At 41.1% G+C, this 72,089-nt stretch overlaps 4 protein-coding genes across 8 annotated transcripts in view; 1 reads left to right on the top strand and 3 right to left on the bottom strand.

Moving 5' to 3' along the window:
• Positions 1–4,264: 4,264 nt before the first annotated feature.
• Positions 4,265–13,954, bottom strand: LOC308401281 (uncharacterized protein). Of its 2 annotated transcripts, XM_080889435.1 has the most exons (3): positions 12,747–13,954; positions 6,618–6,808; positions 4,265–6,546 (listed from the first exon to the last, which is right to left on the bottom strand). In XM_080889435.1, the coding sequence occupies exons 1-3, from the start codon at positions 12,916–12,918 to the stop codon at positions 6,538–6,540; spliced, it is 372 nt and encodes a 123-aa protein (XP_080745561.1). In that variant the 5' UTR covers positions 12,919–13,954; the 3' UTR covers positions 4,265–6,537. The 2 variants fall into 2 exon arrangements, with proteins under 2 accessions (XP_080745561.1, XP_080745560.1); XM_080889434.1 differs by having other exon boundaries at positions 4,265–6,808; positions 12,747–13,953.
• An 8,501-nt stretch (positions 13,955–22,455) lies between these two features.
• On the bottom strand, positions 22,456–31,189 carry LOC308401161 (uncharacterized protein). 4 transcript variants are annotated; one of them, XM_080889273.1, is made up of 4 exons: positions 30,982–31,182; positions 29,788–29,970; positions 28,564–28,797; positions 22,456–23,409 (listed from the first exon to the last, which is right to left on the bottom strand). In XM_080889273.1, the coding sequence occupies exons 2-4, from the start codon at positions 29,957–29,959 to the stop codon at positions 22,559–22,561; spliced, it is 1,257 nt and encodes a 418-aa protein (XP_080745399.1). In that variant the 5' UTR covers positions 29,960–29,970; positions 30,982–31,182; the 3' UTR covers positions 22,456–22,558. The 4 variants fall into 4 exon arrangements, with proteins under 4 accessions (XP_080745399.1, XP_080745398.1, XP_080745400.1 ...); XM_080889272.1 differs by having other exon boundaries at positions 29,788–29,976; positions 30,982–31,181; XM_080889275.1 differs by lacking the exon at positions 22,456–23,409 and adding an exon at positions 24,141–24,317 and having other exon boundaries at positions 29,788–29,976; positions 30,982–31,189.
• Positions 31,190–34,143: 2,954 nt separating this feature from the next.
• LOC308400918 (tripartite motif-containing protein 16-like) lies at positions 34,144–37,575 on the top strand. The gene is made up of 2 exons (XM_080888969.1): positions 34,144–34,306; positions 35,022–37,575. The coding sequence occupies exon 2, from the start codon at positions 35,318–35,320 to the stop codon at positions 36,989–36,991; it is 1,674 nt and encodes a 557-aa protein (XP_080745095.1). The 5' UTR covers positions 34,144–34,306; positions 35,022–35,317; the 3' UTR covers positions 36,992–37,575.
• Positions 37,576–50,301: 12,726 nt separating this feature from the next.
• The window catches only part of LOC308408415 (uncharacterized protein), a gene marked incomplete at both ends in the record, with an annotated part of 27,515 nt that continues 5,727 nt past the window's right edge, over positions 50,302–72,089 (bottom strand). Inside the window, 3 exons of the mRNA XM_080900635.1 lie at positions 50,302–50,471; positions 50,846–50,977; positions 72,008–72,089. The exon at positions 72,008–72,089 is cut by the window's right edge and continues 728 nt beyond it. Of these exons, the coding sequence (XP_080756761.1) occupies positions 50,302–50,471; positions 50,846–50,977; positions 72,008–72,089 (384 nt within the window). The remainder of the gene's footprint in view (positions 50,472–50,845; positions 50,978–72,007) is intronic.

Raw genomic sequence — 72,089 nt, forward strand, 5'->3', positions numbered from 1 at the left:
AAAATCACCCACAATAATTATTTTATCTGAGCTCAGAACTAAATTAGATATAAAGTCTGAGAAATCAGACAGAAACTCTGTGTAAGGCCCAGGTGGACGATAGATGATAACAAGTAAGACTGGTTTCTGAGTTTCACAGCTGGGGTGGACGAGGCTAAGCATCAGGCTTTCAAATGAATTAAAAGTCTGTCTTGGTCTTTCATTAATTAATAGGCTGGTGTGAAAAAATTGCTGCCACACCGCCCCCTCGGCCTGTGCTTCGAGATTTCTGGTAGTTAGAATGACTCGGGGCTGTTGATTCATTTAAACTAACATAATCATCCTGCTGCAACCAGGTTTCTGTAAGGCAGAGTAAATCAATTTGTTGATCAATTATTAAGTCATGTACTATAAGGGGCTTGGAGGAGAGAGACCTAATATTTAATAATCCACATTTCACTGTTTTACTCTTTGGTTCAGATGTGTTGGCTTCGTGTTTGTGTTTTTTGCACTAGATTCTGAAGCTTCAAGTTTCATCACTCTCCAATCAAAATTGACTGAACCAGCAGCAAAAGAAGCTCCAAAGTATACAGGAGAGGTGGAGGAAGATCTCAGCCTGGGTGTTTATTGTCTTATGTAGTCTGGAAGATGAGTGGATGGTGGGGTGGGTGCAGTTTTCTCTGTGGTGGGGTTGGGAGGACTGTCCCGGGCTCTGTGGGGCCGGGAGGCGCTGCTGCGCTGGGCCCCGGTCTGGATGGGCCTGGGCCCCCTTTCCCTGGCGGGTCGCGGAGTATGGGAGTGCCTACTGGGGTCAGCGGGGGAGCTGGCCCCAGGGAAGGGTCACTTGCCCCTCCCTTCCTTCCCTCCCCATCTCCAGCTGCCTCCCTCTTCCCGCTCCACCACAACCACCCACACATGCAGGACCTTGGAGTAGGGGTATGTCACCAGGGTGCAGAGGAGGCTACCCCCCCCCCCCCCCCCCTCTGTCCCCTTCTGGCTGCCTCTGCCTCAATTTTATCCCACAACTTAGACATTCACATTAGTCACACTCTCATTACACATACATATAGGATCTTGGGGGTGGGCACGATACATGGAGTCCAAATTACCATCAGGGTGTACACCCCACCCCTGGCATCGTTGCCCACCTCTCAATTTTAAATACACGTAGACATTGAGGGCTAGCAGGAGGGACCATGCACTTACCTGCTGCTCTCTGGCAGGTAGCTCCAAGCCCTCCTGGGTTTTAAATGCACCTTAGAACACACATGCATCAACACTACAATGAGCGGGTGGAGGGGGGTTTGGAGTCTTCTCTCACCCCCATTCTCTGCGACCTGCTGGAGCGGGGGAGCTAGGAGGAGGAGTTGGCCGTCCGACTGCGGTCTGGAGTGTGGGGCCTCCCTTCTGCTGCGGAGTCGGGGCGGTCTGCCTCTCCCCACCGTAGGGAAAAGGGTAACACCACCTGGGTCTGGGTGCAGTTCCCCCCTCCAGGGGCGGGGGCACCTAGACCCGGTTTGTAGAGTACGCTTGGGGAGTGTGATTGTGTGTACAGCGTCTCTTTATGTCTGTCTCCACGTTGGTTGAGTGTGGAGTAAGTGCATATGAGAGCATGAGGGTGGGAATGGATGTTTGTATCTGTGTGTGCCTGTATGTCTGTGTCTATATGTCAGGTTGGGTGTCAGGCACCACCTCTCTGGGGACATCTCAGGCCCTCCAAGGTTTGGAGGCCTATCTCCCCCTACCACCACTTCCCCTGCCAGTGGCGGTCCCCCTCGGACATCGGTGCGTTGGTGGTTCTTTGTGTCTGGGGGTGGGCGTCCAGGTACACACCGGCTCACTCCTTGGCGGCCGCTTATCGGGGCCTGGAGCCTGGGGCTCGCTCGGGCCACTTCGGAGGTGGGGTGCCCCCGGCCTCTCGGCCTGGGGCTCGGTCACTCAGGCGCGGCTGGCTGCCGGCGGAGCTCACGGGCGCGTCACTGCAACTCCCCCTGGCTTCTGCTCCGCGGCTGCTGGGTGAGCCCTCATCTGGGACTCTCCTCAGCTCTTTCTGGGACAGTGGCGCAGCTGCCCCTCTGTTGGTCTTCCATGGTCTCTTGTGTTCTGGGGGCCTCTGGATGTCTGGAGTTTTGATCTCCTCCATACCTGCTTCATGCCCTGAAGGACGGGGCTGTGGCCCCCCCACACCCTCTAGCAGATCATTACATGAAGGAACCTTTTTAAAAAAACAAAAACAAGCGCGTCCATGCTCACAGGTGTACACACGGGTGATCACACCCACAAACTACACCCTTTTTGGCTCCTACCTCAAAGCACACTGTGTTCTGTTGATCTTATGTGCTGCACAATAATGTTTAATATTTAGTATTTACTGTCATATTCCCATATATCATTGTGATGTTGTTTATTCTATTACTCTTGTTCTCTTCAGCTTGTTTTCTTTTTTCTTTCTCAGCAGGTGATCCAGGTGATTGATAGATGCATTTTTTTTTCTCTGCCCGTTCTGTTGGTTTTTGTTTTTTGCCCTTCTCCCCCGTCCCTCTTCTCAGCTGTTTCTCTTTCCCTCTTTCTTTCTCCCCTTCTTTCCCCCAGTCAAGTCTGTCCCGTATTCAGTAAGTGAAAATAAAATAAACAATAAAAGGTGAATCAAATGGACCATTACGGCAAGGCTGGGATGGTCAATTTGGTAAAGTAAATCCGTTGGGCATCTTTCTTTGCCTTTAGACAACAATTCTGATGGCAAAAGAGCCAAACGGGACAGGCAAAAAAAAAAAAAAAAAAAAAAAAAAAAAAAGAAGCTCCAAAGTAAGCTTCACATAAATATCATCATGAATTCCCTCTTACTTTTACTGTTTGGCTTCCACCATTTTAAAAATCACAGTAACTAATTACTTCCCCGAAAAAGTAATCCCATTACTTTACTGATTACTTATTTTCAAAAGTAATTACTTACTTAGTTACTTTTTAAAAACATGATTTACAACCTGAATATGTGATAAAGTGATAGATCTTTCAGCCCAGCGCTACTTTTTCTGCATAATCCATCATTCAAAATGTAATCAAATGGAAACGTCTCTTTTTAAAACTTGTTTTATTAGTTTTAATCTTTTAAAAATTTTTATTATATGCAACATTCTCTGACTGGAAGAAATTTGTTTAAAATTTAAACCTATTTTCTGCACATTCCAGCACATAAAATAACAATATTTTTTTGTGTTTACACTCAGTCTTTCAAATAGATGCAAGTAACACACAGTAGAAAATAAATAAAATCAAAGACTAGCGGTCCTTTTGCTCTATTTTCACCTGTATAGCAGGAGTGGGGAAGGCGGAGGTTTGCCCTGGTGCAGGTGCACTTTAAAATCTAATTAGTAAGCGGTTTATCCTGGTGCAGGTGTGCCGCAGCGGTCAGTTAAAGAATCCGCGAGTTTCTCTGTGAGTTTCCCATTACGTGGTAGCGCACTCGGTGCTTGCTCGGAAGTTTAGGGGGTTTTTTTCGCTGTAAAAAGAAGTTTTCTTCCCACGCACAATGGACGCTAATGTTTTTGTCACTTTTTATGGAATCAAACTCAAAGTAAGGTCAGTAGTTCCACGCTTTAAACGCTGCACGCTCATACTCTCTCCCGCACTCGATATATTATCGATTGTTGATCTGCACACAGCTACTACAATACTCAATACTTGAAATGTGCAATTCACTTGTATTTTTATTTTTATACCTATTTATTCTGTTTATCCCCTTCGTATATTTTATTTATATATGTCTCTGTATTTATATGTGTGTGTATATATAATATTCTGTAACTTCTGTCAGTGCTGTGCTTTTGGAAACCTAATTTTCCAGAGGAACCCACCCGAGGGATTAATAAAGTTTTATCTTATCTTATCTCTCTTAGCTGTTGTCACGACCGTCGCACTCGCATACGTCTCTGTCATGAGACATTCTTGCAAAAATAAAAATTAAAAAAATCACGGTTTTAGTAACACAGTGCTTACGGGAAAGTAATGGTAATCTAATTACCGTTTTGGCAATAGTAATCCCTTACTTTACTTGGAAAAAAGTAATCGGATTACAGTAACGCATTTAACACGTTACTGCCCATCTCTGCTGATAAATGATCAGAATTATAACATTACTGACTGAGGCAACATTTCCCTGATTCAAACCTTGTGAATCGCAATTTTAAAAAACAACCTTTTGAAAATCAGTTTTTAGTCATTATTATTATTATTATTATTATTATTATTATTATTATTATTATTATTATTATTATTGTGTGAGGCTCTTGTGGTCCTCCATAGTCAAAAGCTAGAAAAAAAGCATTCACTAATTACAAGCGATCTACTACTTAAAAATAATAATAATAATAATAATAATGGATACTTTATTGATCCCCATGGGGAAATTACTTGTTTTTCTCTGCATTTGACCCATTCACTCAGTGAAGCAGTGGGCAGCCCACTAAGCAGGCGCCCGGGGAGCAGTGTGTAGGGACGGTACCTTGCTCAGGGGTACCTCAGGGTAGCCGTTAAGTGGATTCGAACCGCCGACCTTCCGATCATGGGGCGACCACTTTACTGACTAGTTTTTTTCCCCTTCCCATTTTTTGTTGCCAATGATATTTGTGGTGTGAATGTTTCATAATCAACAGGAGGCAGGTTCACCATAACCACACACATCCAGACTCAGACATCATGTTACACGATACAGTCCACGGTAGCTATATGCTCCAAGTGAAGCTGAAGAAAGCATCTTCGTGGTTCAGAGGTTTCTCAGCAGAGGAGGATTTAGCTGAAACAGCTGAAGTCACGTTTGGTTTTTACAACAATGACAACAAAAAAAAACACCAGTTTTGCTAACAGATGTAGAATTTTGCTGGAGCACAGCTCTTTACAGTTTATGTTTACATGAATTTCTAAATTAGTATAAAACATCAGAAACAAAGAAAAATCTTGTGCATAATATGGCAGAATCCTTTTTTTATGCGTCTTGCAAACATTAAAAATGACACCTCAGAAATAAAATCTCAAAAGAAATTTAAACAAAACTTTATTTAAACATTAGGAACACAAAGCAAACACTAAAACTAAACCTAAACAATGATCAAACAGAACAAGAGGATACTGAACCTTAACCATCATGAAATGTATGATCATGGTTTTCCTGGTACATTTTAATAATGAGGTGATAAACTTAACTATTGCAGAAAGCATGTTCAAAAGTTGATTAATTCTGAGATCAGAAACCTTAGCCCCTTTTTCCATTAGTACCTACTTGGATCAACTTGGCACAATTTGCCAAGGTTTTCCATCTGGTACCAGGTCACAGTACCTGGTATCAGGTACTGTGACCTGATTCTTTACAAATCCTATCATGTGAATTCATGGATTTTTTTTTCACATTCTGTCTCTCACAGTTGAAGTGTACCTCTGGTGCAAATTACTGACCTCTGTCATCATTTTAAGTGGGGGAACTTGCACAATCGGTGGCTGACTAAATACTTTTTTGCCCCACTGTAAATCCCTGCTTCGAAATAAACTCTTTTTGTAGGTTTCATGTTGCGTATTGATTACACTGCGGGACGAGTGCTATGACAACAACCACTCACATTAGATAGTACCGGATTGTAGTGGAAAACCAGTCAAGTTGTGGGAAGTCGATCCAAGTAGCTACTAATTTCAAAACAGGCTTTTGAGTGTTTGGTTCCAAAACAGCTGATCAGAGTAGAGAAAGGAAGCCATCATTAATGGAGCTCCAATATCACAATTCACCATGGGAACAGGTAAATGAAGAGCAGTGCCTCCATATGTCAGTGCTGACCACGAGGCTAATTTACAAAAACAAAAATGGCAGGACCACTCACAGCTGTCCAACATTTTCTAAGCATGAAACTTTAATCAGTATGGATTTTCATGTGTCTCTTTGCGTGTCCGAGATGACTGAATCTTTTCTCACAAAAGCTACAGGAATACGGTTTCTCACCAGTGTGCCTTCTTACATGACGTTGCAACTCATAGTTCTCTCTGAATCCTTTCCCACAGGTGCTGCAAAGATGCGGCTTCTCACCTGTATGAATTTTTAAGTGATAATACAAATGTGCACGCCGACTGAATCTTTTCCCACAAACGGTACAGATATGGGGCTTCTCACCTGTGTGAATCCTTGCATGAGACTCAAGATGTGATTTATAGGAAAATCTTTTACCACAAGTGCTACAAGGATATGGTTTCTCACCTGTGTAACAGTTACCATGATTTTTCAAAGCTGATATCTGACGGAATTGTTTCCCACAGGTGCTACAAGAATACGGTTTCTCACCTGTGTGAATTCTGAGATGTGCATTCAGGTGACATTTAAACTGAAAATGTTTTCCACAGACGTCACATTTCAGAGACTTTTTCTTTGTGTCAGTTTTACTTTGATTCTCTGAAACAGCAGGGTTGTCTACTCTCTGACTGTGACTTCCGTTGCTGTGATGTCTCCTCTTCTTCAGCTCTGCATTTCTAGTTGATCCTGAGTCCACATGCTGGCTTGCTTTCTGATCTCGGCTCTCTGCTTCAGGAAAGCTGTGAGAAAGGAGATGCTCAACGTTTGTTTCTGATTCAGTGTGTGCACTTTCCTCATAAGCGGCTGTCACCATGAAGGCATCAGTCTCCTGCTTCAGTCCAAGCTGCTCTCCCTCCTGACTGCTGCACACTTCCTCCTGTTCCTCTTTAATCTGTGGAGGCTCTGGGTCCTCCTCAGTCAGACTGGAGTTCCTTTCTTGGATACAGACCTGTTGGTCTGTAAGAACCTCCTCCTTCTCAATGACATGTTGCTGTTGGAGGTCTGAAAAGACAAATGTAGGGGGTGGGGGTGACAGAAAAACAAACATTTGAGAAAATATGTTCTGATCTGAAACATTAACAGGTCTCTCCACAGTGAGAATGTGTCTCACATATACAAGTGAAATTTAAAGTGTACAAAATTTGACAAATTATTTGAGCACTGACGCAAGTTATCGTTTAGTTCTGGCACTCTTATTAGTAGAATGATCTCTTTCTGTTTACAATGTGAAAACTTTGTCACCGAGTGTTATAGTTTTAATGTGGAAAGGTCTTAATCTCGGGTAAGTAAGCAAGAGTTTCTCTGCATTTCTGTGTAAAGAAGTAAACAAATGAACCAATCACAAACAAGCTGTTTCTGATTGGTGGAGTCAGGTCAGACAACTATTTAAATGTGACTTAGTGACACACAGTCACACCTGTCCACCCAATAAAAGATGGGTGATCTTTTTGCTGAGTAATCTGAGATTTTCGCCTCACACATAGTCTGTCTCACTCCCTTGGGCTGGAAGTGTATGTATAGTGATTATGCTGTAATGGGATTGTAATATTATTTTATGCTATGTTATACCCCTAATTAAAGATTGTGAATTATTATGTAGTTTTAGTTTGCATTATTCTCCTGAATTAGAAGAAGCTGATAACTATTACATTTGTTAAACTGATTTGCATTACATTAGACTGCTGATTTATTGTGAATGAATGATATTGTTTTATGATGCATTATACTGCTGAGTTATAAGAAATACTGTTTGCAGAAAGTCATCGCCTTATTTGTCTGATTAGAAGAGAACAGAACATGCTGGAGTTTTCTGCCCCATCTCAGCAGGAGCAGAGAAACAGGGAGCCAAGGTCGTAGCTTAGGCGCTGTGTGAGAGAAAGAATGTGAATGTTTAGGCTTTTATGATAAGGTGGGAAAACCAGAGGCTATAAGAGTTTGATCAATGCTCCACCATTTTGAGATCTGAGGCTGTCTGTGTACGGTGTCCATCTCCCACGCGTGTGATCATTAAAATCATCGTTTGACTCAACCCGGCCGGACCAGTGTTGTTATTGTGGTTTTTCCTCTTGAATCCATCCCCAATATTTGAATCCGTAACAGTGTGCTGCAAAGTGCACAAAAATCAAAGAATTTTGTGTTGAGGATAGGGCTGGGCGATATGGCCTAAAATTCATATCGTGATATAATTTGAAGCACGTGCAGTAACGATATATATCGCGATATATTCTTTTCTTCTGTATAACGTATTTTCCACACTATAAGCCACACTTAAAATCCTTTAATTTTCTCAAAAATCGAGAGTGTGCCTTATGTATGAATTCTGGTTGTGCTTACTGACCTCGAACCGATTTTGGCGTGCAGAAATCTGTTCAAAAATGTTTTAGTACAACTTTGGTAAGCCGCACTGCTTGATGGATTGTCAGAGCATTACGGCTGCTGTAGTGAGGAGCTTCGTGGAGTAATCTGGGTCCAAAACTCCGTCCACTTCAGGTCCCAAAGTCAAACGAATACTGAGAGTTAAAAACGGTCTAAATTCTTTCATCTTTAATAAAATCATCAGCGTTGTTGCTCTACCAGGTGTAACAATTAAGTTTAACATCCATGCATCCATGAAAACAGAATTTATTACATTTAACGGAGTTAGAAGTTAACAGGAAGTTAGCTCGTTAGATTCCACCTAAACATGTTGTGCTACGTGATTGCTACCGACACAGCTATGTTAGCATAACATTAGCACAGTGAAGCTGGAGGATGAATGCCAACTTTTTTCCACTCATTAAAATTTAACGTGAGGGATTCTGGTGGTCAGGGACAAATGCAATCGCATAGCAGGATGCTATACACGGGCCAAACATCAGTCAGGAGAACAACTGAGATTATTCATCCACAATACGAGGTTAGTTATTAATATACTGCAACAACATGGGAATAGAACAGCTGCGAGAGAATTCAACATTAATGAATCAATGTTACGGAAGTGGAGGAAGCGCAGTTTTTGGCTTTCCCCATATTTCAAAAGTGCTTCATCTCTTTGCTATGACTGTCGGTATAATTTGCAGATGATAATGATTTTAGCCGCTGCGATGCTTTCGACCAAAACAGGCGCAGCTTGATGACATCATCAACATGCGCTATCGCGATAGAGCGATATAGTGAAAATCTCTATCGTTGGCCAAATTTATATCGTTTATATCGTATATCGTTTATATCGTATATCGTTTATATCGCCCACCCCTAGTTGAGGATTAGTCCAGTTACTCAGCGAATCGTTGCGGCCCTAGTATAGATCATGATAGTTAGAAAATTAATTTGGTCTCACAGGAAAAATCCTTAGTTTGTTTACCTTGAAGGTAGGGATCATTTTGTCTACAGTGATGCAAACTAATCACACAACACCATGATGCTGTGTGGAGTCTTACAAGGGACAAATCACAGGGCCCTCTTATTGAATCTGCATATGGTTCCTTTTTGTGAAATCTTTCAGGAGTTAGTTGATAAGTTGTCTTATCACAGCTATGCTGATGATACCCAGATTTATTTGACTATGTCATTATGTTTGTGTCCTAAAAATGTAAACAACACAACAAAAATTACCTCCAATTCATCCATTCTCTTCCACTTATCGGGGCTGTGGGAATTTGCAGCCTATCCCAGCTGCTATAGGGCAAGAGGCAGGGTCTTTTTCTCCAATTGATCTTTCTCATTACATTTAAGTAATCACTTCCTCCAAACCATCAACATGTCTTTTAGAACCCAGTTCTACAAGACTGCTTAAAGAAGTCCTAACATTAATTTGTGTTTCAATCTTAAATATGATCAGCCTATCACTACTAGTCGGTTATGTACCACGGGGCTTCAAATTAGCGGTAATTAAGCTGTTACTTAAAAACCCATATACTTCACCTAGCTGTCTTAACTAATTATAGGCTGATCTCCAACCCACTTTTAATCTAAAAAAAGTCTCAAAAGAGTAGTTGTAACAGCTTGCTGATCATCTGCAAAGGAATGGCTTATTTGAAGAGTTTCTGTCAGGTTTCAGAGCTCATTGCTGTACAGAAACAGCTTCAGTGAAGGTTACAAATGATCTTCTTATGGCCTCTGACAGTGGACTCATCTCTGTGCTTGTCCTGCTAGACTTTACTGCAGTGTTTGATCAATTAGAGCATGTTGCAAGTATTAAAGGTACTGCACTGTGGTGGTTTGGTTTAATAGACTCCAAGTTGTTCATGTAAATTGAGAGTCCTCTTTATACATTAAGGTTAATAATAGACTTCCACAGGGTTCCATGATAGAAAAATTGGATTTACATTATACATTCTTCACAATCCGACAAGTACAGTGCAACGGATGAAATCCTGTGCAACAGAGTTTATGTTGAATAAGGTTTTAGTTATTTATTATATTGAATTACCATGTTCTACCTTATTTTTATAAATTTTATATAACTTTTTGTTTCTGACACCGCAGAGAGTGCTCTTAATTTTGTTGTATGTTACAATGACAATAATGATATTCAGATTTTTATCCTTAGTTATGCTGCAATAGGTCAAGGCTGTGTTTCCTCTTTACTAACCTGTTTTACTCATTATGTTTTTATACAACTCACTGAATTGAATTCATATTCATTTCTGGCTCTCTTCCACAGCATGTCCTTGTCCTGTCTTCCTCCCCTCACCCCACCCAGTCGGAGCAGATGGCCGCCCCTCCCTAAGCCTGGATCTACAGGAGGTTTCTTCCTGTTAAAAGGGAGTTTCTCCTCCTCTCTCCACTCTTGCCAAAGTGCTTGCTCATAGGGGGTCATATGATTGTTGGGTTTTTCTCTGTAAGGTGCTTTTAGAGCCATACATATGGATTATATAGAGATCACGTTTAGTGCAAATCCTGTTGTCTTTTATTTTCTGTTATAATCATTGGGCGAGTTTGACTACAGTTTAACATTATTGTGAAATTTTGAGTTTAATTTTAAATAAATAAATAAATAAAGAAGAAAATTATTAATATAGCACCTTTCTGGACAGAGTCACGAAGTGCTACTGAGTCCACAGTTGTTAAACTTAGAGGGAGAAAGTTCCACAGTGGCAAAGCTCTATCACCCTTAGTTCTCATCCTTGTGTGTTGTATAGCAAGTAGGCCCTGATTAGGTCATCTCAGTGACCTGCTAGGGACATAGGGCTGTAGAAGATCAGAAATATGTGCTGGTACCATATGTGTTGGATCAAGGACACATCTAAAAAGTGCAGGAAACCAGCCCTCGACACCTGTGACTTAGAGGATCTGGTCAAAGCCTAGCTGCAGTGTTTTGCACAACCTGCAGACGATCCAGGGAAACTTTGCTTAGACACATAAACAACTGAATGTCATCACCATAACAGTGACAGAAAATGTCCTCAAAGGAGCCCATTATATGCTGGCAGGGGAGAAGATATATTTAACTATAAAGCACCCAAAACCAAATCTTGAGGGACGCCATAAGTAAGGGAGGTAGAGGATAACCTAAAATTAGAGACCACCACAGAAAAACCACAGGTGATGTAGATAGAACCACTCCAAGGCAGTTCTAGATACACCAACCCAATAGTTGAGCCTTTCAAGCAGGATGTGGTAGTAAACGGTGTCAAATGCCGACGTGAGGTCCAACATCAACAAAACAAAGCATTTTCCTGCATCGTTACTCATCAAAATGTTACTAGAGACCATAAGATAAGCTGTTTCCATGGAATGAACTCTACGAAAGCCAAACGGAAACCTATCAAAAATGCATTGTTTATCCAGAACTGTTATAAGTTGCTTAGTCACAACCCTTTCTAGAAACTTAGCAATTAATGGTAATTTAGAGATTGGCCTGTACATCATGAGGCATCATAGAGGATCAGATGGATAGCTAAACCAGGGGATCATACACCAAGACAGCCAGTACATCGTTGACACGAAGTGAGAACAGCAGGGCAGAGAAGAATAACACAAAATTAGAGTGGGACAAACTGCACCCGGCAGCGGCAGAGCCAAACACAGGCACCATCATACTGAAAGTCATGAAAGCGTTACTTCATGTTAAGCATTATCAGAAAAGACACTGAAAGGATAGAAGGATCACAGATGAACAGAACAATACAGGGTCACTGCATTTGCCGTGTTTAGTCAAAATACGATGAAGAAGTTGTAAATGGAAATATTTGGATCATCATCTTTTGTATTTGCATTTTTTTAACTAAAGATTATTGCAAAAAAAGAAATTCAGTTTTGCGTGAGTTACTTTTTAAACAGTGCTTCAAGTATGACACAGATACTAAATCTACTCCCATGACAAGTACTATATGAATAGAAATATGAAGTGAATGGATTGATTGGCCAGGAGCTGTTGGGTCAGCCTGTCATGTGACCGATTATGAGCAGGTCTATTTCACATTTATCCTATTTTTGCACATTTATTGATGGAGGCAGCACAGCCTGCTAAGAATGACTGAGCCTATTAACATCACTAACATGTGACACATTTAGACATCATACTTTGCTTCAGTCAACAGAAACTTTAACCACTGATTGCTTTCTTGCTTTTGCTGCAGATGTAAAGACATTAATTACAGCATTATTTGTAATGTGGACAGATTTTGTTCTGATGCTTTGGGGAGTCACTGTGTGTGTTCACTTTGAGGCTCTCATGGAGAATAAATGGAATAAACAGTTGGTGTGGACGCTCATCTTCATCAATGTTAGTCAGCAGACAGTTTTCACACTGTCTCATTAAGAGTGTGTGTGCTCTTCCTCAACTATCACCGTTTGCTCCTCTGAATTCATCACCAAAGTAACAGCTTCCTGCTCTCAGCTAACATCAGCTTAGAGAAATCCTGGAGAAGCTGATAAACTTTCAGGTTTATCACCAATCAACTAAATACCGAAGAATCTGAGCTTGAACAGCACAGAGATAAAAACATGTCCATACCTATGATGTGTGAGTTTCTGTCGGGTTTCCGGCTGATATCCAGCAGTCTGTGCTGACGGTTGATCTCCTCCTCATACTGGACGATGGTTTTTTGAACCTCTGAGAAGATTTCTTCACAAACAGCAGTTAGTCTCTCCTTGATGAACTCTCTCAGATACTGAGCTGAACTCATCGCTGCTTCTGCTGAGCGGATCGATACCGACGTTTGTATCAGATCCACACTAACGTGATAGTTCTGTATCGAGGCTGCTAAATGTTAGCCGATTAACCCGAGTCCAGACAGATTTTTGTGAAGCGCTATTGAGGCGTTTGTTGATGACGTCAAGTCCCGGGAGCCGGTGTTGTGCCAAAAAGTGATTGTCTGCCAGAAACTGATTGCAGGTGTTCCAGATCTACTGGCGTTTAGATCAACTGGCGTTGGTCGAACAGATGTGTGGCAGTCTTGCGTTTCAGGAGCTGCTACCGACAAACCAGCAAAAAAACGCCAAATGTGTCATCTGTGACACTTGTGAGGTTGTCTCAAACACACTCCGTCAGTCTTGATGCTGTTGAACAACAAAATGTTTAAAAATGTGGCGAGTTTACCTGGTGATATCCTCATGCGCGACGCGATCGCGAAAACAGCAAACAAGTAACACCACGCCGATGTTGTTCACAGGACAGCAAGAGTAAACGATCGGGAGACTCTTGTCGTCGTTATCGTTCCCCTCGCACGGTTTATTTCTCCGAATTCAGCGTTTTTGCTTCACAACTACAGCGAACAGTTTACTTTGTGCACTAACATGGACTCGAGTCAACCAGCGCCACCTCTGGCCAAGTGCCACAGCCTACAGCCAGATCAACCTGTGACACACATCTGCACCACGTTTGAATTCGTGTCATGCACATTTGTACCTTTCAATTGTGTCTGTTTGTGCGTCATGCAAATAAACCTTTGGAAAGAATGAAATGATATCATATATTTATTATCAGCCTACATTTGTACAAAATGCCAAATGACATACACATAAGAATCACCATCCTGATATCAATACTTTTGCCCATACGAAAAATGTCGTGAACACACTAATATTTCACCAGTGTTGTAACATCACATGTCGTTAGCGTAGTCTGTCTGTGTCTGCCCTCTGCAAACAAACATGTTAGAGTTGGTTGTGATATACAGTCTGCATAAGTGTGGTCAATCTAATAAACATTTATAAGGAGATGGCAGTTACTGTGAATGTACAGCAGTTACACAGTGATTAGTAATAAACTGTCAGACAATGACTCTGACAATCTCATTCAATCTTGCAGATCGAATGCACCTTCTGTGGAAAGTGGTACCTCACGGTGTGTGTGGACTTCCCCTGTGCAGAAGGCGACTACAAATGTTGCGCATGCTAAATAAACAGAAAAAAGTGATCCCTGTTGTCTTTGCTTACTGATTGTTTTCAGTGTTGACAATCCACATTGCTGGCATTGCATCTTTCAACATGTTTGTGGGTAGATTTGGATGTACCAGGGGTAAGTGCAGCCACTCAGCCTCTACTCAATGTGATCATAGCAGCAGGTGCAGATGTGTCACAAGTTAATCTAGTAGTGGCCTATGGTCATGTGTTAGTGGTGGGAACAGTCATATCCACTCACTCTCACTGGCTGTTTATTACTAATCACTGTGTAACTGCTGTGAAATCACAGTAACTGCCGTCTCCTTACAAATCTTCATTAGATTAACCACACTTATACAGACTGTATATAACTCCAGCCATGTTGATGAATTGCCTATATTGGCTGGAAAAATTCATTTTCAGGGAAAAGACACAGACAGACGATGCTTACAGGATGTGATGTGACAACACTAATGAAATATTGATGTGTCATATTTGTCCAAGGTGTATTTCATTGTTATGGAAAAAGAGAATATTAAAATCATGATGACCAATTGGAGTGGTGATTTCTATGACTTTGTGTATATAATTTGGAATTTTGTACAAATGTAGGCTGATAATAAATACATGACATCATTTCATTCATTTCAAAGGTTTATTTGCATGACGCACAAACAGACACAATTGAAAGGTACAAATGTGCATGACACGAATTCAAACGTGGTGCAGATGTGTGTCACAGGTTGATCTGGCTGTAGGCTGTGGCACTTGGCCAGAGGTGGCGCTGGTTGACTCGACTCCATGTTAGTGCACAAAGTAAACAGCACGCTGTAGTTGTGAAGCAAAAACGCTGAATTCGGAGAAATAAACCGTGCGAGGGGAACGATAACGACGACAAGAGTCTCCCGATCGTTTACTCTTGCTGTCCTGTGAACAACATCGGCGTGGTGTTAATTGTTTGCTGTTTTCGCGATCGCGTCGCGCATGAGGATATCACCAGGTAAACTCGCCACATTTTTAAACATTTTGTTGTTCAACAGCATCAAGACTGACGGAGTGTGTTTGAGACAACCTCACAAGTGTCACAGATGACACATTTGGCTTTTTTTTGCTGGTTTGTCAGTAGCAGCTCCTGAAACGCAAGACTGCCACACATCTGTTCGACCAACGCCAGTTGATCTAAACGCCAGTAGATCTGGAACACCGTCCGCGGGAGCGCGCGCAGCTGCTTAAAGCTGCAGCGCCCGGATTACTTGCATTGCCAGCTACTTCCGTGCAACTGATATAACGTGGGGGGGGAACCAACACATTTATGCCTTTGTTATTAGGCAAAGGTATGCATTTATGGAGCTTTAACGTTTCTTGTAACCGAATTATGACGCTTATCAGAAGGTTGCTTTCAGTGTGTAGCGCAGTCACGAATGACTACACGCATCACGATGGAATAATTAATGCCTACAGGTTTAGTATGTCTACTCTCGTTGTTCATATTTGTTATAAGACTGTCGAATAGTGGTTAAAACAATAAAGACCTATTGTGCCAGTATCACCATGACTCTTTCTTGTTTGTGCAGAATAACGACTGAGAACATGGCATTTTAGCGCTACCAAAAAGTGATTGTGGCCTATAACTTGTCACTGAAACAATATTTCGGCTTCAAACTTGTTGGATATATTCCAGAAGGGTTACATGTGATATATTAAATCCCAAACACTCTCCAAGAGCTGCTACCGCCCCAGCCTTCCTCTTTAGGAAGCTGGGTGACCTGTGTGATGGTCCAGTGGGTTCTTCTTGTGGAAAGTGAGCGACTCTTTCTGTTTGAATTATGAGAGCTATGAGACGTAACAGTAGGCGGAGCCTCTCCTTGTGACTAAGGAATTACTTTGGTTCTCATCCATCAGATCTTGTCTTTGTTAGAGCTGTGCGATGTGACCAAAATTTTATATTCTGATATAAGTATGTATCCCGACAATGATATAAATCACAAAAATGTAACATTTCTGTAAATTCTGTGAATCTCGGGCAACTCGACTTGCGTGAAGTGTTTCCAGCTGGAGTCGAGTGTTTTGACCGATGCACGAAGCTATACATTTTTAGACATAAGTTGAAACGGCCGCCATTTTCTTTTTCAGTATTTATTACATGGTGTGCTGCGGGGAAAAGCCTGTTCTAACGTTAATTTTTTTTAGCACCTAACGGCTCTTTTTTGCTTCTCATCCATAAACACTGCATACTCTTTCACATGATTCATTTTATTTAGAAAAATCTCAACAGGATCTTCAGCTTTATTGTGAAAGGTTTATGTGGAAAATAAACAAGCGGAGCCACGCAATCATGGGATGTTGCCAATGACAATGTATAAAAGCAGTTGCTTGTCTGTCTGTAGTGTGGTTATTTTAAATATAAGAGAAAGAGAGAACTGTAAGAAAATAATATAGCCACTACAGTGACCATCAAAATGGTGAAAAACAATATTGCCGTAAACAGTTAGTTTTGCGACACAAAACAAACGATAGTGTAAAATGAAACGATAGATGTTTTTATATTTTCAGCCGATATATATCGTGTGAGTGTGTGTACAGTGTCCATGTCTGTTTGTCTCCACAGTTGCCCCTCTGTTGGTCCTCCATTGGGCTCTTGCACTCTGGGGGCCTCTGGATGTCTGGGGCCTGGATCTCCTCCATGCCTGCTTCATGACCTGAGGAACAGGGCTGTGGCTCCCCACAACCTCTAGCAGATTGTTACATGGAGAAACCTTTTGAATACAAGCATGCCCGTCCACACATGTGTTCACAGACACAAACTACACTTTTCTTGGCTGCTACCTCGAAGCACACTGTGCACTGTTGGTCTTGCGTGCTGCACAATAACATTCAATATTTAATATTTACCGTTATCTACATTTATTTAGGTTATTGCAATGATGTTGTGTTTATTGTGTTGCTCTTTTTTATGCTTTTTTATGTTTTCTTCCCCCCCCCCCCCCCAAACAGGTGATCCAGGTGATTTTTTCCTCTTCTTTTTTAAATGTCCTCTCTCACTGCCCCTCTTCCCCTCTGTTTATCTTTCCCTCTCTTTCTTTCTTTCTCCCTTTCCTATAGAATAGAATAGAATAGAATGCCTTTATTGTCACTATACAGTAGGGCTGCCACAAACGATTATTTTGATAGTCGACTGGTCACCGATTAATTTTGCGATTAGTCGACTAATCAGATCATGTATCAATTGGACGTAAAACGTACAGCTTATTGCACCAGCAGCATCTGCTCTTATATAACTATCATTAGCTTTAAGTGTTTCAGGTCTGTGCTAACTAAAAATAAAGACAAGATGATAGTTTGTTAAATTTTAATGAAATTTGCAGATTGTTTCGGTGAAGTTTAATAAACTCCTTGCTGTCTAAAATGTAACAGGACACCGGAGTAAATTCTCGAGCATCTCACACTTCTGATGATCAGCTGTCTGCTTGACGTTTATTCAGCTGTGTAAAAACTATAACTTTAATCTCAGCCAAACAGGAACAAATAAAATACTAAAAAAAAGCCAAACAATAACATGTTTAAGTTATCTAAGTGACTTATATATCATGTTTAACCTGAGCAGCGAAAGACGGCGGTGGGTTTGAAAACGATTTGCCGGGAGTCCGGTGTTCTCACGGCTCTAGCTAGCCTTGCCCCCGGCTCGCTATCGAGCTAGTGGGTAACAGACATCTCTGAAAACGTCGGAGCACTTTTGAAAATATGCGGTGTCTTGATAAACTGAGCAGATATTTGAGGTTTGCGCTATGAATGGGCTGCGCTATGAATTCTGGGACAGAGCTACTTCTTCTTCTTCGGGGTTTAACGGCAGCTGGCATCCTTGTACATGCAGTGCTGCCATCTTCTGTTTCACTCTGTTATTACACTCTTAAATCCTACTACTCATTCCTGCGTCTTTTGGGATCTTACAAAGCTTCAAACGACGCGTCGACTATTAAATCAGTCGTCGACAATTTTAATAGTCGACGTAATCGTGGCAGCCCTACTATACAGTTGTACAATGAGATACAGAGCATCTCCTACTCAGTGTAAACATGCTGGGGGGGTACAATTCTGCAGCGCTATGTACATATGGACAGTATTAACAAAGGAAAAAACATATATACAGTGGGTCAAAAAAGTGTTTAGTCAGCCACCGATTGTGCAAGTTCCCCCACTTAAAATGATGACAGAGGTCAGTAATTTGCACCAGAGGTACACTTCAACTGTGAGAGACAGAATGTGAAAAAAAAAATCCATGAATCCACATGGTAGGATTTGTAAAGAATTTATTTGTAAATTAGGGTGGAAAATAAGTATTTGGTCACCTCAAACAAGGAAAATCTCTGGCTCTCACAGACCTGTAACGTCTTCTGTAAGAAGCTTTTCTGTCCCCCACTTGTTACCTGTATGAATGGCACCTGTTTGAACTCATCATCTGTATAAAAGACACCTGTCCACAGCCTCAAACAGTCAGACTCCAAACTCCGCCATGGCCAAGACCAAAGAGCTTTCGAAGGACACCAGGAAAAGTATTGTAGACCTGCACCAGACTGGGAAGAGTGAATCTACAATAGGCAAGCAGCTTGGTGTGAAAAAATCAACTGTGGGAGCAATCATCAGAAAATGGAAGACATACAAGACCACTGATAATCTCCCTCGATCTGGGGCTCCACGCAAGATCTCATCCCGTGGGGTCAAAATGATCACGAGAACGGTGAGCAAAGATCCCAGAACCACACGGGGGGACCTGGTGAATGACCTGCAGAGAGCTGGGACCAAAGTAACAAAGGTCACCATCAGTAACACACTACAACGGCAGGGAATCAAATCCCGCAGTGCCAGACGTGTTCCGCTGCTGAAGCCAGTGCATGTCCAGGCTCGTCTGAAGTTTGCCAGAGAGCACATGGATGATACAGCAGAGGATTGGGAGAATGTCATGTGGTCAGATGAAACCAAAGTAGAACTTTTTGGTATAAACTCAACTCGTCGTGTTTGGAGGACGAAGAATACTGAGTTGCATCCCAAGAACACCATACCTACTGTGAAGCATGGGGGTGGAAACATCATGCTATGGGGCTGTTTTTCTGCCAAGGGGACAGGACGACTGATCCGTGTTAAGGACAGAATGAATGGGGCCATGTATCGTGAGATTTTGAGCCAAAACCTCCTTCCATCAGTGAGAACTTTGAAGATGAAACGAGGCTGGGTCTTCCAACATGACAATGATCCAAAACACACCGCCCGGGCAACAAAGGAGTGGCTCCGTAAGAAGCATTTGAAAGTCCTGGAGTGGCCTAGCCAGTCTCCAGACCTCAACCCCATAGAAAATCTGTGGCGGGAGTTGAAAGTCCGTGTTGCTCGGCGACAGCCCCAAAACATCACTGCTCTCGAGAAGATCTGCATGGAGGAATGGGCCAAAATACCAGCTACTGTGTGTGCAAACCTGGTAAAGACCTATAGTAAACGTTTGACCTCTGTTATTGCCAACAAAGGTTATGTTACAAAGTATTGAGTTGTATTTTTGTTATTGACCAAATACTTATTTTCCACCCTGATTTACGAATAAATTCTTTACAAATCCTACCATGTGAATTCATGGATTTTTTTTTCACATTCTGTCTCTCACAGTTGAAGTGTACCTCTGGTGCAAATTACTGACCTCTGTCATCATGTTAGGTGGGGGAACTTGCACAATCGGTGGCTGACTAAATACTTTTTTGCCACACTGTATATATAAAATGTACAATATACAAGACGTAAGTAATATGTAATAAATAGTGTTATGTATATACAGTTGAGTTATTGCACATAGAATTGGTATTGCACAGTGGTGGTCCATGTGGGAAGTTGGGGGGCTGTGTTATCTGTGCATGTGTGAGTTCAGGGTGGTTATCGCTTTGGGGAAGAAACTGTTTTTGAGTCTGTGGGTTTTTGTGTTGATGCACCTGTAGCGCTTCCCTGAGGGAAGCAGGCTGAACATGTTGAAGCCAGGGTGGGAGCTGTCCTTGATAATGTTTGCTGCTCTGGTGAGGCAGCGGGAGGAATAGATGTCCATCAGGGCGGCCGATGATCTTTTGTGCTGTCTTGACCACACTCTGAAGCCTCACTCTATCTGCTTTGGTGCAGCTGCCGTACCATACCGTGATGCAGTAGTATCCTTCTATACTTAACAGGCCGAGCAGCAAAGTCAGCTTCTTTGTCACATTTCTACTTTTTGTCCTCCTCCTCTTCTTTCGTCCTCAACAACTGTGCAGTAAAAACTTCTGAACTTGGCACAATGATGAAGGGATGAGGCTTTATTTTCAAAATGAGGTACCACTGATTCTTTGGAAATTAGTCTAATCATTTAAGACGTTACTCACTCTCTCTCTCTCTCTCTCCAGACTGGCTCTCTGATGTACTCGCTCACTCCCAGTGAAAATCTGAACATTGTCTTCATCTAGGCCTCCAACTTTCCCTCATCCTACGCCTGCAACTAGTCCAGAATGCCGCAGCACATCTTTTAAGCGGCACCAGAAGACATGATCATATTACACCTGTCTTAGCCAACCTTCAATGGCTCCCCGTCAAATAACGTATCGTTTTTAAAATCCTTTTGTACACTTTTAAAATTTTAAATAACTTGGCGCCCAGCTACTTGATTGACCTCCTTGACCTATATACCCCTAAGAGAGCACTTAGATCCTCTAATCCAGGGCTGCCCAATCCCAGTCCTCGAGAGCTACTATCCTGCAGCTTTTAGATGCATCCCTACTCCAACACAGCTGAATCAAATGAATGGCTTGTTATCAGGCCTTTGCCAAACACGATGGCATGCTGAAGAGGTAATCAAACCATTTGATTCAGCTGTGTTGGAGTAGGGATGCATCTAAAAGCTGCAGGACGGTAGCTCTCGAGGACCGGGATTGGGCACCCCTGCTCTAATCAATCGCTCTTACAGCAACCAATGTCCCGACAGAAGACTAGGGAGGATTGTGCTGTTGCTGCAGCTAAACTTTGGAATAGCCTGCTGATTGATGTCTGTGCGTCGAAACAAATTAGACTTTAACTTCCACCCAGTTCACGCTTGTGCCCGCCACTTACCTCTAACAATTTTGTAATGATAACTGTATTTTCTTTGTTCTTCTATTGTTGTAATCCTGCAACACAGCAATTGTGTGAAGCAATTTGATGTTAAATGTGCTATAGAAATAAAATTGAAACTGAAATATATACTTTGAGACTTTGTAAGTGTTAGTGTGTCTATGTAGTCATTTCTACTGGAAGACCATATTCTGATCAGTGAATCCTAGTATCATTCTCTATAGGGCCATGTTTGTTTTCCAAACAAAAAAGAAGAAAGGTAAACTAGAACAACGATATGGAATGAGGCATGTTTATCCAAAAGGGTCAAAACATCAATTTCTGCATTTACAGTATATAAAACAACATCAGAAACAAGGTAAGTAAACAAACTTTATTTATACATTACCTTTCGCAGGTGAAAAACTACAAAGTCCTTTACAATAGAAACAGGCAATAAAAACATAAAACAACATACTTATAACATACGGCCTAAAACTATATGGCCTATGACTCCAAGAACACCGTCCCCAATGTTAAACATTGAGGTGGAAACATTGTGCTTTGGGGGTGTTTTTCTGCCAGGGGGACAGGACAACTGCACCGCATTGAAGAGAGGATGGAAAAGGCCATGTACTGTCAAATCTTGGTTGAGAACCTCCTTCTCTCAGCCAGGGCATTGAGAATGGGTCGTTAGTGGGTATTCCAGCATGACAGTGATCCAAAACACATGGTCAAGGCTACAAAGGATTGGCTCAGCGACCTTAATCCCATAGAAAAATCTGTGGAAGGAGCTGAAGGTTCGAGATGCCATGAAACATTAATTACTCAGAGGATCTGCAACGAGGAGTGAGACAAAATCCCCACTGAGATATGTGCAAAACTCGTAGACAACTACAAGACACATCAGACCTCTGTGATTGGAAACAAAGGTTTTGCCACCAAGCAAAGGTTTCAAAAGTTTTGCAAAGGGACCAAATATTTATTTCACTAAATAACGTGCAAATTGATCTATAACTTTTTTTGCATTTTTCGGTGTTGTTGTTCTATCACTGTTCAAATAAACCTACCATTAAATTTATAGACTGATAATTCCTTTGTTAGTGGGCAGACTAAAGATTTCAGCAGAGGTTCAAAAGGTTTTTTTCCCTGACTATATAATAATGAGGTAATAAACTGCCCTATTCTGGGAAGCATATTCAAGAGCTGATTAATTTTGACATCAGCAATTCTGAGTTTTCAGTTTCAGTGCATAACAAAAAAAAACAAAAAAAAAACAAACAAAAAAAAAAACAGCAGAACCTCCATCTGTCAAAAAGAAGTATGACGAATCACAACCCATTTTCTGAGGAAGACACTTTAAACAGCATGAATTTTCATGTGAATCTTTACATGGTCAAGCCGCCTATATCTTTTCCCACAGCTGCTACAGGAATACGGTTTCTCACCTGTGTGAATTCTTACATGACGTTGCAATGAAGAGTTTAGTTTGAATCTTTTTCCACAGGTCCTGCAAAGATGTGGTTTCTCACCTGTGTGAATTCTTACATGACGTTGCAATGTAGAGTTTAGTTTGAATCTTTTTCCACAGGTCCTGCAAAGATGTGGCTTCTCATCTGAGTGAATTTTTACATGATCACTCAAATGTGACTTCTGAAAGAATCTTTTCCCACAGGTGTTACAGGAATGTGGTCTCTCACCTGTGTGACGTCTCTTATGGCTAATCAATTTGGATTTCTTTTGACAAAGCTTTCCACATATGTCACATATCAGATGCTTATGCCTGTTCTGAGGTTTACTCTGACTCTCTGACACAGAAGTGTTGTTTACTCTCTGACTGTGACTTCTCTTTCTGTCATATCTATTCTTTTTCAGCTCTGCATTTCTAGCTGATCCTGAGTCCACACGCTGGCTTTCGTCATGATCTCGGCTCTCTGCTTCAGGAGAGATGTGAGAAATGAACTGCTCACTGTTTGGTTCTGGTTCACTGTAGTCACTTTCCCCATAAGTCGGAGTCTCCATGAAAGTATCAGCCTCCTGCTTCAGTCCAAGCTGCTCTCCCTCCTGACTGCTGCACAGTTCCTCCTGTTCCTCTTTAATCTGTGGAGGCTCTGGGTCCTCCTGGTCCAGACTGGAGTTCCTTTCTTTATTACAGACCTGCTTCTCTCTGGTGACCATCTCCTCATCATGGACACTCTGCTGGTGAAGGTCTGAAGAGAAATAGGGAATAAATTAACTAATAACAAACATTTGAGAAAATGTATTCTGATCTGAATCATTAGCAGCTCTCTACGTAGTGACCATGTAACAGTGAAATTTAAAGAGTACAAAGTGACAAATTATTTGGGCACTGATGCAAATGACTTATTTCTTATTAATAAAGATCAGTTAAATGTGTGGATGTCTATAAATGTGTGAAATGTAGTGATGTTGGTGTGTTTTTTGGTAAATGAAAGTGGATTTCTCAGTTTAAGTGTTACACATTTGTGCTGCTTCAGAAACTTTTCTTTGTGCTCGCAGTGTCAAAGCTTTGTTACTGAGTGTTATAGTTTTAATGTGGCTTTTTTCTTAATCCAGTATAAGTAAGCAGGAGTTTCTTAGCATTTCAGTGTCTCACTCATTTGGGGGGGAAAGTAAACCAATGAACCAATCAGAAACAAATAACAACTTGAGTAGTTTTTCTACAGTGGAAATTGTAATGTCCTATTAGACAGATTACAAAATTCACTTTATCTCCTAGGAACAAGGCTGGCAACTCCTCCCCCTTTTGTGAGTGTGGACGCTTCATCTCTTTGCTCTTTAAATGCTTTGCTTCTTTTATTGATTTTTATGCTGATTTTTTCCCTTTTTTCTGTATGAGCTTACCTGCGATAGCTTCTGGACACTTGTAGATCATTAGGACTAAAGTGTTCTTAACAGAAACAGCAAATTTTATAGTTACCTTATCCTCAGCGCTCTGTGTGTCTGTGGCCTAGACACAGCTGAAGCCTGATTACAGCGTCTGGGCACCGAACAGCCTCAATAGCCTGGAAAGGTGCTAACCGCTAGGCTAACTAGCAACAAGATGCCTCCCCTCTCCACAGATGACTACCACAGCCTCATGCAGAAGATTGCAGTACTGGAGACAAAAAATCATCGCTTAGAAGTAAACGTGGAGGTAAATGGACTGTGTGGAAATGAAACAACCTTGCCTTTGATTCAAAACAATGGCGATGAGCAAGCTAGTACACAGCTAAGGAGCACAGATAACATGACCAAGAAAGTAGACTCCGTGCATTATTATAAATCCTCAAGTGATAATCCCCCCTTGGACTGTCTTGGTGCAAAACCAAGACATAAATCATGTCCCCTGGAAGGGGGAGGACGTATCACAGGCAAAGCACAGCGAGCTGAAATCTCTGAAACCGACTGGCCTTCACTTCCTACGAGACAGAGAAGCTCTTCTACCCCTGTATACGGGAGGAAACAGGACTGGACAACCGTGAATAGGAAGGTTAACAACAAACCTCCAAAACAACTGAATGTGAAACTGCAGAACAGATTTGTATAGTATAGTATAGTGACAAAGTTGCTAAGTTGGCAACACTGACAAACACTAAGGGATAGCAGCACCCCTTTATGAAATGCAAAACACCATGATGCTGTGTGCAGTCCCACAATGACCAATTCATGGGACTGTCCTATTTAATCTGCATATGTTGTCTCTTCATGACATCTTTTAGGAGTTAGCTGTGATAAGCCATCTATCAAATATGTAAATGATACCCAGATTCATTTCTGTGCTCTCATTATGTTTGTGCCTTGGAAAAGTGGATGTCTGGACACAACTAAAACTTAATTCCATTCATCCTCCTTCAATTAAACAGAAAAAAAGACAAATCCATTTAGTTTACATCTTCAGACTTCAGACACTGAAGACCTGTGTAAAAAATTACAGAGCCTATCCAGGAAAACAATGTCGTAACCAGAAACTGCTCTAACCCTAGGCCGTAACCTTCCTACGCCTAACTACACATCATATCAATGCAGCCTTCAACATCTTGAATGGCATGGAAGGTTGAAAGGAGCTTCCAATTACAAAGTAAATCGGGGCGTAGATTTCTTACAAAGGTTTAAATCAAGCTTTACTTTCAATGACCATATTAAAGCAACACCTCTGAAAGATTGAAGATTGTATGTGGCGTTCCTCAAGGTTCTATTTTGGGACCTAAACTTTTTAATTTATATATCAATGATATCTGTGACGTATCAAAAAGGTTACATTTCGTTTTAATTGCAGATGATACAAATTTTTATTGCTCAAGAGAGAATTTGAAAGATTTGGTTAAAATTATGGTTTCTGAGATGGTAATATTTAAAAATGGTTTGATGTAAATAAATTATCTTTGAATCTGACAAAAACAAAATTTGTGATATTTGGTAATGGTGTAAAGGAGGAATAAGTTATGTCTACTATTGGAGAATTGATTGAAAGAGTTACTGAATTTAGCTTTTTCGGTGTAATAGTATATGAAAATTTAACTTGGAAATCTCATATTGAGTATATTAGAAAGAAAATTGTCAAAAACATTTATATTTTGGGAAATGTTAGAGATTTATTAGACTACAAGTCAATGTGAATCTTATACTTTACATTGTTTTTCTCATACCCCAGTTATTGTATGGAAGCTTGAATACCATAAACCTTCTATACTTATTACAGAAGAAAGTGATACGAATGATTCATAATGTTAAATATAGAGAACATACAAATAAATTGTTTATAAAATTGCAAACTATTGAAATTACAAGATTTAGTGAAACTACGGACACTATGTTTAAGGCTAAAAATAATACTTTGCCTTTCAAGTTACAAAATTTAATTTCAATGTGTTTGGGAGGTGAAGACAGCAGAAGAAAATATAATTTTAAGCATCAGCTAGCTAGGACTACACAAAGATTAATGAGTCAACGGTTAGGGGTATACGACTGTGCTGAACTCTCTTCATTATAATCTAAAGAGTTGTACAAATTTACATTGTTTTAAAAAGTGTTACATGTTTAAAACGATAAATCAATATGAAGAATATGAAAGAAATTGGAGTTCATAGAAGGGGATTTTTTTTCTCCCTCTTTCTTTCTCCTTATTTTATTCTATTTACTTTTTTTCTTCTCCTTGTTATTATGTGATGTGGTATATTGCTGATTGTAAATGTGTTGTTTGGTCTGTGTTAGGATTTGGAGATAAATGCTAGTGTGTTCCCTGGTTTATGGTGCCCACTTATATTAGTTGAATCGCAGATAGAGGGCGGGGTTTAATAAGAATATTTTCTTCTTCCTGCTCCTTTTCACGCATGGTTGGAGTGCTATATCACGGGAAAGCATGGTTTGTGTGTATGAAAGGATAAAACTGTTGAAACTGTTGAACCAAGTGTGAAATAAATAAATAAATAAATGAAGGCTGAATTAAATCCAAACCATTAAATTATTTATGGCAATATTAAACAAATACATAGGAATGCTTTCTTACATTTGCATAGTAACTCAAAAAATACCAATATCCTCTCTAGAAAAGCTAGTTCATGCATTTATTACTTCTAGTTTGGACTACTGTAAATTGATATTACTGGGATGTCCTAAAACTCCATGTAAGGCTTTGAGTTGATCCAAAGTGCTGCAGCAAGTGTACTGAAAGGAACTAGAAAGAGAGAGCATATTTCTACTATATCGGGGTCTCTTCATTAGCGTTCTGTTAAATCCTGCTTTTCACACACAAGTTCTTGAATAATCAGGCTCCATCTTATCTTAATGAGCTTATAGTACCATATCACTCCATTAAAACACTTTGTCTTCAGGCTGCAGATTTACTGGTGTTTTCTAGAATATTTGGCTAGAGGAGACAGACAACCTCTTTACTTTTAAGAAAGCATACAGTTAGGGCTGGATCAGGTAACCCTGAATCCTCCCATAGTTATGCTGCAATAGGTGTAGACTGCTGTGGGATTCCCATGATACACTCAGTATTTCTTCTTCAGTCACCTTTCTCACTCATTATGTGTTAATAGACCTCTCTGCATTGAATCATTACAAATTATTAATCTCTGGCTCTCTTTAACAGCATCTCTTTGTCCTTTCATCCTGCCCTCACCCCCACCGGTCAGGGCAGATATCTGCCCTGCTGTGAACCTGTTTCTTCCTGTTAAAAGGGAGTTTTCCCTTCTTACTGTAGGAGTGCATTGAAGCAACTGTTGTTAGGATTGTGCTCTGTATGAATAACACAAATTTGAATTGAATAGAAATTAGAAATGTAGCTAAACTGAGAGATCCATTTATTTATTTCTTGAGGAGATGGCTACTGCAGCTGTCTTTTTATTGACTTTCCTAAAAGACACGACAGCTGTTTGTATAGTGGTCGCTACATTTGACAGCTATTCAAAGGTTTTTTCTTGTATTTCTGTCAGTGTTGATGGTGTACTTGCACATGAACCACTACACTGATGTGTCACTCCATGCTCTGCCACCCACTGGCTGACCAGTTATATTTGTTACATATATTCTTATATTATTATAAAATATAATTGAAATATATGAAAAAGTATTTTTGTTATGTTATCGTTTTTACACAGTGTTTATTATTCATTAATTTGTCAAAACCTATATTGTCCACCTAAGTGGACATGTAAAAAACTCTGTGAAAAGTACATGTTTAAAAAAATGAAGTTCAAAAAATTATTTTTTTTCCCATGTTTAAAGATGAATAAAAATACGAAAAAAAATCCAGATTGAGGTTGTCATCATTCATGTATGAAAGGGTTAAAGGGTCACATGATCTTATTTCAAAAAAGTATAAGCTAGCAACCATTATTGTAAGCTAATGTTTTAATCACCCCATCTTAGCTTTCTGATACTTAAAAAAAAACTATGTGGAAACATCTAGACTTATTTGCATTCAGACAGCTTTTTAATCTCCACTTTAAAGGCTGTAGGTTGAAGCCATTGCTTTAACACTCTGTATAATCTTAAAATGTATTGTTTTATCTTTAAGGCTCATATACCCTGATTTCTTTATATTACATAATTACCTCATGATTTGTATCACACATTTATGTTTTATCTTTTATTCTACAAATATGTATTGGAAGTGGACTGCACATTGACACTAGCAGAAACAGACAGAAGTGTTCTGAGGAATTTGATGGGGCAGGTCTCTCTGGACTAGTGATGTCACCAGAAGGTACAAAGCTTTAAGGCTCACTCTGCTAGAGGTAAACAGCGCTATAAAATTTGGTGTTAGGCAATGCTCTCTTTGCCCCCATTCTCTAATTCTGCAGGCCTTCTCCATGAGTCATATTTAGTTTTATTATGACCATCACAGTTTTACATACCTATTCTGTGTGACTGCATCTCAGGTTTCCAGACCATCTCCAGCAGCCTGAGCTGCTCTTCATCAATCCAGACAATAATGTCTTCAGCCTCCTGCTTCAGTCCAAGCTGCTCTCCCTCCTGACTGCTGCACAGTTCCTCCTGTTCCTCTTTAATCTGTGGAGGCTCTGGGTCCTCCTGGTCCAGACTGGAGTTCGTCTCCTGATTACAGACCTGCTGCTCACCCAGACTCTCCTCTTCCTCACAGTCATGTTGTTTTGTGAGGTTTTGAGGAAAAACAGAGTGACAAGATTCTCTTGTTATATTTGTAATGAAAATGTTGCATTTTGGTGTTATTTTTGCATGTTCCCTGTAGATCTTCATCACCAGGTCATGTGATAATGTCCTGATCAGAGCAGGCGTTCTTTAGTTGGTCCATTTTATGATGAAGAAGACAGAAAGAAGGTGCATCAAACAGTTCTTTTTATGGGAGCAAACACAGAGCCTCAAGCAGAAATACTGTCTCAACAGGGAAAGTTAATAACCACTGTCACAACAGAGCTCAACACTGAAGCTCACAAAGTAAAAATGCCATTCTGGGATTTTGATTATGACACTGTGAAACGATGGTATGAGCTCCTGTAGAAACCAAATGTCTGTATGATATCAAGCTTGTTATAACAAAAGAGACTTTTCTTCAAAGAACTACTCCACCCACAATCCTAAACTGAAAAAGGCAATGTCTGAGATTGGTGGAGTTCACTGTTATTATGCAAATGCTCAAATTTGCAAACTAGAGATGCACCAATTGAGTAGCTCGCCGGCCCATTTCACACACATATGTTATCGTAATGGAGCAGCATGATAAGACTGACTGAGTCTATCAACATCACTAACATGTGTCATTAAAACGTTTACCTCTCTCTTATAAAGTCTCTGCTGTTACTAGGACCTAACCTATCAGTGACCATGAACCTGCACCAGTGCAACATAGTCCATCACTGGACACTGAACCACAGCACTGATAAATAGTTTTCACACTGTCTCATTAAGACTGTGTGTGCTCTTCCTCAACTATCACAGTTTGCTCCTCTGAATTCATCACCAAAGTAACAGCTTCCTGCTCTCAGCTAACATCAGCTTAGAGAAATCCTGGAGATGCTGATAAACTTTCAGATTTATCACCAATCAACCAAACACTGAAGAATCTGAGCTTGAACAGCACAGAGTTAAAAACATGTCCATACCTATGATGTGTGAGTTTCTGTCGGGTGTCCGGCTGATATCCAGCAGTCTGTGCTGACGGTTGATCTCCTCCTCATACTGGACGATGGTTTTTTGAACCTCTGAGAAGATTTCTTCACAAACAGCAGTTAGTCTCTCCTTGATGAACTCTCTCAGATACTGAGCTGAACTCATTGCTGCTGAGGCTGGGGCTGGGCGGATCGATACAAATGATACAGACATATTGGTATAAGACCCACACTAACGTGAAGGGATCAATACTTTAGTTTGTGTTTCTCACAAATACGGGCCATTCAAGTCTGTCAGGTTTATATTGTTGATTGTCATTTATGCTTAGAAAAATAAAACCATATATGCTTAGAGGTGTATAATTGATTGTGTAGTGATAGGATGTGTGATCCTTAGTAGTTTGCAAAGACTGTGTGTCTTCCAGAGTGTTCTGGCATTCACACTCAGATCCTGGAGTCACAAGAAGAGCTCGTACCTTCTTTTATTGTTTTATGGTATAGCAAACACAAGTACATCTGTTTTAGTCTAGGTGCCTTTTGTTTAGATGAACTGCTGGACTGCAGGTTTAGGGAAGTCGTTCACAGGGTCACATCTTGATTTAGCTAGTAGGCCATCACTGTTTCCCTCATCAGATCGGTTGGTTTTTGAGCTGTTCTTTACTCAAGTGAACTGGCTTCACGCTTCTAAATAAATTACAGTACAATGTTTCTAAATCTCACTGCAACTGCTGCGTCACAATAATCTGTCCTGCTTCATAAATCTGTCCCATAGCTTATATAGTAACACATATCTTATTTTCCTATATCTACTTGTTGTAATTCAGTGGAACTTATTTCCTTCATCCATCAATTACCCCAGCTGAAGTAAAAATATTAATAACAATAACAATGAGCTGATTCCACATGATGTTTGTCATGTTTTCCTGTCTATGCTGAGCTCGTTATCACTTCAGCCACTTTATCACCATCTTGTCACTTTTTCCACCACATTGTCATTCTACCTACTGCTTGAACACTTTGCCCAAACTGCACCTCCTTTCCATTTACTAGACTCAGTCGTGTGTCTTTACCTTGCTGAACCACATCCCTACAAACACTCATCAGAGAGCCGTTCCTCAGTATTATATCACTCTTAACCTCCCTGCATGCTTATTTATCGCCGTTGTAGCTGAAACTGGTTCCACTCACCGAGCCGAAGACTTTTTCTTCTGGAGACAGTTTTTTAACCTCGACTTAAATCCGTCCTCGTGTCTCGTTGTCACGGTTACATTGCGCTCACTGTCCGTTTCATCCACATTACAGATTTACTTTCACTGTTTTTTTGTTTTTTTTTTGTATTTTCCCCTCTTGTTTGACCTTTTTTTCACCCCCGCTCTTCTCTCCCGCCATCGACTTCTGTTCTTATTTCACTTCCTGAAACGTCACGTCGCTCTGCTGTTTCCGGTCCCTTCGCAGACCTGCCGGTCAAACCTCTCGTGGACCCTCCCCCCTCCTCTGTTTTTGTGTGTGTGTGTGTGTGTGTGTGTGTGTGTGTGTGTGTGTGTGTGTGTGTGTGTGTGTGTGTGTGTGTGTGTGTGTGTGTGTTTTCGCCTCTTGTTGAACTTTTTTCACCACCGCTCTTTCTCCCGCCATCGACTTCTGTTCTTATTTCACTTCCTGATACCTCTCTCTCTCTCTCTCTCTCTCTCTCTCTCTCTCTCACACACACACACACACACACACACACACACACACAGACTTGTCACCCTTGTGACTCAAGGTAAATTGATGTATTCTAATAATGTAATTGTAGAAAACTGTCCCATCATTTGAATACCGCAGACCTGCGGACACAACAGTGGAGGTTCAAACATAGCTGGGTCAACCAAACACTGGAAACATCTAGAGTATTAGAAAGGACAGAAAAACGTAAATTCCAACTTGTATAAACTTTTGTTGCTTGAAATGATTAAAATACTGCTCTTATTTTAGGTGTTACATTATGTCCCTAGTAGCACAAGTGCAAAACCTTCCCGCCATTTTGGTTTCAGTTTCCCTTTTGAACCCTCCATTGTACCATGTAGACACACACAGAGTTAATATGTTCACAATTTATATATTGGCATCACAAACATAATTCATTCATTTATTCATTACGATACCTCACAGAGTGTCGTTATAATCACTCTGCCTGTTTTACATTTATTGTCCACTTGATGGCACAAAAGAGCAAATAAAGCATCGTAAAGCTTCAGTCCATGAACGAAGCAAATAGATAAAAGCTTCAATGCTCCATGGAGCTTTATCTTTCCACCACTAGAGAGTGCAAATTACAATGTATACAAGACAAATATAGTGGAAATGAAATAAAGTTGAAATAATTAGAATCAATACATTAAAATATATTCAGTAAAATACTTTGACTGCAAAAATGTAACACATTAGATGCACACTGGCCCTTTCCATGCTCTATTTTAACAGTGCTGGCCTTTGTGAGATCCATGTTATTTAAGCACAGCGGCTTAATGTTAAGTGAAATGTGTGTCAATGTTTGTCACGTATCATGTATGAAGAACTCACTTTGAAGCTTTGAAATATGTTCAGATTCAGATTTCTTTAAAATAATAATAATTATTATTTTGATTGCTGCTGAGACATTTAAAGAATATAAATACCAGTATAAATTAAACTCACATTATCAGCCATAATAACGAATTTCATCACAATATTTCACTCACAATGCTATATTATTGCTATTAGTTTTTAACATTTTGCAATATGAGCATATTGCTATTTATCACATTTATTTCCAGCTGCAAATTATGTCCTTAAATCTAAATGTTGTCAGTATCTGTTTTGTGCACTAAGGTAAAGTTCCCTCACTTGAGTTGTTTTTTTGTTTTTGCTGGAAAATTAGATTATTAAGCTGTCGATAATATCTGCTGTCAGTCTAAAATCTGCCTACAGTTGGGGTCATTTTAGCAAATACTTGTATTATCTATCAATTAACTTTGCTAACACATAAAAAATCACATAGATGTTGCTGTATAAGAATATAACAAGAATTCAAATAGATGGTCAGCAAAGTGTCATTCAGTTGGCAATCTATCGCCATTTAAAAATTAGACGGCAACTATTTTCAAACTTTTAACAATCTCTTTGACAATGACTACAGTCATTTTCTTTTGTACATGCTAGGAAATTACGGTCCTATTTTTACTCGTGTGGCTGACCCATGTGTTTGGTCTGAATTTGGTCTGACTGGACCTATTCGCACCATCTTAGCTACTGTATACCGCCCCCCTGAACCTGTCTTCCTCAGTGATCTCATCTCTCACTCTGTCCTTCTAAGCAGACTTTCCTCTCTCAGCATCTCTGACATCCATCCGTCCTCCCTCCCACTTTCTTCTTTTACAGAATGCCTGACTTAAAATCCTGGTTCAGCTCTAATTTTCTTAAGCTAAATGAGGATAAAACTGAAATCCTCCTTATTGGCACTAAATTCAACCTTTTGAATGCAAATCATTTCTATCTGCTTATTGATAACTCCACAGTTTTCCTTTCTCCTCAGGTTAAGAGCCTTGGTGTCATCCTAGACAGTTCACTTTCCTTTAAATCTCACATCAATAATCTCGTTCTGCCTATTTCCATCTACGCAATATCAACAGATTACGTCCTTCTCTTTCCACCCAGTCTACATCCATTCTTGTCCTAGTCTAATTACCTCCCGCATTGACTACTGTAATTTTCTCTTCCAGGGTCTTCCTCCAAAATCCCCCCATAAGCTTCAACTGGTTCAAAATTCACTAAACTTCACTGGGTCCTTCCGGATAATATACAAACTTCTTCTGCTCACCGTCAAGGCCCTTCATAACCTTGCTCCTCCTTACCTCTCTGACCTGTTAAGCACTACCTCTTCTGCCCGTTCACTTCGATCTTCTTTTTCTATCCAGCTTTCTGTGTCTTCTTATGGCCTCACCACCACGGGAAGCAGAGCTTTTAGTTGCTCTGCTCCCAGGCTGTGGAACTCTCTGCCCCCAGATATAAGAAACATTGGTTTGCTCCCCCAGTTTAAATCAAGACTCAAAACCCATCTGTTCAAATCTGCATATTCACTGTGAACCCACTGTTTGTTCATTTTATCTTGTGCTTTTGTGTTTATTGCTCTTCTTTTGTCAACGTTGTGTTATGTGTTTTATTCTAGCATTATTATTATCATCATCATCATCATCATCATCATCATCAACAACAACAACAACAACAACAATAAACTATTATTTATTTGATTGTTTGCTATGAGCTAACGCTAGTCCACACTCCAAGCCACTTGGTGGCGGTAATGCGCCACGTCGTTGTTTGCTAACCGCCAAGAAACGACGACGACGACGACGAAGTTAAACGAGGCGAAAACCACAATAAGAGCAAAATGAAATCTGTAATGTGGAGAAAATGGACAGTGTAACCGTGACAACGAGACACGAAGAGGGATGTAAAGTATAAAAAAATGGCCCAAGAAGAAAAACTCTTCGGCTCGGTGAGTGGAACCAGATTTAGCAACAACAGCGATAAATACGCCTGTAGGGAGATGAAGAGTGCTAAAATACTGAGAAACGGCTCTCTGATGAGTGTTTGTAGAGATGTGTTTCAACAAGATAAAGACACACGACTCAGTCAAATAAGCGTTAATGGACTCCACAGTCTGCTGCCCGACAACAAAAGAGCGTCTGTGGGGTTTTATCCGGAGTACCTGAAATAGAAAAAAGAAAACAGAAACGGGGACAAAAGTTCTGTTTTAAAATGCATATTATAGCGAGAAATGTGACGGCTTGTCTGTTGTTATTATGTTTGATGAGCCAAGTAAGATGTAGATGTGGATAAATTAGCTATGAGATTAGGCCTCCCCCCACCACGGAGATGCTGTAAGTATCAAAGCAGCTCAGATTACTTGTTTCTTTCTTATTAAAGAAAATGACAAAGTTTCACTGTGAGGACGTGATTTAAAGATGAAAAATGTCTAAATTGCACATATCATGTCCTGAGTAAAGGACTGGCATTTTTATGTTGGGGTGTCTGTTGATTCTCACTTGTCTTGGAAACATTGGTTAGGAAAACAATCAAATCAGTAAAACACATATTACTGGATGCAACAGTTTGCTAGAATTGGAAGGAATTTGTCAGGCCAATTGTGTAATTGATTGATTCAAAGATTTTCTTTTTTCCTTTTCACTGCTTTACCCTTGTCTGCACAGGTGATGAAAATGGATCTGTGTTTGCCAAATGCCATTAAGATCTGAAGAAGAAGAGAGGTGCTGTTTGATGAAGCGGACTTAAGTTAAAGGAGAGACACAAACTAAAGTATTGATACCATCACGTTAATGTGGATCTGATACCATCGTCTGTATCACTTCTATCATTCTGACATGCAGTCAACATGTGGTGATGTGTAAGAGCTGACAGGCTCCATTCACATTTTGAGATCAGAGCTCAGACTAGTTTCAGTTATAAGGAAGAGAAACTCACACAGTCACTGACACTGAGAGGAGAAATGGCACAGAAAGGAGTTCAGCTGGACCGAGAAACCTTCTCTTGTTCCATCTGTTTGGATCTACTGATAAATCCGGTGACTATTCCCTGTGGACACAGCTACTGCAGGAACTGTATTAAAACCCACTTTGATGAAGAGGACAGGAAGGGAATCCACAGCTGCCCTCAGTGCAGGAAGACTTTCACACCGAGGCCTGTCCTGGAGAAAAACACCATGTTAGCAGCTTTAGTGGAGCAGCTGAAGAAGACTGGACTCCAAGCTGCTCCAGCTGATCACTGCTATGCTGGACCTGAAGATGTGGCCTGTGATGTCTGCACTGGGAGAAAGCTGAAAGCCATCAAGTCCTGTTTAGTCTGTCTGGCCTCTTACTGTGAGAAACACCTCCAACCTCACTATGATGCAGCTCCGTTAAAGAAACACAAGCTGGTGGCCCCCTCCAAGAAGCTCCAGGAGAACATCTGCTCTCGTCATGATGAGGTGATGAAGATTTTCTGTCGTACTGATCAGCAGAATATCTGTTATCTCTGCACGATGGATGAACATAAAGGCCATGAAACAGTCCCAGCTGCAGCAGAAAGGACTGAGAAGCAGAAGGAGCTCGAGGTGAGACGACTAAACATCCAGCAGAGAATCCAGGAGCGAGAGAAAGATGTGAAGCTGCTTCAACAGGAGGTGGAGGCCATCAATGGCTCTGCTGATAAAGCAGTGGAGGACAGTGAGAAGATGTTCACTGAGCTGATCCGTCTCATCCAGAAAAGAAGATCCAATATGAAGAAGAAGGTCAGATCCCAGCAGGAAACTGAAGTGAGTCGAGTCAAAGAGCTTCAGGAGAAGCTGGAGCAGGAGATCGCTGAGCTGAAGAGGAAAGACGGCGAGCTGGAGCAGCTCTCACACACAGAGGATCACAACCAGTTTCTACACAACTACCCCTCACTGTCAGCACTCAGTGAGTCTACACACTCATCCAGCATCAATATTCGTCCTCTGAGCTACTTTGAGGATGTGACAGCAGCTGTGTCAGAGACCAGAGATAAACTACAGGACATTTTGAGAGAGGAATGGACAAACATCTCACTGACAGTCACTGAAGAGGATGTTTTACTGTCACCAGCAGAGCCAAAGACCAGAGCTGGATTCTTAAAATATTCACGTGAAATCACACTGGATCCAAACACAACTCACACACATCTGTTATTATCTGAAGGGAACAGAAAAGTAACATTTATGGAACAACAACAGTCTTATTCTGATCATCCAGACAGATTCACAGGATGTTATCAAGTCCTGAGTAGAGAGAGTCTGACTGGACGTTGTTACTGGGAGGTGGAGTGGGGATGGGGAGGAGTTTGTATAGCAGTCACATACAAGAACATCGGCAGAGTAGGGAGAGTGAATGAATGTTTCTTTGGACGCAACGACAAATCTTGGGCATTATATTGGTACACAGACAATAATAAATTTCGCCATAACAATGTCCAAACTCACCTCTCAGGTCCTCCGTCCACCAGAGTAGGAGTGTACCTGGATCACAGAGCAGGTATTCTGTCTTTCTACAGCGTCTCTGAAACCATGACTCTCCTCCACAGAGTCCAGACCACATTCACTCAGCCGCTCTATGCTGGACTTTTTCTTTATGGACTTGGAGCCACTGCAGAGTTGATTAAAGTCAAATAGAGAAGACAGGTTCATGTTGATCCCTGACCATTATATGTACTTGTGTAGTTTCTAAATGAGGCTTTACATTTTAGAAGCTGAGAAGTTCAGTGGTCCATTGATGTGTGAAAATAATGTTGGACTGATTCAAACTTTTGTTACGACTGTTGTCGTAATTTTAATATTCAAATCTGAGTGTGCAGGTGTGTCTCCATGATTGGTGCATCCAGTGGGACTGTTCGTACCGATTGGCTAATGACCAGGAGGCAGCATATAAGAAGACACCCCCCTGGACGGCCAGTCATTCATCCTCGGCCCATCCCAACTGGCAGACTGTGTGTTTACTGTATAGTAATGTTTGTTTAATGCAGGAGCATGTACGGGTGGACCGCCTTTTTGTTTGATTACAGTTTTCTCCTGTTTTTGTTAGTTAGGGAGGTAAGTCGTTGTGGTTTGGTTTAATTCTTTTGAATAGGTAAGTTTGATTTATCCCTGAGATAGGCTCCCTTCTGTTTGTTATTTTGTCCTTAGGTTCGAAGTTATAATAATCTCCCTTCCTTTGTTTCTAAATTCACTCATTGTAAATAAATCACTGTCAAAAAGTATTAATTGCGTGATGTGCTGCTTTGGATCAGATGGGGATGGATCACTCTTATGTTATGGTCTTGCCACACCTAGACAGACCATAACACTGTACTAACATTTATATACCTTATATATCATCAATATAAATCTAAATTTGTTCTTATGGCTGATAATCACGTGAGTTTACATTATACTACTCTTCATATTCAGCATGTTTGAAATCTGTCATCAGTCTGGTTAGTGGTTTTATTCTGTAGTTGCTGTAGTGGGTTGTCAAATTCTACTTGCTTCAAACGGCACATTTATAGGAAACAAGGAGATATGATGTATGACTTACCTTTGTTCTCGTCCTGGTTGCAAATAGAGTGCAAGTGTCAACCAAGAAAGGACAGTCCTGTCTCATCCTTTAACCAGCCACGACCTGCCCGTAAGTACACCTCTCCACTCACAACAATATTACATGGGACAAATGCATCCCATCCTGTACAGGCAGCACAACCCATCATAACAGCTAAGGCAGCATGTGCATATTGCTGCTCACCTGAACACCACATTAGCAAGTGCCCTGAGTTTATTAACAAGACAAAGAATGACTCAGCTGCTCTATGCTGGACTTTTTCTTTATGGACTTGGAGCCACTGCAGAGTTGATTAAAGTCAACTAGAGAAGACAGATTCATGTTGATCCTTGACCATTATATGTACTGGTATGTATGTATGGTCATTTTTATATATATATATATATATATATAGGGATAGGTTAATTGGAAAATCCAAATTGCCATGGTGTGAATGTGCCATGGTGTGAATGTGAGTGCGAATGGTTGTCTGTCCCTGTGTGTTGGCCCTGCGACAGACTGGCGACCTGTCCAGGGTGTACCCTGCCTCTCGCCCTATGACAGCTGGGATAGGCTCCAGCGCCCCCCGCGACCCTGAAAAGGATAAGCGGAAGCGAATGGATGGATGGATAGATAGATAGATAGATAGATAGATAGATAGATATCTATCTATCTATCTATCTATATATATATATATATATACACACACACACACACACACACACACACACACACACACACACACACACAGTGGGGCAAAAAAGTATTTAGTCAGCCACCGATTGTGCAAGTTCCCCCACTTAAAATGATGACAGAGGTCAGTAATTTGCACCAGAGGTACACTTCAACTGTGAGAGACAGAATGTGAAAAAAAAATCCATGAATCCACATGGTAGGATTTGTAAAGAATTTATTCGTAAATCAGGGTGGAAAATAAGTATTTGGTCAATAACAAAAATACAACTCAATACTTTGTAACATAACCTTTGTTAGCAATAACAGAGGTCAAACGTTTACTATAGGTCTTTACCAGGTTTGCACACACAGTAGCTGGTATTTTGGCCCATTCCTCCATGCAGATCTTCTCGAGAGCAGTGATGTTTTGGGGCTGTCGCCGAGCAACACGGACTTTCAACTCCCGCCACAGATTTTCTATGGGGTTGAGGTCTGGAGACTGGCTAGGCCACTCCAGGACTTTCAAATGCTTCTTACGGAGCCACTCCTTTGTTGCCCGGGCGGTGTGTTTTGGATCATTGTCATGTTGGAAGACCCAGCCTCGTTTCATCTTCAAAGTTCTCACTGATGGAAGGAGGTTTTGGCTCAAAATCTCACGATACATGGCCCCATTCATTCTGTCCTTAACACGGATCAGTCGTCCTGTCCCCTTGGCAGAAAAACAGCCCCATAGCATGATGTTTCCACCCCCATGCTTCACAGTAGGTATGGTGTTCTTGGGATGCAACTCAGTATTCTTCGTCCTCCAAACACGACGAGTTGAGTTTATACCAAAAAGTTCTACTTTGGTTTCATCTGACCACATGACATTCTCCCAATCCTCTGCTGTATCATCCATGTGCTCTCTGGCAAACTTCAGACGGGCCTGGACATGCACTGGCTTCAGCAGCGGAACACGTCTGGCACTGCGGGATTTGATTCCTTGCCGTTGTAGTGTGTTACTGATGGTGACCTTTGTTACTTTGGTCCCAGCTCTCTGCAGGTCATTCACCAGGTCCCCCCGTGTGGTTCTCGGATCTTTGCTCACCGTTCTCATGATCATTTTGACCCCACGGGATGAGATCTTGCGTGGAGCCCCAGATCGAGGGAGATTATCAGTGGTCTTGTATGTCTTCCATTTTCTGATGATTGCTCCCACAGTTGATTTTTTCACACCAAGCTGCTTGCCTATTGTAGATTCACTCTTCCCAGTCTGGTGCAGGTCTACAATACTTTTCCTGGTGTCCTTCGAAAGCTCTTTGGTCTTGGCCATGGCGGAGTTTGGAGTCTGACTGTTTGAGGCTGTGGACAGGTGTCTTTTATACAGATGATGAGTTCAAACAGGTGCCATTCATACAGGTAACGAGTGGGGGACAGAAAAGCTTCTTACAGAAGACGTTACAGGTCTGTGAGAGCCAGAGATTTTCCTTGTTTGAGGTGACCAAATACTTATTTTCCACCCTGATTTACGAATAAATTCTTTACAAATCCTACCATGTGAATTCATGGATTTTTTTTTTCACATTCTGTCTCTCACAGTTGAAGTGTACCTCTGGTGCAAATTACTGACCTCTGTCATCATTTTAAGTGGGGGAACTTGCACAATCGGTGGCTGACTAAATACTTTTTTGCCCCACTGTATGTATCGAACAATACAACATTTGTAATTTATTTTATCAACTTTCCTTCTGACGATGCTTTCTGTGTTGAGCGCTCAGTGAATCTGCGTTCGACTACTCCGCCTAGACTGCACTGTCGAGCGCAGATCCACTGAGCGCTCAACACAGACAGCATCGGGGCCTGGGGCCTGGGGCCTGGGGCTCGCTCGGGCCCCTTTGGAGGTGGGGTGCCCCCGGCCTCTCGGCCTGGGGCTCGGTCACTCAGGCACAGCTGGGGGCCGGCGGAGCTCACGGGCGCGTCACTGCAACTCCCCCTGACTTCTGCTCCGCGGCTGCTGGGCGAGCCCTCATCTGGGACTCTCCTCAGCTCTTACTGGGACAGTGGCGCGGCTGCCCCTCTGTTGGTCTTCCATGGTCTCTTGTGTTCTGGGGGCCTCTGGATGTCTGGAGTTTTGATCTCCTCCATACCCGCTTCACACCCTGGAGGACGGGGCTGTGGCCCCCCCACACTCCCTAGCAGATCATTACATGGAGAAACCTTTGGAATGCAAGCATGCTGATCCACACAGGTATGCACACATGGGTATTCACAGACGCGGACTAAAGCTTTCTTGGCTGCTGCCTCAAAGCACACTGTGCGCTGTCTATCTTGCGTGCTGCACAATATCGTTTATTATTTAGTAAATATTGATATCTATGACTAGCTAGTTTATTGTGATGGTGCTTTGTTTTCTCTATTATTATGTTACTCTTTGTTGTTTGCTGTCTCCTCTGTTTGTTTTTTTTGTTTGTTTTTTTTTTTCTCTCCATACAGGTGACCCAGGAGTTCTTTTTTTTTTTTCTCTCTCTCTTCCCCCCCCTTCTCACCGTCTCTTCTCCCCTTTGGTTTTCTTTCTTTCTCTCCCCCTCTTTCTCTCATTCATTCCCCCTGTCCTATTTATTAAAAAAAAAAAAAAAAAAAAAAAAAGAAAATGACAAAGGATGAACTGAAGCTCTGCCATCACGTAATGTCGCATACTGCTGTTTCTGATGTCATTTAAGAAAAAAAAAAAAACACAGACAGCATCGTCAGAAGGAAGAGCGCAGGGCACCTCCCCCACCCTCATTCAGATCTGGCGTTTGGAATTATTTTGGTTTTCATGTGACGTATGACCCTGAAGGTAAGCGAGTCATGGACTAAAGTAAAACAGTATGTTGGATGTGCCATGCAATGCTCAATTACATGGGTGGGAACTAGTGTGTTAGCGCAGTTAGCTCGTTAACGTGTTGGCCGTCTAGCCCCATGCAGGGGGCGATCGGCGGTAGCTCGTTAACGGAGATTTGCCGTGTTGTGGCGTTAAGGTCATATCAACGAGATTAACCTGAAAGCACTAGTGGGAACACAACGAATATGACTGCACATTTACGCCGACATCATCCTAGTGCAAAGACAAGTGGAAGCAGAAAAAAAACAAGCAAGCATGCTACTAACTTTAGCCGAGTCATTTAGACAGCTGTTTAATATGCTGCTGAGAATATAGCCCAGAAGAAGCGGATAGTATAGCTTTTATTTTGGAAAGAGACATTTCTCTGTAATAAACTCTCTTTTCCAAAGATGAGTGATTCCTCAATCAGATACAGGGCTCGCAAAGTCGCTAGCCCGACGTCCTGGGGCTAGCGATTTTTTTCAGTCGGGCTACCAAAATCTATCTCTGCCCTGCCCGTCGGGCTATTGTAGGAAGGAAAAATATATGTCAATGCTTTTGCATTCTTTCAGAAATGTAGCTGGGTAATTATGTCATTGGCATCGGTGAGCCACTGTCAATATGTGACATATTGAAATCGTGTTTGAATTTGCGCTTGTTTTTTTGCTTTCACTTTGCAATCGCGCGAACTGTGTATAGAGAGCGACAGCACTGATCTGTGAGTGATGATAATTTGTGCACCAATTCCTCTGACATCGTCTTATTAATCGTTAGCTTACTATGCAAACATGACAAGTGAAATCTCCCGCAGCTTAAACATGTGAGAGGTTGATCGCGCAGAGAATCGCTGAGCTTATGTGAGTGCGTGTGTAAAAGCAGCAGGATATATATTTGCCTACGATGACCTGGATGACTGAGAACCTTCACAGACAGATATATATTCAGTGTTGGGGAGTAACGGAATACATGTACCGCCGTTACGTATTTAGAATACAAAATATGAGTAACTGTATTCCGTTACAGTTACCGTTTAAAAAGGTGGTATTCAGAATACAGTTACTTTGTTGAAATAAATGGAATACACTGGGGTACTTTCCTGTTTCATATTGTCGCGGGTCAGGCCTGTTTGGGTTTGTTTGACAGCTACGTTCTTTTGTTCCAGGTGGCAGCGTTACGGTTGCCATGGTTACAGGGCGACGCTCTCTCTCTCTGCGACTGTGTGTTTCCTGGGTGAGAGAGCGCCTTTTCGTTATTGTTGTTGTTGTGCTAAGCTAACAGGCAGAATGCTACAAGCATAGCTCTAAAGAATGTAGCATCATGTTCAGTGTAGTCCGTGCTGCAGGGAGAATGGACTGCCATACACGTTATGTGTCTGTGAGCGCTAGGAGGGAGAAAAAGGGGAGTGGAAAGGTACGAGCAGTCATCGAGCAAAAACGGGAGCTGGAAGCATGTAAATATAATAATAACCACTGCAGCCAAGAAGAGTGCCTGACGAGCCCAGTTGTAAGTAAGGTATTAAGACTCGACTGTACACTGTGTTCGTGTTTTCCTCCGAAAACAACAAGTTCCGTTGGAGCAGTCTTTCAACGCCTCTCTCTGTCTGTCGCAAGAAAAGTTGACCCACACAACAAAGTAGAGCTATTTTTCGGCTACCAGCCGACAGGGACCCCGCCGTATTATGCTGGGCTTACACTGTGCGATTTTTTTCAGTCGCGCGATTCAGCTCCTGCTCAAACTGTACGATTGACTCGCAGGGGTTAGAAGTTCATAGGTCACGATGCAGGGTCTCACACTATACGGCCCGATGCTCTGATGCGACCTGAGTGCTCACACTGTGCGTCCATAAAAATGAAGGTTATAACAGAAATTCTGTCGCTCGCTCTCCCTCTCCGTCTTTCACTCACACAGACACACCACCACCATCAACTTTGCTAAATTGCTAATGAAAAACATTGGTCAGGCAGCTGTGATTGAGCAGCAGTGTCGATCCAACTATTTTCACGGTTGTTGTGGTCGTGATAATTTTGTGAGGCCACATCGAAAGGGCTTGGATGGTTCTACAGGTTGTGCCTCCATCGCTTGTGTCCAGATCACACGCTGCACTGCCGTGCTACGCCGTCTTTTTCGCTGACATTTGTGTTTGCGCGTGCGCAGTGTGGCAAACTGCGGTGACACCCTCACGACCAAGCGATTGATGATCGGGAGCTGGTCGTGAGGTGTCAATCGCTTCTCGTTACCCCACGTATACTACACGATGCACGACGCACAATGAAGGCCAAAATCGGGCCGATCGCCAAAACGATCGCACGACTCAAAAATCGGCCCAAAATGGGCCAAAAATCGCACAGTGTGAGCCCAGCATTAGTCAGAGGTCCCTTTACTACAGTTCGGAGTCGCGGACCTTCAGTAATAGTAATAAATCACACAGCAATAGTACATTCACGTTGTTGTAAAAAGCATGATAATATTGTAGCGGGTCAGGGCTGTTCGGGGTTCTGCTTGTACAGTTATGTTTTGTGTATGTTGCCATGGTGACGGGTGACGCCCTCTCGCTGCGACGGTGTGTCCTTCCGGGGTCAGAGGGCGCCCTATGTGTGTTGTGGTTGCCACGCTGAGCAGTTAGCTAGTGGCAGTGTGTTCTTCTGCAAATGTAATAAACGGCTGTGCTCCCTGGCTAGCTCACGGGAAGCAAGACCAAACGATACCTCCGTCTCCTCCTTGTCTGAACTCGCCACAATATGTTAAGTAATCCAAAGTATTCAGAATACGTTACTGTCATTGAGTAACGTAACGGAATAGGTTACAGAATACATTTTGGGGCATGTATTCTGTATTCTGTAATGGAATACATTTTAAAAGTAACCTTCCCAACACTGTATATATTTTAGTTCTGCTGAGCCAAATAAGACAGGTCAGGGTGAAGAAGTGACAGCCAGTGTTGGGACTAACGCGTTATTAAGTAACGCGTTACAGTAACTACGTTATTATTGTGGTAACGAGCACGGTAACTAGTTATTATGCCAAAATCAGGAACGCGTTACTCGTTACTGGGATTTAGATAGGGTCGTTACTCGTTACTTCGTGTGGTGGCTATCGCGGAGCTTCCACAGATTCAGTAACATTAGCAAGTGGTGGAGGCCAGCAGGTGGATGAAGGAAAAGGGAAGCAGAAGGAAAAGAGACCCGAGGCAGCCGCCGGTCCAAGTGTGAACTGAACTTCAGGTAAGAAGTTATGACCTGCAGTCTCTCTGGGTCAGATATGAACCAAGTTTAGGCGGAGTTTATTTTCGTTATTCTGACTTTTTCCGTACTGCGTGCTAGCTAGCATGACGGAGTTTCTAGCTGGGTGGGTGCTATGAAGTTAATGATGTTGCACTTTATTTTGTTCATAAGTTATTAGAGTTGCCAACCGTCCCGTCTGGTATTCAGAGAAAATATTACGCGTTTCTTATTGAGGTGAAAAGGAACAGTTTGTCCCGTAATTCAGCTACAATGAAAAAGACACAAAGCTGGAGTTATTCTGTGTCTTTGCTGCACAGCTGCCTCTTCTTCTCTCATTCTCTCCCCTGCCTCTCCTGTTTCTACTTCAATCATGAAACTGATCAATGATCAGCTGATCGTCTTTTCTCTCTTGTTTGTTTATCGCTCACTTTGCGCCAGAAAGAGGAAACCAGCGGAGTTCACGTTAAACAACAGCAGCACGTTTAAGCTTGATCAGCTATTGTTAGAATTTATTTAATATTAATTTCTAGTATCAGCTGATGTTTGCTGGAGCCACAGCTGCAAAAAAGCTGCTGGTCATGATATCGGTTTGGTTATCTGGTGAGAGGGAAACATGAAGATGAAACCAGGAGATGTCCTTACTGAATCATCAGAGCTGAACAGTGATGGAGAAACAGGTTTACCTTTTAGGTGACATGAATGAGTTGAAGGGAAGTTATGAACTGTTTCTGAGAGACAAATAACACCAGGATCCTTTTTTAGGTAGCTGACAGCTGGTAACTGTGCAGGTGCGGATCTAGCAAAGTGTTGCCAGGGGGGCATGTAGGGCATTAACGGGGAAAGGGGGGAACAAAGAAATACTTTTCTTTCTTATTCTCATTTAAAATGTCTCGCTTTTAAAAAATAATTATCTGAATCTTACAACAAACGATTGATAGATTGATGCATATATACCATCAAAACAGTGTACATCACTGTCACAACAGTGTTTATTTTCATTCAAAGGCGTTATGATTTTTCCTATAATGGTGGGCCGGTCTCTAGTCAAAATGCCCGGGACGATTTATTTGTCCCAGTCCAGCTCTGTATGCAGCTCATCTGCAGTCTGGTGTTGCCTACATCTTCCTATTCAGAAGGCAGAATTTCCGAGTTCTGAGTACAATCGAAAGCACCACGACTGCAGTTTTTGTGTTGGATGTAAAAGGCGCACATGACACTGTGACGTAGGCTAGAATCATGGCAGCAGTAAATGACGGTCCAGGCGTGGGATTTCTCTCGTGGAAATATGCACATTATCTTTTCCTTTCTATTGGTAGGTGGCACAGTGCACTTGTGGCAAGTAAGCAAGCTAGAAGACTGGCAGTTATGGAAGCAACACATTAACAAGAGAATTCTGAGTAAAACCAAAGTTACTTTCCCTAGTAACTAGTTACTTTGAAAGTAACGAGTAACTTGAAGTAACTGAGTTACTTTTGAGAGAAGTAACTAGTAATGTAACTAAGTTACTATTTTAAAGTAACTTACCCAACACTGGTGACAGCCAAAGAAAAGCTTACCACAAAACGGAGAAGTTATGACAAATCAGACTATAAGGCAAAAAGAAAGTGCAGCTTTATGGTTTCATGGACAAAAGAATTTCTGTGGCTGCAATATGACGAGCTAAATAACCAGGGCTGCACATAAGTGGTCCGCAGGTGCGCATTCGCTGTCAAAATAAAAAACACGCACAAGGGTTAGGGTTAAATTTAAAAACTGTACTTTTGAGTTAAAATATATATTTATAATTTTAATAAATGACAAATTAAAAAGGCATGAACATTTTTTTGTATCGAAAAAATATCGAACCGTGACACCAAAGTATCGAACCGAACCGAACCGTGAATTTTGTGTATCGTTGCACCCCTAATATAAATATATATATATATATATATATATATATATATATATATATATATATATCTGACAATACTATAATATTGGCCATATTATATTTACATTACCACAGTGAGATGACTTTAGTCTCATGAACAACATAACAACATTAACTAGTTGTTATTTGCTAACTAATCTTAAATGACTGTTCAGCACAGAAATGAAGCCCAACAATCATGTTCTACAGTCCCGTGGTCTCAGCCTCAGATACTCAACTAATCAAGGTGATGTCATGACAAAATGAATGACCAACAAAACATTTTTCTCCTTCATTTCTGTCAAACAAAGCTGTATGTAACGTGTCTCGTGGTTAGTATCATGGTTGCTAGGCAACGGAGGCTAGACCATCCCATTTCACAAGCCTCGCACTTCCGGCCTTAGCGGTCTTTAAGTACGCGGCCCGTGAGGACTGGCTCACGGGCTGCAGACCCTGAATTGGGATACAGACTAGAAGCTATTGATGTGCTTTTTGATGACGTCTTTTCTGACGTCGACGTCTCGAGATCTGGCCATACCACGAAAAAACACTAAGGCTCTCAAGACTGCTAACATCTACAACCGATTGAAACTGCTAACTTGATTTTGGCTCTTGCAAACTTTTGTTTATTTATGTTCCCCTTAATTTATTTTATTTTTTGTACTCACTTTTGTCTCACTGTCCTTGTCACTCTCTCTGTTCCTCATTGTACTACCACAATGTTATATTTTATGTGATTCCTGTTTTACTTGACTGTATGTCTAAAATGTGATAAATAAAGTTAAAAAAAAAATCTGGCCATACCACGTGACAAATTTATGAACGGGTTAGCGCGTTTGGCGTGACATTAAAATAGGGGGCAGTTACAACTTACAAGTCACACTTTGTGGACTTTTGACTTTATTGTTTGTTTGTTTTTTAAACTTCTTTTTATCTAATGGAAATTGCAAGAAAGGTGTATTTTTCACCTGTCTGAGCATACTTATTAGGAGCTGATGTATCCTAATAAGTTCTGCACATACTAATAAATACTTGTAAATACTTAGCTGTGTTGAACAATAAAATCTCAGCTCTGTTGCAGTATTAGAGAGACTTGCAGGAAAACAAGGAGACCAACCTGGCTAAAACCTTTAAAAATCACATGGTATGCTTGTATTATACAACTTTAATTTATATTTTAAATATGAGTAATTACAGACATCTCCAAATGAATATTGTATTTTTGTTTTATTATCAGCAGAGATGAATGATGTGGATGAGGTCTTGGTCAATATAATGATGGAGGATTCCCAGCCCTTTACTATTGAGGAGGACAAACAGTTCAGAAAGCTCAGAAAACTTTGAAACAAACACATCCTCCAACAACGCACACCCATATTTTGTTTTCAAATTCCATTGCAGTCATTTCACACCTTAAACCTTTGGTAAACAATTGAACAAATAAAAGTAAACTGCAATAAATAACGAGGAATACAGAGTTCATCACACAACATAATAATAATTCTGTCGAGAGACCTACCTCGGCACTTGTGCTGGTGAAGCCAAAGGCAAGATATGCTTCATCATATTTTCTAGTCTTTGGCTTGGAAAGAAGTTGGTTTGGAAACATATTTGGTGATGCTTCAGCCTCTGCCTTGCATTTGTGTGGGAGCCCTGTCAGAAAACCTGTCCATTATGCTAGCAGTGTCCAAGCATTCTTTTTTTTTTTCTTTTTTTTATTCATGCCGCAGTCCCCCTGCAATAGCTCTGCGCCCCCAGGGGACACGCCCCCCACTTTGGAACCTCTGCCTTGTATGTAAAAATATCACATTTGTTGTATTTTTGTGCGCCTGACCAATCGCAACAGTTGGAGCAACGATGAAGAAACTTTCCTCAACTGTATTTGCGATGTATAGCTGCTGCTTTGGATGCTGTGTATCACTGGAATGATGTTTTACTCAGCCTGAGTCTTGAGTTTCGGTTATAATAAACGTCTGGCTTCCTGTTGTTATGAGGTACTCTAGGGCTGTCGAACTCCAGGCCTCAAGGGACAGTGTCCTGCAGGTTTTAGATCTCACCCTGGGTCAACACACCTGAATCAAATGATTAGTTCATTACCAGGCCTCTGGAGAACTTCAAGACATGTTGAGGAGGTAATTTAGCCATTTAAATCAGCTGTGTTGGATCAAGGACACATCTAAAACCTGCAGGGACACCGACCCTCGAGGCCTGGAGTTCAACACCTGCGTGATAGTCGCACCAGAAGTGTCTGTGAGAATAACCAAGGTAAAAGAAAAAAAAATTTGTCATGAAAATTGCTAAGAAGTAGATCACCTGTAATTAATTAATGTGTTTTTCTAGCTCTTCTTTTCTTGTGGTGACACAGTATGTGAGTAATGGGTTATAGTGAGGATGATGTCACTTGAGCAAATAACATTTTCTCTTGAAAGTAGGAAAAAAAAAAAAAAGAAAAGGACAGACAGAGCTGAAAACTCTTCCTGATTTATTTTCTCCTTGAAAGCAGAGACTTTTTGTTGAGATGTTTTGGACTCAAACTTAGTAGACAATTTTTAGGCATGGTTTCTTCCTGTCACAACATTACTGCGCACCAGTGCACAAAACAAGGTCGATAAAGACAATGATGAGCAATTTTGGTGTGGAAGAACTTGACTGGCATGTGCAGAGCCAGGACCTCAACTAATAGAACACCTTTGGGATGATTAAGTTTGTGGAAAGCCATGCAGAAGCATCACATCGCAGAACGGCTCACTGCAGTTGTGGGGTCTCAGAACCAAAAGAATGACAACACCACGGAACAGAAGTTTGATACCATCATGGGGAGGCTCGCGGCTCTCCAACGGGAGATTGAGAGACCAGTGTCAGAGTGCTAAATTCGGAGCTGCTCGCATAAAGGAGAAATCAACAATTCATTCATTTCATTCATTTATTTGTTCATTTTCAGGCACAACAAATACCTATAGTGAACATAAAATGCACAAAACAAAAAACAAAAATTGCCTGAAAAAGGAGTGTGACGAAGAAAACTTAAATCCCACCCCTATACTCACTCATCAACGAAAAAAACAAACTTCCCGCAGCTACGCTGTCAATGGAAAATTGTATTTAGTAGTCAGTATAATCTTTTAGTGATATAAGTTTGCATATGGTAGAATACTGCATGTAGTTATTTGTATTAGGAAATATTTAACCATATGTGCTTAGAGGCATATAATCAATTGTGTAGTGACAGGATGTGTGATCTCTAGCAGGCTGCAGGCTTGGTGTGCACCCCAGGAATGCACCCCCACGTCCTGGGATCATGAGAGCTCGTACCTTGTTTTATTGTTTTATGGTAGGATTAACGTAGCTACGTCTGTTCTAGTCGAAGTGTTTTAACTGCTGGACTTCCTCACCGTGTTATCTAGGGTGAACCATCTAGGGTGGGGGAGACTACCCTCTTTGTGACCAAGGATGTACCTTTTGTGCTTTCATGTTATATGACCCTTTGATCAGCAGGACACACACACACACACACACACACACACACACACACACACACACACACACACACACACACACACACACACACACACACACACTCTGAAGTATAAAATAAAGACAGGGGCAGTTTCTTAGCGCGAGTCTCTCTGTCTGGAGGCTGCCCTTGCTAGCAAGACGTTCTGTGTGTTTCTCTTCTCTGAGTCTTTACTGAAGAAGTGTTTTAGAACATTTTCCCTAACATTATTTGGTCCTTCGAGCCGGATGCAGAAAATATCAGAACTGTTATCTGTGACTCTGTTCCAGGATCCAGCACTGATTCCTGACGCCGTGGGGAGCCAGCACCGAAGCCTGTGCACAGCCCTCATGGACGAGGAGAGAGCCCCAGGACGTTAAATTCGGGTCTGGGCCGGTGTTATAATCTGGTCCACGGCGGTGGGATTCAGTCCGATGATCTGAATCACCAGTGAGACGTCGGAGAGTGAGAAACACTATTTTGGTATATAAGACGGCCGCAAAGGTTTAAAGTAACGTGATAAATTAGGTTGGGTTCGCCGAAAGGAGCTGAATTAGACTTAGGTTTTAGAGGTAGCCGAAATTACTTCGTGACAAATTCAAATGAAAACACGTTGAGACAAAGAAATTAAAATAGGTTGGGTTCGCCGGAAAGAGCTGAATTAGACTTGAGTTTTAGAGGTAGCTGAAATTATCTCGTGACAAATTAGCGCGCAAATGTCTATGTGTGTGTATGTGTCTGGAAGTAAGTTGATTTTACAGCACAATACGCTGCTGAACTACTTCCATTTTTGTTTTCTTTGCTGAGGCTCACGTACTGGTGACAAAGGAGAACGGTTGAGTTTCATCTCATAAAACTGATACCGCTTCACCGTTAGGGTGAAGTCGAAGGCCGTATCAGTAAACCACTCTGAAGTCAAGCGTGCCAGCAACGGCCCAGCAAAATCTTTGAAAATGGGGGATAAACAAAAAAAAATGAACAGCTGATGAGGAATGGTTAGAAAAACAACAAACCGGAGCAGGTAAAATAAGTGCAAATAGGTGGAGAAATCCACAAAAAGCAAAAAAAAACAAAAACAAAAACAAAAAACGCAGATTCTTTAGATTGCCCTGATCAACAACAGCCAGTGCTCCAGACCATTAATTTAACCAGTTGTTAATAGAAATCTGCATTAAGCTTAGGGTTGCTCAAATTCAGTATAATGACATATGAGATGAAGTAAAATAGGCAAATATTTAAACTAATGATGTGCATAGAGGCATTTGACCTGTTTGAAAGACTGTCGTCTTATTATGAGCCATGGTCGAGATATAGAGCACACCTGTGAAAACAACTAATATGTTGAACCCTGTATGAAACATCTAAAGGTACATGATGGAGAAGCTGAATTGAATATGAAAGTGCAAGACTTTGCCACTGTGTGGCAAAGCACGCGACCACTGTGAAGTTGCGTTGCGGTCTCTTCTGAGCTGATGAGCAAGCTACACATCATCAGATCGAGAGCTGTCTGAGAACTCCTCAAAGAGAGGGAAACAGAACTGTGATATCTAGAGTGTGCAGCGTTTCCGTGAGCAGTTTTTCTGCATCTTGACTCATGTGTAGAGTGTTCATAGCATCAGCATTATGTTTTTGTTTATTTGTTTTGTTGGGTGGAAAAATTGTTAAATAAACTGGTGATCATATTTATGGATCACCATGGCACATATCATCAGCCATGTGATTTATTTATGCAGATGAAAAAGTGAGTGTGAATGTGTCTGACGTCACAGTGTTTTTGTGCGCTGTGTAAAAGTAATTGCCTCTGATTGTGAGAGCGGTGATTCTGCAGGTCACCAGCTATTTAAACAAAACAAAAAAAAGAGTGAAGAAGAGACAAAATTTACATTGTAGATGAAAAATAATCATAGGAAAAAGGTTTTGTGTTGATCAGCCAAGAACTACAATCTCATTTTCTGCTTTTAAGAAAGGACTGTTCACAAAAACAGAGAGAGAGAGAGAGATGAAGCAGTGATAATAATAATGAAAATGTCTTAGTTTGTCACTTTCAGGTGCAAAGCAGACCTGAATCAATTTTCCACATGCAGCGGTCGGAAGAAAGTCATAGTTTAACATCATTGGAAACATTCAGGCCAAGTTTCTGGCTGACTTATTTACAGCACCATGTGTCTCTCAAACTCACAAGCAAGCGCTCACTCCTCCCTGAAGACAAGGAATGCAGCTCCAAAGAGCAATAACATGGCAGATAAAGAGACAGCAGCAAAGTCCTGAGCAAAGAGTCCCAACAAGCAGCAGCAGTGTGGACAAACAGCATCAGAGAAGAAGAGCAAACCCATCATCCTGACTGATTGGATGAATGGCACTGTGTTTACAACAAGCTACAAATTCACTATGCATGTGAAGAAAACTTTTGAGGACAACTGAGGAGACTGTTGGAGTTTGACATTTGCCACCTTTGGAGTAAAATGGCAAGAAGAGACAGTGGAACATAGGACAAAGCTGAAGGAGAACTGCCGGCTATTGGACTGTTGTAGTGGGAGAGGACAACAGAGTGAGTAAGTAGAACACAGAGGAGTGCTGGTGTTAAATGTGGGGAAATCAAAATTTGGGTTAGCAAACCTGGGAAAAACAAAACTGACTGCTTAAGTTGGAAAATTGAGAAGGAGTCTGAAACACTGCAAAAAGAAACATACAAAATCACACACACAAGCAGAACATGCATTAACCCTACTAATACAAACACAAAATAGCTCATGAAGATTAGACAACATCTTAAGCATGTGAGTCTGTTTATCATCTTGTCCAAGTCACTTAGTGTGATGCAAAGACCAGTGGACTCATAGTACATCAGTTACAAAATGATCAAATAATAGTAGAGAAATGTGTAGGAAAGGCAGCTTTAAGAACATGCTCTGCTGGAGATGCAGCTCCACAGACATGCATTAAACCTGCCTAATAACACAAACACACATGCAATGAAGATCAGCTTGTTATCTCTCATCTGTGTTAAAATAGTGTCAATTTAGCAGACACTTGTTATCAAATACTGAATTTATCCAATGCAACAAATTGACTCTCTAGGTTGCAGGACAACAGTTTAACTTTTGTGGGAAAAAAGATTCTGGTTTGACCAACCAGTGATCAGACAATAAATTTAGTTGTTAATATAGTAAATTGGGAGATGCTTTCTGCTTGATTGATGCAGCACAAAGTAATTTACTGTATGAGGGAAATTCTATTTTTGTGATAACATTTTGAACATGCATTTCTGTCGTCCTGTCAACTTAGTGGGTTAATAGCTGATATGCAAATTAGTTGATCGTTCCTAGATTAATGAAAGGTGACTGAATTCTAGCACGAGTGAATGGGATGTTTGGAGTTTGTTGAGTGGAGACTGTAAAACACTGAGTTTCCTGTTTTGATGTGCGAGTGAATCCTGTACCTAGATACACAACTCTGAATACATAAGAACAAACTTCTTTTGTGAAGTGCATTACAACATGTCACATGTTTTATGATGAAGGGAAAAAGGAAAATTGAATAAAATAGATCTGTGGCCTAAATGAGTGAAGAGCACAGACCTGGGGATTAAACTCATAGCTAATATGACATTAGGGTTATATTGTGTGTTGTGCAGCTGATGGTTGGTTTGGAGTTAATCTAGCTGATGATTTTTCTTTTGTTGTGAAGTTGAGCCTGCCAATTAGTATGATGGTATGATAAACCATGCTAATGGTATGATTTACCCTCCTGAGATGAGGAGCTTGTGTCATGACTTAACAAGGCCTTTTTATTTTGATACTTTCACAGTGCACTGAAAGTTTTGTTTGATAATCTCTGTTATTTTTCATTTTTTGAACAGGCACTGATTTTGTTTGTCAATTTCTTTTCTTTAAGCAGATCTGTACGTCGGGAATTAAAAGCGCTATGCCGACATGTCGAGAAAACCGTTACAAGTGAGTTTCTCCACATTAAAATGGGCTCTGGAGACCGCCACTTATTTGGGACAATTAGAAAATGAGAGTGCCTTCCTAAAAAGGATTCAGCAAGGAAATCCGATCTAAAAGTTCTTCTTTTTCTTTTGAAATGACGTCATTTTGCTGAAAGTGGAAACTAAATGCGACGACAGGTTCCACTATCAGCAAAGAAAGAATGAATGAATGAATGAATGGAAATAAAAAACAAACTGACTGACTGGTAAAAGCTGACAAGACTTGACCACGACTCAAGGTTAACCTCCACCTAGACAGGACAAAGGGTGGAGGAATTTATGTGTTTTTTGTTACAGGAGCAGAAAGATGATAGCAACATTCGAGGTTGCATGATGGTTTAACCTTTGAAATGCCATTTTCTGTGTCTGTGCATCTACCAGGGGTGTTATTCACTACCTTGTGTTGCTTACAGAGGTAACTGTGACAAAGTATGCATACGCCTGCGCAGCGCTAACATTTATATTTTCTTTTCTACAGCATTGCAGTTTTTCATGTGTTTGATCATGTGATTTATAAGAGGATTAGTTAATGTTTTTCTACTACAGGATTTCTGGGTTTATGTGTGAAGGAAACTGTGTTTACAGGTTATGAGTTGGTGATGCTTTTACACTGTGTTTTTGGGAAAATGTGAAGGTTACTTTGATGATGTGAATAACATTCTTTCCACAGCTATGGATGGCTAACTTTATGGTCTTTTTATGGCACCTCTGGAACCTGTCGACCTGCGTTTGACCTGTGTCTGACCACCGTCTGACCACAGTCAATGTGTATTGCTAATGTTTGTTTTTCTAAGAATGCTTATTACTCTTATGATATAATTGTTTATAAGTGTGAAATTTGATTTCACTTCCAGATCTTGTTTTCCAGGCCATGATGGTGTGTATGCAGGCTCCTGGCGGAGCCAGTCTTTAAGCAAATTTAATATGCAAAACACACTAACATTTTTATTGCAGGATTATAGGTCCAGGGTGGTGCTGCTCCAGAGGAGGAGATGCCCTGATGTTACCTGGGATATGATCTAGCTAATCTTTTTCTTTAAGACAGGAATCTGATTTTGATGAGTTGACTCATGGGAATGTCCATGTGTCAAGATGAGGGATCCAGGATTAATATGAAACAATGAATTAACATTAAATTTTGGAATTAATATTAAATTTTGTTTTATATGATTTTTGCAGCGATTTGTGTGATTAACAGTTCATTCAACGGGTATTAAACCTATGCAAGTGGTGCATCCATGTTCAGATGAGGCTTTGATGGCCTATAAGTGAAGTTCACTGAACTAAAGAATGTGGTTTGATGATTGTTGACATGCTCTCCAAATAGAAGTTTTTCCTCCTAGCAAGGAAATACAGGTGCAGCAGTAATCTCCTGAGAAATCTTCAGAGGCCCAGTGAGAAGCGTGAACCATTCCAGGCATAACTGACAGCCCAGGCAGTGGTTGAGGTCAAAGGTCGAGCTGGTTGGGGCCCATTATGAGATCAGACTTTGGAGCCACAGCAAGGACCATGAAACTGCGTTGGAATGAGAGCTGTGCCAGGGGGGATTTCCAGAGGCCAACAGAGGAGATTGTGGACAACGGACGGGCACCTGAAGGATGAGGGGAGCGTGCCAAGCTCAATCAACAGCGCAGAGGGAATCTAAGGATGTCATCATGATTCTGTGAAAGCACAGGAACCAGAAGCTATGGTGGTGATAACAGCAGTTTCCTATGAACATCACCTAATGCTGTGTCACTGTACTATGCATACGATGACACACTGAAGACTGCTGGGATCATAACAGCAGTAAGATAACTGGACCCAGCACCCTTTCCACAGAGAGGTTTTTCTGCAGAGGATGGACAGTAGAAGAGTCATAAGTATTCCTATCGCAGGATGAAGGCCTGAAGTGAGGTGATGGGGGTTGATAGAGGCCAATTCAAGTGCTTCTGACCATTTCAACTGCCTGCAAAATAGCAGAGAGACCCTCCTGGATATATCAGAGCCACTGCAAAAACGTTGAGGTCCCAGGAAACCCCGGCACCCCCAAGACAGCACAATAGAGAAATCTCACACTTGGTTGTTTCAGTGGTGAGGGGGGAGTGCTGATTGAGCCCCCGTAGGGTAAGCTCGCACTTCAACCTCCAGCCTCTGATCAACTCTAGGGCAACCAAGTGCGAGGCGTGACGGACCTGTGTGCAACCATGGGAAGGTGGACCCTCTTGGTTACCTTGACTACGACGCTCACCCATACAGAACCCCAGCTGACGCAAACAGCAGCTGAACCAGGAGAAAGGCAGAAAAGATGGACACACGACAACTCTCACCTAAGAGACATGACGCAAGACCACATCCATCCGTGGATGAACAATGCCTGGTACCGTTATATTCACGACAGAACAAAAGCAGAATCGGCAAATACAGACTATTGTCTGTTCCCATCTACCCAGCACGGCAACATACCCCACACTATATATGTTCCTGGACCAATTCCCAGGGAAGAACTACTCTATGATACTAGCAGAGAAAGGGGACTTTGTGTCCTCTTCAACAACACATGCTGCACTTACATAAAGAAGATGCACACTCATTAAACATGACTGACGCCCTGAATGCTTTGAGACAGATCCAGCAGGCCCAAAATCAGGACTATGTAAGTGATACAAGTGACTGGTTTTCTTGGCTCTACACCGACTCCTGGTTACAGGTGCTAAAAAGACTACTCATCGGAGTTGGGATATTTTTACTTTTATTTTGTGTCTTTGTAACGTGTATATTGCCATGTCTAAAACTCATGATTAACTACATAATATTTTCTACTGTTGCTGCATACATAGCCATGACAAGTGATAATGATAATGACCCCGACCTGTTGGAACATGAAGACTTTGTGTGATTAATGACGATGTGACTGAAAATGTACAACAAGATGTTACAAACTGGTATCTCACTTTTAGTTTTACTGACAACAGGAGGGAATGTCAATGGAAAATTGTATTTAGTAGTCAGTATAATCTTTTAGTGATATAGGTTTGCATATGGTAGAATATAGGGGTGCAACGATACACAAAATTCACGGTTCGATATTTTTTCGATACAAAATAAAATGTTCATGCCTTTTTAATTTGTCATTTATTAAAATTATAAATATATATTTTAACTCAAAAGTACAGTTTTTAAATTTAACCCTAACCCTTGTGCGTGTTTTTTATTTTGACAGCGAATGCGCACCTGCGGACCACTTATGTGCACCCCTGGTTATTTAGCTCATCATATCGCAGCCACAGAAATTATTTTGTCCATGAAACCATAAAGCTGCACTTTCTTTTTGCCTTATTTGTCATAACTTCTCCGTTTTGTGGTAAGCTTTTCTTTGGCTGTCACTTCTTCACCCTGACCTGTCTTATTTGGCTCAGCAGAACTGAAATATATATCCTGCTGCTTTTACACACACACTCACATAAGCTCAGCGATTCTCTGCGCGATCAACCTCTCACATGTTTAAGCTGCGGGAGATTTCACTTGTCATGTTTGCATAGTAAGCTAACGATTAATAAGACGATGTCAGAGGAATTGGTGCGCAAATTATCATCACTCACCAATCAGTGCTGTCGCTCTCTATACACAGTTCACGCGATTGCAAAGTTTTCTCGAATTTCAAATCTAGTTTGTAAATTTGCCGGTAAAAGTTTAGTAAAAGCTTTATACAAAATTATGGATGTATTGTAATTAACCAGATCCTGGAATTTAAGTAACTTTGCCTGAAGAAAGAATTTGTGAGTATGATCTAGATAACCAGCCTTGTGAATAATACGCAGTGCTTGTTTCTGTACTGTGACTAATGGATTAGTTGTATTTTTATATGTATTTCCCCACACTTCCACACAATATGTAAGATATGGAAGAACCAGGGTACAGTACAGAGTACGAAGTGCATCTTTATCAAGGAATTGTTTCACTTTGTTCAAAACTGCGAGGCTTCTGGAAATTTTGGTTTTTATGTGTCTGACGTGGGGTTTCCATGAAATTTTATTATCAATTACGACTCCCAAAAACTTGTTTTCACTCACATTATCAATTGGTACACCTTCAATGACAATTGGTAATTCTATATTATATTTTAAATTACCAAAAAACATTGCTTTAGTTTCATTTATATTTAAATTAATGATAATTAATTTATAATTATAATTTATTTATGTCCATCCATTTTTTTATTAATTTTAGCTCCCTGTTTACGGTCATTACAAGATCAGTATAATCATCGTTACTGAAAAATATGTTGGTGTCATCTGCCAACAGTATTGAAAGAAATCTCCGTCCCGGGTCATCCGTGGATCGGGTTTTCCTCCGAGGCGTGGGCACCTATAAGCAGAGTTTTGTCTTTACCCTATAAGATTCAAAATTATTCAAAGTAACACTCAGGTATTTATTTATTTATTTAACCTTTATTTAACCAGGAATGTCCCGTTGAGATCAAAGACCTCTTTTTCAAGGGAGTCCTGGCCAAGAGGCAGCACATTTCAAGACAAATACATACGAACAAACAAAGTTAAAATTACACAAAACAATTACACATTACACAAGCTAGCTCTACATCTGGTAATAGTCCGATTTTTTCCCAATTAACTAATGACAAATCATGATGAAAAGCCTGTTCATTAAATTGTTTAAGATTCCTTTTGCACACTATGCGTGGCTTACATTTTGGAATTTTAGCATTTCTGCAAACAGCAACAACACAGTGATCACTTAGGTCATTACAGAAAACACCAAGTGAAGAGAATTTATGAGGTACATTTGTTAAAACCAAATCAATTAATGTAGACTTTTCAGGGCATTTAAGATTTGGCCTGGTAGGAAGATAGACTAGCTGGGTAAGATTAATTGAATCGCAGAATTCTTTAAATTCACCAGAATTATGCCGTTCAGCAGGTTAGTTACGACGTCGGGAGTAGCTTGGGAGAACAAGGAAACACAGACTGCTTCAGGTTGCCTTCCCAAACCAACTCAAAGGTTTATTCATAATACAACAGTTTATATAGAGGAAAAAGGTTCGTGTGTCAGCAGATTCTCAGTTCAAACCGGTACAGACCAAATAAGGAAGAGTCTTCCTGCCCTCTGAGCAAAGAAGTATCCTTTGTATAGTTTATCAGTTCAGCTACAATTTATGATTATCCCAGCGAAATACACTCCTAGACATAGAATACAGAGTTCTTTCATTAGTGAATTCTGAAACAAACCACCTGGCCTTTAACAAGCCTTTTTCTAAGAGATAAAGAAGGGAGGATGGGAGTAAGTGAAGGAAATTGCCGTCCCGGGTTTCCTCCGTGGCGTGAGCGATAAGCAGAGTTTTGTCCTTTCCTTCTAAGATTCCTAATTATTTAAAGTAACACTCAGGTATGCCGTTCAGCTGGGTTAGTTACAGCGCCGGGAGCAGCTTGGGAGAACAAGGAAACACAGACTGCTTCAGGTTGCCTTCCCAAATCAACTCAAAGGTTTATTTGATACACAGCAGTTTATATAGATGAAAAAAAAGGTTCGTGTGTCAGCTTTCCCAGTTCAAACCGGTACAGACTAAATAAGGAAACGTCTTCCTGCCTTGTGAGCAAAGAAGTATCCTGTGTGTAGTTTATCAGTTCAGCTATAATTTATGATCATCCCAGCAAAATACACTCCTAGACATAAAATACAGAGTTCTTTCATTAGTGAATTCTGAAACGAACCACCTAGCCTTTAACGAGCCTTTTCCAGGAGATAAAGAAAAAGGGAGGATGGGAGTAAGGAAGTGGTCTCATCTCTGTGGTGTTTTCGACCTTGGGGTACCAGCTTGTGAGTCCTACACATTAATTCTTGGGTCACAGAGAAAGAGAAAAACAACTAGTAGATTGGCCTTATTGAGTAACAGTTTTCCTGTATAAAACAATATCCTGTAAATGCTTACCGTGGTATCAAAATATCATAACAGTAAGGAAGTGATCTCTGTGGTATTTTCGACCTTGAGGTACCATCCTGTGATTCTTACACATTAATTCTTGGGTCACAGAGAAAGAGAAAAACAACTAGTAAATGGGCCTTATTGAGTAACAGTTTTCCTGTATAATATCACTATAAAACAATATCCTGTAAATGCTACCATGGTATCAAAATATCACAACAAGTATGAGTTTAAGTACTTGAGAAACATCAAAAATATCATTTATGTATACATTGAAAAGTTTTGGTCCTAACACTGACCCTTGGGGAACACCACATGTAATACCAAGTTTCTCTGAATGGTAATGCCCTATGCTAACATATTGTTCCCGACCCGTTAGGTAACTTTTTAACCAGTTACCAGCTTTCCCTCAAATACCATATCTTTCCAATTTATCCAATAAAATTGAGTGATTGATTGTGTCGAAGGCCTTTTTGAGATCAACAAAAATACCAACTGCATATTTATTTTTATCCAGTGTATCAGTAATTTCTTCTACTGCCTCAATTATCACCATTGAAGTGGTTCTTTGTGTTCTGAAACCATACTGACCAACATTTATTATTTGATGTTTTTCAAGGAATTTTTCTAATCTTGAATTAAAAAGTTTTTCTAGAATTTTTGAGAATTGAGGCAGTAGAGAAATAGGCCTATAATTGGTAAAACTGTGTTTGTCATTACTTTTATATAGTGGTATTACTTTCACAATTTTTTGGAAAACAACCGGACTGAAATGATAAATTACAGATACAGTATATGTTAAGGGACTAGCAATATTCAGAACAACCTGTTTAACTACAGACATATTTATGTCATGATAAGCCATTGAAGACTTACTTTTACATTTTAATGTGATATTTATTACTTCTTGCTCATTTGTAGCTGAGAGGAACAGTGAAAATGGATTTGATTTAATATTACTGATATTTTCATTTTTATGACACAGGATGTCCGCTGCTAGTTCAGGGCCAACATTTATGAAGAATTTGTTTTTTGTGATTTTCACCATTTGCATCAGTAAAATATTCAGGATATGATGTTCCAGAAGATCCTTGTTTAATTAAGTTGTTTAACACATCCCAAGTTCCTTTTATATTGTTTTTATTGTCATATAATCTTAATATTCAACATATGGACACCACGGCGCCAGCTGCTCAGGCCCAAGGCTGGAGCCGACCAAGACAACTCCCTGATAACGACTGTGTGATGACTATTCTTCCCATCCCATGCAAGGCCACCTGGGTTGGCTGGCAGACTGTTTACTTAGCCTGATAGAGCGAAGGACACTGTCTCAGCTGAACTCTAGACACGCACACACATACACTTACACTGATAAGCACGCACTCATCCCCCTCCCGCAGATGACTCCGGCAAGACCAGAGGTGGAGGTTTGTGCATTTATATTAACAATGCTTGGTGCATGAACTCCACTACTACTGAGAGTCACTGCTCACCTAATGCGGAGTTTTTAATGGTCAAATGCAGACCTTATTATCTCCCCAGAGAATTCACTTCGATCATACTCACTGCCGTGTATATACCCCCCGACGCTAATGCTAGGTTGGCCATGAAAGAACTTTCTGCAGCCATTAACAAACACCAGAATAAACACCCCGAGGCTGCTTTTATTGTTGCTGGCGACTTCAACCACACCAACTTAAAGACAGTCCTCCCCAGATTCCACCAACATGTCTCCTGCCACACCAGAGGAGACAAGACTTTAGACCCTGTGTATTCCAACCTGGCTGGAGCCTACAAAGCCACACATTGTAGGCTCCCCACATTGGACAATCGGACCATCTCTCCCTGTTCCTCACACCTAGGTATTCACCACTCATCCAACATGTGAAACCTGCTGTGAGGACAATTAAAGTGTGGCCAGAGGGGACAGACGCAGTGCTCCAGGACAGATTTAAAAACACAGACTGGAATATGTTCACCCACACAGACCTGGACCAGTACGCCTCATCTGTACTGGATTACATCTCCGAAACCACAGACAGTGTCACCACCCAGAAACGGATCACCATGTACCCCAACCAGAAGCCTTGGATGAACCGGGATGTTTGTCTCCTCCTGAAGGCCCGCAACACCGCCTTTAGGTCAGGAGATGCACACGCCTACAGTACAGCCAGGGCTAATCTAAAGAAGGGCATCAAAAAAGCCAAACACCATTACAAAAAGAAGGTAGAAGAACACTTCTCCAACTCCAACCCCCGACGCATGTGGCAAGGACTCCAGACCATTACAGACTACAGGAACACCAAACCCTCCCCCGCATCCTCTGATGTCTCCTTCCTCAACGAGCTCAACAACTTTTATGCTCGTTTTGAGCGAGGGAACCCCACAACCACAACCAAAGCAGACATGACGCCAGACCACCAACCTCTGACTCTCTCCCCCACCGATGTAGGAGCGGTGCTGAGCAGGATCAATGTCCACAAGGCTGCAGGTCCTGATGGCATCCCCGGGCGTGTTCTCAGAGCATGTTCTGGGGAGCTTGCAGGAGTGCTCACAGACATATTCAATCTGTCCTTGGCCCACGCTGTGGTACCGGCCTGCTTCAAATCCACCTCCATCGTCCCGATACCCAAAAACTCCAACCCATCTTTCCTCAATGATTACCGCCCAGTAGCACTCACCCCCATCATCACTAAGTGCTTAGAGCAGCTGGTCCTAGCACACTTCAAATCCTGCCCCCCCCCCACCCTGGACCCCCACCAATTCGCATACCGCCAGAACAGGAGCACAGAGGATGCAGTCTCCATCGCACTGCACTCTGTCCTCTCACACCTGGACAACAACAACACCTACGCCAGAATGCTGTTTATAGACTTCAGTTCAGCATTCAATACAATCCACCCCTCACAACTCATCAGGAAACTGACAGACCTGGGCATCAGTTCCCTCATCTGCAAATGGTTACTGGACTTCCTGACCAACCGCCCCCAACATGTCCGGCTGGATAACCGCTGCTCATCTACCATCACAATGAACACCGGTGTACCACAAGGCTGTGTGATGAGCCCTTTCCTCTACTCCCTCTTCACCCACGACTGCAGACCTGCTGATGGTTCCAACACCATCATTAAGTTTGCAGACACCACGGTGATTGGCCTCATCAGTGACAACGATGAGGCCGCCTACAGGGAGGAGGTGGATCGTCTGGCTGAGTGGTGCGACAGAAACAACCTGCTGCTTAACACCGAGAAGACCAAGGAGCTCATCGTGGACTACAGGAGGAATGCTCACCCACATCCACCCATCCACATTAAGGGGACGGCTGTGGAGCGTGTGAGCAGCTTCAAGTTCCTGGGAGTCCACATCTCCGAGGATCTCACCTGGACGACCAACTGCTCCAAGCTGGTCAAGAAGGCTCACCAGCGCCTCTTCTTCTTGAGGACTCTGAGGAAGAACCACCTGTCCTCAGACATCCTGGTGAACTTCTATCGTTGCACCATCGAGAGCATCCTGACCAACTGTATAACAGTCTGGTACGGGAACTGCTCTGCCTCGGACCGGAAGGCGTTGCAGATGGTCGTGAAAACTGCCCTGCGCATTGCCAGAGCACCACTTCCTGCCATAAAAGACATCTCAAATTCAAATTCAAATTTTATTTGTCACGTACACAGTCATACACAGTACGATATGTAGTGAAATGCTTGGACAACTGCTCGTGACCTAAAGAAAACAAAAAAGGAAAAGGCTATGAATAAGATAGGAAATAAATATGAAAAATTAAAAAGGGTAAATTTAACTAGGAAGGAATAAAATATAAATTAAGGTTAAAAATGAAATAACTGTATATATAATAATAATATAATATCATATCAAGCGTCACGGAACAAAAGGAATAAATTAGAACAGCTAAATTTAGAAAAAAGAATCCACGAACTGGACGTCAATAATGCAATGGCTCCTTCTTTAGATAAGTATAATATTATTTGTGCACTAAAATATAAACTAAACCAAATATTATCTATTAATATTAATAGAACTTTCACTTTTGTGAGACAGAACTATTTTGAATTTGGGGATAAACCCCATAAGTTGCTAGCCAGACAACTAAAGAAACTAGAAAATGATAGAGCGATTCATAAAATCAGAACAAGTAACGGAAATTTGGTCACATCACACAAAGATATTAACGATAACTTTAGACAGTTTTATGAATCCCTCTATACTTCTCATCCCACTGCAGGGCCTAATGAAATGCAGGAATTTTTAGATAAATGTGATCTTCCTGTGTTAGACCAGACAAATGCCAATATTTTGAACGCTAAGATCACAATTGAAGAAATTACAAAATCTATCGGATTACTAAAAAACAACAAGAGTCCAGGCCCTGATGGGTTAGGGAATGAGTTTTATAAATACTTTAAGATCAAATTAAGTCCATATCTATTTAAATTATATAACCATGCATACAAAATGAGCACCCTACCTCCAACATTGAATGAAGCAACTATTATAGTACTTCCAAAAAAAGGCAAAGCACCGGAGGAAGTGGGATCATATAGACCTATTTCTCTATTAAATTCTGATCAAAAAATTCTGGCTAAAATACTAGCGAGTAGACTTAATACAGTAATAGATAAATTGGTGCATTCAGACCAAACAGGTTTCATTCCAAACAGGAGTTCTTTTAATAATCTTCGACGTCTATTTAATATAATCTATTCCCCCAAGGTACAACAGGACCTACTTATACTTAGCTTGGATGCCGAAAAGGCATTCGATCATGTGGAGTGGTCCTACCTCTTTGCAGTCCTAGAAAAATTTCAACTGGGACAAGATTTCATCTCTTGGATAAAACTACTTTATAATAATCCCACAGCCAGAATTCTTACAAATCAGACATTATCAACTCAGTTTAAACTCAGCAGAGGTACAAGACAAGGATGCGCTCTTAGTCCATTATTATTTGCCCTGGCTTTGGAACCCTTAGCACAGACAATTCGAACCCATATGGATATACACGGTTATGATACAACATACACTTCTAATTCTATATCGCTCTATGCTGACGACATATTATTATACATAACAAAACCATTAATATCCCTCCCAGCAACTCTCTCCGTGATTGATAAATTCAGTACTTTCGCAGGCTACAAGATTAACTGGGGAAAAAGCGAAATACTGCCCATTAAATTAGAGAATAAACAATGGCTTACATCTCTCCCATTTAAAATATCCTATGAAAAAATCACTTACTTGGGCATTACAATACCAAAAAAATACAGCTCCCTAATGAAAGAGAATTTTCTTCCCTTACTGGAGAAACTTAAAAATAACATTCAGTACTGGAGGACACTTCCTATTTCTTTAATAGGGAGAGTGAATTCAATAAGAATGGTATTCCTCCCGCAGTATTTGTATCTGGTTCAAAACATCCCAATTTTCTTGCCCAAATCTTTTTTTAAAAAGATGGACGCCATCATTATGCCATTTATATGGAATTACAAAACACATAGAATAAAAAAAGACCACCTATGCAAACATAGATCCCTTGGTGGACTTACACTACCTAACTTTATGTACTACTACTGGGCATCAAATTTAAGAATAATTTCCCTTCTATTGGATGACACAGCAATACTCCCTAACGGCTTACAGATGGAGCGGGAGGATTGCCTTCCTTACTGTGTTGGTGGAATACTACTCTCTCCTATTCTTTTGACAAACTCATATTACAATTCGAATCCAGTGATTTATAATACCGTACAAATTTGGAGACAAATAATTAAGCACTTCAAATTGAAAAAACTATCAATGTGTACATCTATTACAGCTAACCCCTCTTTCCTTCCATCATGTGTAGACGGAGCTTTCAATATATGGCAGGAATTGGGAATTTGTAAATTAAAAGATTTATACCTAAATGATACTTTTATGTCATTCCAACATTTAAAAGATAGATTTGGATTGCCTCACAGTCATTTTTTTAGATATCTTCAACTAAGAGACTATATCCGTACATACCTGCCACAATTTGAAAACATATCGTCCGATCCTTTGGACAGATGTCTTAGTGATGGAAGGGGGTTTGAACAGAGAATTTCATTATTTTATAATTCAATACAGGAGATGAGTATACCTTCAACTACTTCAATCAAAGAGGAGTGGGAAAAAGATTTTGGGACTCTCCTATCAGAAGATTTCTGGCAGGAGGCCTTACACAACATAAATACGCCTTTTATTAATTCCCGTCACTGTTTAATTCAGTACAAAATTATACACAGACTACACTATTCAAGGGAAAAACTTCACAAAATGTATCCAGAGTGTTCCCCCCTCTGTGAAAAATGCAAGATACACTATGGAAATCTGTTACACTGTTTTGCACTATGTCCAAGGCTTCAGGGTTTTTGGTATGATATTTTTACTTATATGTCTAATATTTTTAAAAGTAAGATTGAACCAAATCCGACAGTAATCATCTTTGGGATTTCCAACGAAACACAAAATTTACAACACTCTCAAAAAAGGTTTATGGCATATGCTTTGATTATTGCAAAGAAATTGATCCTGCAGCTTTGGAAAGGCAATGAGACTCCTGTATTAAAAATGTGGCTTACTGAACTTATAAACACTCTTCACCTTGAAAAAATAAGATATAGTATGAATGACAATGTAAAAGAGTTTGAATTAATCTGGCACCCTTTACTTATATACCTTGGGAAAATATAAAACTTTGTTTACTTGTTTCTCTTCCCTTTTGCCGACAGCCGGGGTATTGGGACCCCTTATGGGTGACTGCGGGTTTTTTTTTTTTTGTTTTTTTTGTTTTTTTTTTTGTTGTTGTTGGTGTTGTTTAATTATTTGCTTTGTTAGTTTAGAGAAAAAAAGGAGCATAAGCTATGTTATGTCAATTTGTAAAAATTACAATCATGATATTTGCTCTCAATAAAAATATTTGAAACGAAAAATGAAATAACTGTACAACACAAATTAGAATGAAGGGTAAATTTAACTGGGAAGAATAAGATAAAGATAAATATATAAATTAAAGTTGAAAATAAAATAACTGTACAACAAAATACACAATATAGAACTATATAAGAATGTATGAAGAAATCTAAATATAAATAAATATATACACAATAACAGCAGCTGTACAAGTATTAACCGGAAATGAAGAATATAGTGACCAGTGTTGTGCAAAACCAAAGTCCAGAAAGTCCAGTGTGTGTGTAAGAACCATATGTGTGGGTCAGTACTGTGTGGTGGTGTGATTGAGAGACCGTATCGCCTGCGGGAAGAAGCTCCTCCTCAGTCTCTCTGTGTTGGTCTTCAGGGAGCGGAATCGCTTTCCTGACCTCAGCAGAGAGAACAGTCTGTTGTTGGGATGGCTGAGGTCCTTCATGATCTTCCTGGCCTTGGTCCAGCACCGCCTGCTGTAGATTGAGTGCAGGTCAGGGAGCTCGGAGCGGATGGTGCGCTCAGCTGACCGCACAACCCTCTGTAGAGCTCGTCTGTCCTGCATGGTGCTGTTCCCGAACCAGGTTAAGATGTTTCCCGCCAGGATGCTCTCTATGGTGCACGAGTAAAAGTTCCTGAGCACCTTGGAGGGCAGTTGGAAGTCTCTCAAGCGTCTGAGGTGGTAGAGACGCTGTCGGGCCTTTTTCACCACGGTGTTGATGTGACAGGACCATGACAGGTCCTGCGTGATGTGAACTCCGAGGTATTTGAAGCTGTCCACTCTCTCCACTGGGCACTCGTTGATGACGGAGGTCTGGTAGTTCCTCTCCTGCTTAGTGCTGAAGTCCACTATCAGCTCCTTTGTCTTACTGACGTTTAGAAGGAGGTTGTTCCTCTGGCACCAGTTCTCCAGATTCCTAATCTCCTTCAGGTAGGCCGTCTCGTTGTTATCAGAGATCAGGCCCACCACGACGGTGTCGTCAGCAAACTTGATGATGGTGGTGGAGCTGGTAGTGGCCACACAGTCATATGTGTACAAAGAGTACAGCAGGGGGCTCAGAACACACCCCTGGGGGGCTCCAGTGCTGAGAGTGGTGGAGGCTGAGACATGTCCGCCCATCCTTACTGCCTGTGGTCTGCCAGTTAGGAAGTTGGAGATCCACTGACACATAGATGAGCTGAGTCCCAGATGCTCCAGCTTGGTGGTGAGTGTGAAGGGAATTATGGTGTTAAATGCAGAGCTGTAGTCTATGAAGAGCATTTTAACATAATTCCCCCTTCTAGTGTCCAAGTGAGTGAGTGATGTGTGGAGGAGATGAGAGATGGCATCGTCTGTGGAACGATTTGGACGGTAAGCGAACTGTAGTGGGTCCAGTAGTGAAGAAATGATGAAGTCTCTGACCAGGCGTTCAAAGCACTTCATCACTACTGAGGTGAGGGCTACAGGGCGATAGTCATTGAGAGAAGCAGGGTGGGGTTTCTTCGGGACAGGAACAATGATGGACTCTTTGAAGCATGTGGGGATCACCGACTGAGATAAAGAGATGTTGAATATCTCAGTGAACACAGGAGCTAGCTGGTATGCGCAGTCTCTTAGGATACGACCTGGGATGCCGTCTGGTCCTGCTGCTTTCCTGGTGTTCACTCTCTTGAAGGCTCTCCTTACTTCATGCTCGGAGATGACGAGCACGTTTCCGGTGCTGGCAGTATCTTCCTGTCTGCAGCCGTTAGCACCGCTAACACTAGCATTGTTGGAGACCTTAGCTGCAGCCTCGAAGCGAGCATAGAAAGTGTTCAGCTCGTCTGCCAGAGTCACGGCCGCGTTCGTCATACCGGTTGTTGGTGCTTTATAGTCCGTTATTGTCCTTAGTCCCCGCCACAGGCTCCTAGAGTCACTCTGTTGGAGTTGTGACTCTAGTTTCCTCCCGTAGCGCTGCTTCGCCTCTTTCACCGCCCTCCGCACGTTATATGACGCGGCTACAGGAAGCGGTGTCTGAAAAGGGCTGGGAAAATCATCAAAGACCCCAGTCACCCGTCACATGGACTCTTCACCCTCCTGCCCTCTGGGAGGCGCTACAGGAGCCTCCGGACTAAGACCACCAGGTACCGGAACAGCTTCTTCCCCACAGCTGTCAGACTCCTGAACTCTGCCTCCTGACATCTGACCCACGTTAAACTCATGGACTGAACATACACACACCCACAATGGATAACTGTACCCTCAAACACACAATAATAACATGGACTGAACCACCACTCACAACCACCAGCACTTTATATAGCCTCTGTAGAAACTATCTACACCCTCACTTATCTTAACTGCACTACTGTATAGCTCTGTGTAAATAATCATTCTGTACATTCGATAATTTTTAATCCTACAACTGTTTACAACTTGCATAGTTCCCATTTCTGTATAGCTGTATATCTCAGATTCTGTAAAGTTATTTATTTCATATTCTGTATAGTTTTTCATATTTATATCCTGTTCATATCCTGTACATAGCTTGTACTCACTACAGCCTGTACATACTTATAGTTATAGAATATTCACAACATACTTCATACCGTGTACATTATAACATACCATAATAGACCCATTTCTGTAATATACTCACATATCTATATTATTGCCAATATATATTGTAATATATCTATATCACTAAAGCACTTCTGGATGGATGCAAACTGCATTTCATTGCCCTGTACCTGTGCATGTGCAATGACAATAAAGTTGAATTCTATTCTATTCTATTCTTTCCAAACGCCTTCGATGCTTGTTTCCTGTGGGGGAAGACGGCGGGTCTGTGTGCGGCGCTGGAATGGTTGCGCTGTGCAGGACGACTGCTGTGTTTCCTTCGGATTACTCCTCACCCCCTACCCAACCCCTGTGGCTTGTCACGTGCTCCAATGTTGTGATGTGGACATTTATGTGCTCTCTGTGCAGAGGAGTTTTTTTTGTTTCCTGTTCTCATGCTGTCCTCCCATAGGTGCCCAGCATGAGGAGAGGTCTCTTTTTATTTTTCCTCTCGTACTTTTCCCATTGTTGTGTACTTTTTCAGTGTTTTTTTTCTGTAATGCTGCCAATCTCCGACTGTATTCCCATGTGATGTCTTTGTTGTGTGTGTAAGTCGGGGGGGGGGGGGGGGGGGGGGGGGGGGTCCTATTCCTCTGCGGGGCGACCTGCATATGGCCAATAAAGCATTCATTCAATTCAATTCAAGAGTTGGATGTCACTCAACTGTGAAGGAGAGCTGATGGTGTCAAAAACTGAATTATGTTATTTGCAAAGTGAATTTTATATATCATTTGTTTATCCAGCCAAAAAAACCTCACTGACTTTAAAAATGTATTTTTTAAGCATGAGCTGGCTGTAAACATATTTCAAGTGGCCAAAAAGGAGTGGATTGGTTATAATGTTGGTACAATAATGCAAAGTCATAAAGACACTTTTACACTTTGTATATAACCCCTTTGCAAATCCTGCTCACTAAAGTCTATTAGACAATTTAAGTAAAGACATTATACATTACAAAAAACAAAACAAATGGAAACATTGGAATCACTTTTTAGCAAAACACCCAATTTAACCCTCCGGAAAAACTCTCTCCACACACACACACACAATGATTTATGAGGCAAAACCAAACACGTCTCTTAGGCTACGTTCACACTGCAGGTCTTAATGCTCAATTCCAATTTTTTTGCCTGCTTGTTCACACTACAAATAAAATGCAACAGCAAATGTGCTCTAGTGTGAACCCTCAAAGCAGCCCGCATGCGCAAAAAAAGACGTCTCACACAACGCGCTCTGTTTAGACCCAGAGCAAACCGTATTGTTTGACTGTTGGCCCTTAATATAAAGACTTCGGACTTTACGTTTCCCAATTTTGCTTTGAGTAATAAAGTTATTGTGTTATTTACATATGGCCTAATAATGATCCTTATTGCTGTTTTAGAGAGGAGCGGTGCTTCAAAGGATAGTTGCAGATTTCTGTCAAAATCTGCCGATTGTACAGTACAAATAAAATTTCCACGTTCCTCCAACGCTGTCTTACCAACTGTTTCACTAACATCCACACGAGATGGCCAGGAAGCGTTCGCGATGTCTTCTCCGGCGCTGATAATTGGCGTCTGTCTTGTGTCAGTGACGTAAAAGACGCCTTTAATGCGACGTGACCATACAAACAGCAGTCGCTTTCTAAAACATCAGATGTGTATCGGATTCAGCACCACATACGAAAGTGACCCAGATCGGATTTGAAAATATTGGATTTGTGCCGTTCACACTGTCATACCATGATCGGATATGGGTCACATAGGGTCAAAAAAGTCGGATTTGATGCGCTTTTGCCTGCAGTGTGAACGTAGCCAAAGATTAGTTTCACATTTTCAGAAGTGAGTGACATCCTGGAATGAAGAAAGATGAAAAGATTTTGTTCAAAGTTTTATTTCATATAAAAGCTTTTTGTTCACAACAAACATATATTCACTGAATATAATCATTAAAATTACATTTTATAAATCACAGAATCACAACAGAAGGATTTATCTTAATGTTAAGTGAGGTCACCAATAGACTGGAGGGAGATTAGAACACTTGACAAGCTGCCACTGCCTCTGCTTTCACTGCATTGAAATCACTCACAGCTGTCTCACACTTTGTAAGCATGAATATTTCAACCAGTATGAATTCTTATGTGTTTCTTTAAGTGTGTGTTTTGACTGAATTTCTTTCCACAGGTGCTGCAAGAATACGCCTTCTCACCTGTGTGAGTTCTTGTATGAATTTCCATGTTTGATTTCTTACTGAATCTTTTCCCACAGGTGCTGCAAGAAAACGGCTTCTCACTTGTGTGAGTTCTTACGTGAGATCGCAGTGTTGAGTTCTGAGTGAATGTTTTTTTACAGGTACTACAAGAATACGGTTTCTCACTTGTGTGAGTTCTTACGTGAGATCGCAGTGTTGAGTTCTGAGTGAATGTTTTTTTACAGGTACTACAAGAATACGCCTTCTCACCTGTGTGAGTTCTTGTATGAATTTCCATGTTTGATTTCTCACTGAATCTTTTCCCACAGGTTCTGCAAGAATACGGTTTCTCACCTGTGTGAGTTCTTGTATGAATTTCCATGTTTGATTTCTTACTGAATCTTTTCCCACAGGTTCTGCAAGAATACGGTTTCTC

This window comes from Rhamphochromis sp. 'chilingali' (genome assembly GCF_963969265.1).
Source record: "Rhamphochromis sp. 'chilingali' genome assembly, chromosome: 1".
Classification (NCBI taxonomy): domain Eukaryota; kingdom Metazoa; phylum Chordata; class Actinopteri; order Cichliformes; family Cichlidae; genus Rhamphochromis; species Rhamphochromis sp. 'chilingali'.

Bases quoted from the DNA above. Each gene is read 5' to 3' on its own strand.
- LOC308401281 (XM_080889434.1), bottom strand. From the start codon at position 12,918: ATGAGTTCAGCTCAGTATCTGAGAGAGTTCATCAAGGAGAGACTAACT. The intron at 6,809-12,746 runs GTATGGACATGT...TTGTCTTTTCAG, and splicing joins CAGAAACTCACACATCATAG to ACCTCCAACAGCAACATGTC.
- LOC308401161 (XM_080889273.1), bottom strand. From the start codon at position 29,959: ATGAGTTCAGCTCAGTATCTGAGAGAGTTCATCAAGGAGAGACTAACT. The intron at 28,798-29,787 runs GTATGGACATGT...ACTGTGAGGAAG, and splicing joins CAGAAACTCACACATCATAG to AGGAGAGTCTGGGTGAGCAG. The intron at 23,410-28,563 runs GTATGTAAAACT...ATTTCTCTTCAG, and splicing joins GATGCAGTCACACAGAATAG to ACCTTCACCAGCAGAGTGTC.
- LOC308400918 (XM_080888969.1), top strand. From the start codon at position 35,318: ATGGCACAGAAAGGAGTTCAGCTGGACCGAGAAACCTTCTCTTGTTCC.